General features: G+C 35.5%; 1 protein-coding gene across 1 annotated transcript; it reads right to left on the bottom strand.

Annotated features, from left to right (window-relative positions):
• Positions 1-24,426: 24,426 nt before the first annotated feature.
• Positions 24,427-68,378, bottom strand: LOC125233337 (NGFI-A-binding protein homolog). Its single transcript, XM_048139320.1, is given in 9 exon segments — positions 24,427-25,429; positions 25,736-25,817; positions 26,776-26,840; positions 29,334-29,403; positions 29,980-30,107; positions 30,829-31,199; positions 31,202-31,561; positions 37,297-37,398; positions 68,239-68,378. Coding segments are annotated over 9 exon segments (1,407 nt in total). The 5' UTR covers positions 68,351-68,378; the 3' UTR covers positions 24,427-25,312.
• Between the last annotated feature and the right edge of the window lie 2,873 nt (positions 68,379-71,251).

Raw genomic sequence — 71,251 nt, 5'->3', positions numbered from 1 at the left:
GCCTTCTCAGGGGTGGCGCGCGTTCTCACGGAATGCACGTTCGCACTTTCTATTGTTACTTTACGTCGCGAGTTTTTTTTAAGGTTCATATGCGATGGCCGCGTGTCGAATGGCTAATAATAGGTAGATAAATAGACATCATGAATAAAATAAATACCATAGGACATTCTTACACAGATCTACCACTGATTAAGTCCCACGGTAAAGTTCAATAAGGCTTGTAATGTGCTGGAACATAATCAACAATATATAAATACAGTGTATATACTGAGAAAGTACCCAAGACTTGAATATAATAGTATAACATTGTATGTGAGTTTATTCGTTTTAATCCATAGGTAACCCTGTCGCCGGACGCCGCGCACGTGCGGCTTGCTTCTTTGTAAGAATTTTGTAGGTATTTAAAAAGGCGGCATTTTGTGAACATCAAAGTAGTGGGCCTTCTGTACTTGTACTATTATATATTCTGTGTCAAAACGTAGAAGCTAAATTTGACCCACTTCCCGGTTTCCGATTGTATCCCCATCGAGTAACGGGTTTTTAGAAACGTAGAGCAGTAGATGACTGTTGAAAGAAAGGTACAGTCGGCGATAAAAGCTTGTGCCAAAAATGATTTTTTTGATTACACTAGACTGATAGGAGCCTTTTGAGGGTAGATTTTGTTTACTTTTATTTAAAAATACCTAAAGATACAGACCATTGTAAGTAATGTTGAGCTAATTATTTTAAACAATATTTACCTATTTAACTGGATAACGGGTTTGTGTTTACAAACATTATAAGGATAACATGATATACTAATATGTTTGTAATATCATACACTTTACAAGTCTATATTTGCTTCTGTTGATAACCTTTACTCTGACCGAGTTTCCGAAATCAAGGCTCCTCGACTGCATAATAAATTAATAATTAATCATATATCATATTACATGCTATATTATTGTGATATACACAATGTTTGCTACGGTATTTCACACACTATACTATATCTATCTGTTCTCATCCCATAATTTTGTTAAGGTGCATTGGGGTAATTCCGAAAGTCGTATAAAAACCACCATTATTTCCATCAAGATTCGAATCCCGCGGTAAGGGCATTTATTTGTGTGATGAGCACAGCACAGGTATTTGTTCCTGAGTCATGGATGTTTTCTATGTAAGTATATAAGTAGGTACCTATACTGTATTTATCTATTTAATTATGTATATCATCGCTTAGCACCCATAGTACAAGCTTTGCTTAGTTTGGGGCTAAGTTGATCTGTGTAAGGCATCCCCAATATTTATTTATTATTATTATTTATTATTCCCCTTTCGAAATTACCCGAGCATTTTTGTGATTCTAAATTACCCTAATGCACCTTTTTTTTTTTTTTTTTTTTTTTTTTTAGTTGACAGGAGGCAAACGAGCAGACAGGTTGCCTAATGGTATGCGATCACTGCCGTCCATGGATACCCGAAACACCAGAAGGATTGGAGGTGCGTTGCCGGCCTTTAATATGGGATTATAGCCTGACAACCATATGTTTAGTAACTTAAGGCGCTGTCAGTTCCAGGACTTACTCTCAATGAGCTTAAACAATTTCTAACGTTCATTTAGAAGCAACTTTTTGTCTCGTATGCCAAAATGCTATTTATTTTTAGCAACCATACTAAGAGTTAAAAAACTGGCATGATTTTTCAAAAATTAACTTTGCACCACAATCTACATTCGCCCAACAGATCAACTCTCCCGGACTCCACATAATTTACAAAATATCAAGTTCATGAGACATCAAAAAACCTGGTTTTAACTGCGGCATGAGGCATCATTAACACATTAACAGTGTAGCGCGAGCGAAGCCTTCACCTTACTGACTCATTGTGTATAGTGGTCGGCCGTGCCAAGTCAAGCGTAGCTGTTATAGTGGACGACAGATTCGGATTTACTTTAAGTATATGATTCGGTCAAACTGTGTTTTTTGAAAAAAAAAATTAAATCCAATTAAAAAGAAATGCGGTTTGATACCTTAGGGTAAGGTGATTTGCGCACACTAGCGTCCCATCAGGAGTGGTGTTATTCTTTAGGTCTGACTTTAGGTTAGACCTACAGTCTGACCGAAAAGGGTAGAAATTAAAAAGTGGCAACATGTAGTGTCGTCTCGTTTTTGTCACACGTATTGATTTGAAAGGGATCACACTACAATGTTGCCAGTATTTAATTTCTACTCTTATGTCAGACTCAAGGCCTGTTAACTCTCTTAATAAGATAAGACCCCTTGTAAAGCGCATGTAGTAATTGGTCGTTCGTGCCGTGTATACCAGGAATATTTTTTTTTTCTCCTAACTGTTACTTAAGTCCGGCCTCCCGGCTTTAGGTAATAACCTCCTTGTGCAACCTATTTCTAGCTTTCTGGCCACTGATATTTTGATTGATATGTGTCAATGTCGATATATGAAAATTCATTGAAAATTGTTATTATCGCTGTGTATTTCTCTCGCTTGCGCTACCGGTTGTCAATTTTAGTTCCGTTAATGTCCGTTGGAATTTGATTGAGACCGCCTAGTATAAACGTGTTGAAGGTGTGTAAGTGTGTGTATGATTGGAAGGGGGCATTTTTTTGTATGGAGTTGGCGTTCTTCTCCTAGTGAGTGTTATATTCTTTGGTCAGACTACAATGACGCCACAGAGGCCAACACCTAAACCGCCAAGTACTGCGTGCGTAGCCGAATGGCACAAACGCTCACGAAACGCTCACGAAACGAAACGCTCGTAGATATCTATCTCTATCGCTCTTGCGTATTGGTGCGACAGAGCCAGACTACCTTTCGCGGCGTATCGTTTTCATTTCGCGTCGTAGAAATGCCATTCGACTACGGGGCCTGTTGTATTGTTTTAGTGATTTCGCTCTGAGGTTAAAAAAAGTTACTTAGTATCTCGTAAATTCCATTAAAATCCCGGTGATAAAAAAACACTCTGTATAATAATATTGAGCTTTATGGGGCGTAAATTATATCATTTATTTATTATTTTGTGTAGATTAATTGGTTAATTATTTTTTAACAGAGTAATGGTAAAAATTTTTGAATATTGTATAACTGGCTTTATTAATAGTGTGTGAACCTGCCTTAGAAATCTATATTATTTGTGGTCATGGTTCGTTAATATTTCTTGTAAGTGGGTAGCTTTTGCACATTTTAATTTTTCCTCAGTCACCCGTTGACCACGAACGCTGTAAAGAGTTCGTTTTTCATCACATTTGCTGTTTAAAGGTCTCATTGCGTCCACGTGTACTGAAGAATAATGTACTATTTTATTCCCAAGGGAGTAATGGATTTAGTTTTAAAAATTAATATAATCCGTACAATACTTCAGGCAAAGGATGTTTCAATCAGCCAAGGATTTTTTTTGCACAACTAAAATTTGACTATTAAGCTATAAAAAAATATTATACGGTATGAAAAATGCATTTTATTTATGTTTTACAATTATTTCAGTGTATTTTACATTTATTTTGTAAATTTCACGTAGATAAATCGTTATAATTTGCAATCTGGCAGGAAATTGTGACGGCCATCTCGATTTGCGCTTGATCGCGTTGCCATAGCAACGGGCAGTACAACACCGCCATTCATTGAAGGTTTTGCCTTATGATTTTTTTTCTCTGTGTTTTCCTCTCAAATGTGATGAAAAATATTGTGTGTAACTCAGGAGGTAAGGATTTTGTAAACTCGTGTCTATAAGTCTCTCCAGCCTGCGGCTGTCGCGAGTTATTAACACTCGTCGACAAAATCCCCCTTACCTCCCTTGTTGCACAATATACCCCGTCCCACTCTTCTTCCGAAGCACAATCTTCGTCTTTCTCTTCACGTTGTACACCTTATGAGAAGCGGTCTTCGTACTGACATGCCCGTGGCTATGCGGCTTCACTTTCAGCACGTACGTAGGGTATTTATACCCATACCCATGCCCACTTTGACCGTACCCATGCCCACTTTGTCCATACCCATGGTCGGAATGCTCGTGCCCATAATGTGGCTTATGGTAACAAGGTTTGTGATTGTAATAATATTTAGTCCCAGATTTCTTCCCGTACCCATAATCTCCGTGGTACTGATAGCCGTGGTCACTGTCGCAGCCGTGTGAGCCGTGATCGTCATGTCCGTGGATAGTATCGTGTCCATGTCCGTATAAAGATTGGAATAATGCGTCTAAAGCTTCGTAATATTCTGGAGAATGGGTGGGCTTAGGGGGGTGGTACACGAGGGGGGTTTTAACACATTTGTTGGCGTTCTGGGCTAGGATTAGGAGAACTGGGAACGCTTGGATTACACTGCAAACTGTGTCGCCGTTAATTGTCATTTTATCACTTTTGAGTCCAAAATTTAAACGGAAAATACAGGGATAGTTTTCAATATCGTCTCTACTTTGATAAAAACTTGTATCTTGGTCTGTCAATGAAAAGAAAAATGTAGTAAGTAATTATGTATGAAATACATATAGACTTACTACGTTTTAAGTTTTAGTAGCAGTATGAGATTCTAGATTTTTTGTACAGTTGTACACTTGATGTACAGGTACTTGCCAGTATTAAAATGAGTAGGTAGGTAGGTATATTTTATTAAAATAAAATAATGTATAATGTCGCGAAGTTTTAGAAGTATACTGTTGTATGGTTTAAATAAAACTGGCTCAGTGTTGGGTTCAAATAATAAGCCAATTGTTGAAAATGAGGTTATCTATAAAATCGGCAATTTACCGATCCATATAGAAACTAATTTGAATTGTTGGGCAATGGGTAATTTTGGTAAAAACAAGTGTGATGCAACGTTTGGGGCCTATATTTTAACAACATAATTGTTTCAAGGTCGAATAATTATTATGTAGAACTGTAGGTAGCTACCAGCAGCGGCTGATCCATACAAGCCGATTCCCACAGGCTTAGGCTTGCCTAAAATTGATTACTTAGTAAAGTACCTAATGTACAGGTTGGTTTCTTTTTGCTCAGTGTTGCCTAGCAGAAACTTTCACCAGCCGCTACAGTAGCTACGTATTAGTATCCCATATAAAAATGCTTTGAAAAAATCATTGCTCTTTCTTCAAAAAACAGGGAGGAAATAGTCGAGAGCGTTTGTATGGATAATTGACCCGTCCTGATCGTCTTAAGGCGCTAAGAAAGACTAGGATGCTAAATGATACAATACAGAATTATAGGTAACTTACGACATTATGACTAAAGGTTCAGACTTGTCCGGGTGCCCTACATCTTCAGACCCTGAGAGTAACTGATTAATATTCTTGAACACCATCAGTAACTTCTTAGAAAAAGTAAAGGAAAATAGTTGTGGTAAATTATTACCTAGGAAGGTAAATATAAGTGATGGCAAGTCGACCAATGTTCTATGTCATCTCTACAGCTCAAAAACTTAATTTCGGCGTTTTTACCTCTGAAGCTATTCCTGGAACTGTTTTTCCTCTAAAACTGTTCCTCTGAACTCCTTACATTAGTCTCCATAAAAATCGAAAAGTCCATACTAATATTATAAATGGGAAAGTTTGTGTGTCTGTTTGTTTGTCCGTCTTTCAGGGCAAAACGGAGCCACGAATTGTCGTGATTTTCAAGGTTCCGTAGTGAACTAGGAACCCTTATAGTTTCGCCATGTCTGTCTGTCCATCCGTCCGTCCGTCCGTCCGCGGATAATCTCAGTAACCGTTAGCACTAGAAAGCTGAAATGTGGTACCAATATATAATTATAACAATCACGCCGACGAAGTGGTAAAATAAAAAGTGGAAAAAAATGTTTTGTTAGGGTACCCCCCCTTCCCCCCCTACATGTAAAGTGGGGACTGATCTTTTTTGTTCAATCCAACTCCAACATGTGATATATTGTTGGATAGGTATTTAAAAATGAAGAAGGGTTTACTAAAATCGTTTTTTGATAATATTAATATTTTCAGAAATAATCGCTCCTAAAGGAATAAAAAGTGCCCCCCCCCCTCTAAGATAACATTTGAACCATATGTTTAAAAAATATGAAAAAAATCACAAAAGTAGAACTTTCTAAAGACTTTCTAGGAAAATTGTTTTGAACTTGATAGCTTCAGTGGTTTTTGAGAAAAATACGGAAAACTACGGAACCCTACACTGAGCGTGGCCCGACACGCTCTTGACCGGTTTTATAGTGGAGATAGTTGAAGGGATGGAGAGTGACATAGGCTACTTTTTGTCTCTTTCTAACATGGGGGGTGGAAGTTTGTATGGATCATTCCGCAATTTTCAAATTTAACGCGAGCGAAACCGCGGGCAAAATCTAGTTAAATATAAAGCAATGATCATGAATCTTCTTCGGTGTGAGAAAAATATCCTACTGTCTAATGTCAAATCGTTTGTAACTTTTAGGCGGATGCCTTCCGATCTGTTAAAAATAATATATTCAAGGTAAAAATACTTTCCGTCAACTTTATGACATCATCATTTAGACAAGTAGTTTTTCTCTAATGATGTTTCCGAGAAGCGGGTTCGCTGGTTGACGCATTTTGACCGTGAGGGAATTTTATTACCTTCTCGTTGACTTTAGTTATAAATGTTGAATAGTCAATATCTACAGGTAGCATTGCTGAACACAGACGGATGTTGGAAATTTAATGTTGTTTATGATAATAAATATAGTTCTGCTATAAAACCTAATAATTAATCAACTTTTGTGAAGTATCTCCGTAAACGAAACCGTGAAACGAAGGACAAATGCACTACTATTTCATAAATACGCTCATGAGATGGTAGCGCGTTCTAGCGATTTTTGAATCTCGCATACGGGATGTTGTCACTAAAATACCGGTTGAAAACGGTGACTTGCCTATTATTTTCAGTAGGGTGTTTCATATTTGTATGGGAAAAATAAAATTGTGATATTTTTTCTGATTTCGCTCGGCTTTCGGTTCTAGCTTATCTTAAACGCCTATATACCAAATTTCAAGTGATTTGGACGTTGTTTAGAGGTCGCACACATGAACAGTTTGAAAAAAAGTCGCTAAAAAGTAATGTTACTCAATTTTCTTTTCAAATAAAACAATAGAGTAGTTGTAACTTATTTGAAAGTAAAAGTAAACTTAAAATACAACAGTTGTAACATCCATTCTTCATAAAATAAGTCATCATCATCATTTAGCTTACATGTGTAAGCCGCAACCTTATCTTTTGTTCGCAAGTAGTAACGCATTTTCTGTGATGTTCGACGACTTTCAGCGAGAACCGTTTTGCTCTTCATCTTTGACTGGAGCGTTAATTTTTATTATTAAATATATAGGTATACTTACTCTTCTTTGCGGTATGATAGACTATTGTTAGACTATCGACCAAGTCTGGTGTTAGGGCTACAATAATCGCTAACATCCTGAACATTAAATAGTTTTAAGACAAAAATCAAAAATGTAAGTAGGGTCTATATCCCGGTCAATATACTTAAGTCAAAGAACGATCTTGTTTTCTTCTTTGTCGTCACACTCTTGGCAGAGTGGTCGTGGTCGTCACATCAGGGGTGGTAGCAAGCTTAACAATGCATCGACATTCCTTACGCATTCGTAGAGTGGGCCACTAAGTGCAGCCTTGACTTGGCTGGTCCATCGTATCTGAACCTTCTGCAGGATACTCTTAGCTTTCTTCTGCAGCACCACATTTCTAGGAAATCTATCTTCTTTTCCCTTGAAGTCCACGTCTCAGCACCGTAAATAAATATGGGAAAATTGGGAGATACTAATGCCCTGACAAGTCGCATTTTAGTGACATTTGTGATGAAGATTCTCCATATTTTGCCGAGCCGGTAAACTTTTCATTAAAATCACTTTTATACCACCTACTACAAAAAGTTACATAAATTTTGTTTCTAGCCTTTCCTGCGCCCATACTAACTTCTTCAGACAAAAGTTGCCACAGTGTGCGACCTCTAAATATTGTCCGATTTCCCTGATTTTTGGTATATGGGCTCTGTATAGGTGTAGAAACAAGAAGAAAAGCGAAGTCAAAGATAAATCAAAATTTTGGAAAAATGAAACACCCTAATTTTCAGTGTCAATTTTCTGAATTCGTACGCGTGAGACTCAAAAATCGGCCCGCAGTCTTTCTCACTGGTCTGTGCGATTATTGGTTTTGCTTATTTGATCAATTTTATGAATAGAAATTCTTTATTCTGTATTTATTCCTGTCGTTTTCTTTCAATTATGCCATTGTTACAAACAAACGTACGTATCAGATACAAATTAAAATTGCTTGTTAAAATTAATAAATATCTATACTTGATAAGCTGACTGTGATTAGTAAGTATGTACCGTACCTACCTATTAATTATAAATGTAATAACACATTGATTAAAATAATAACCGCAGTTGATACGACTAGCCTAGATGCTCGCACTTCGACTACAGTTTCAAAATAACGTAGTGAATTACAATCATAACGTTAACATATAAAAAATGTATTATGTCTGTATCGACGTTTGAAAACGCAACGAAATCATTCGAAGAAATAATTGCGGACGAATATGCGTCTTATAATTTATCTTGCGACTATAACTCGTACATCTACATGTACAACAACAGCACAGGAATTTGGGAACCTTACTGTCCCGGTCTTCTGTTCGAAATATATTGGAAGTTCGTGGATATCGACGCGTTGTTCTGTATTGTGACTGTGGTTTTCGGAACTCTTTCCTGGATTCTAATAACGAAATGGAGACATTTTAGAAATTTTGCGTTTATGAACATTTTTTCGCTAATGGAATAAATATGTATATTAGTAGTGGCTTTTATGGCGATGAAAATTTCAATTATATTAATTTGTGGAGTTTTCTAAACGATTTGACCCTTATTGCATTGCCTCTCTGGCAAGTTTTGGCAGCTTATTCTTTTTACATTGATATAGTTAAAATCTTCAGTTTCCATTCATCTCGAATATACTTATATACAATTATATGTGCGTGGATAATTCCAGCCTTAACAATTCTTTTTTATGGCGAAGTAGAATGGACATATATTGAGTATATACTAATGGCGTCGACATTGGTGAATTTATTGTTAATTTGTTATACTTGAGAGTTCTGTACGTTTTGATGTCGTCGACTAAAATCCGAAGCAGTTCCCAAAATATAGCTTGTCGTAAAATACAAATCGCGACGTTCATTCTCGTTATTAAGTGATACTATGACCAACATGCCTGGTATTATTGGGGACAGGATCAAGAAAAAGCAGGAATTGGAATATTTTCGGGCATTATTTATATGCTGCAGTTATGAGCAAGGTGCTGTTTTTGATGCTCAAAAGTCACAGGACGCTTTGGATGGAGGCTGTTCAACGCTGGTGTGATAGAAGGGATGCCTTGAATAGTACAATTACTACTGTTGTCTACCATGTAGTCCACGTCCATAGAAGATAGTCCGTGATGACCATCAACTTGCCTTTGATAGAACTGTTTAGTTAGGAACGTGAAGACACATAATAAATGGCTGAAAAAGAGGAGTACCTACCTACCTTAATTCGTGATTAAGGATATAAAGCGGGACAAATGTAAGAAATGTAGTGAAACATGTCCCTCTAAAAACATTGTCATCGTTATTAACTGGAACTGTTGTTATCCATTTAAATCCTATGTCCGGTAGTCGCATATGCCTCATAGTTTTTTTTGTACTTATTGTGCAAGAAAAGTGTCAGTGGTGTTAATCAGTAATCAGTAATCATTTACTGCTATCATAGGTACATAAGTTGGTACATTTCAGTATAGCACAGCTATGAACCCTGTAAGGGCACTGCAAATATAATTCTTAGGCACGCCACAGTCTCAAAAATTCACAATCTCAAAAAAGATTGTCCACTGTCCACACTCACCAGTCTTGGAGATACCCTTTACAAAAAAATAATTAATAATTTAATATTAAGTTATAAATGTTATAATACTTACAAACAAATCGTTGTTTTATTTTCCATCAAGAGATACAAAATCATGTAGTCCAACCTTTCAGGTACTTCATGAGTACCTACAGATATACGTTTCACTATATATTGCGAGTAAAAAAGTTTCTAGGTAAGTACCTATCTATTGCATCCAATGATCTGTGTCCCGGGTTCCTTTCCTATGGATTAAAAAAACATACCTATTTAAGATTTCGATTCCTTTATTTCTACGATTGAAAAGCAATAACGAAATTTCGATCAGTTTGGGCCTAATTTTGATTGTTTTGACCTATTTTTTGATTGCGCCTTGTTTTTTCTTAATTTTTGATAAAATAGGAAGCTATACCTACTCATGGACATAGATTATTTCCAAGGCCTTGAGATGGTATCGATGTGTTTGTAATTCAGATCGGTAAGCTGCAGATATAAAACTGTTGTCACTAGTGCATCCTATGAATTTTTATCAGGTTGCAGACACTTGTTGAATTTTATAACAAAATCTAATATTTAAGTGAGGAAGCGAGCTATTTATTGTAAAATCATAAAATATAATATATCATAATTTTCATAATATACCTACGTAGAAGCGCGGGTGGCCGAGCGGTAAGAGCGTGCGACATTCAATCCGGAGGTCGCGGGTTCGAACCCCGACTCGTACCACTGAGTTTTTCGGTGAAGGAAAACATCGTGAGGAAGCCGGACTAATCCGAATATGGCCTTGTTACCCTTCGGGTTGTGAGGAAGTAAGTAAGTAAACTCTTTATTGTACCGCCAGCAGCAGCACGTCATAAAATACATATACAAGATTGTGCCTACGCCAAATCTTGGGATTAGTTGTCAAAGCGGACCCAGGCTCCCATGAGCTGTGGTGAATGGCGGGATAACGCAAGGAGGATGATGAGTTTAAAATGCAACTCACAAATTACTTGTGTCACTTTATAGATAGTTTACTAAATAGTAATACTTTATAGGTAGAAGTGGAACTTATTGCCCAGTACGGAGATTTATCACTGCCATTCTACGTATGCTACGGACTAAACTACACATAAACATGTCGTTTGTCAACTGATTCCAAGATACTGGTTGACTCACTAAATTATGGCTACTTTTGCATATTATCGAAATAAATTTGTCTTCTGTTGACGTCAGTAGAAGATTTACTGAGGGCTATGTATTAGTACCTACTACTTGAGTCATAGGAAAATAAGGTACCACAGGTAAGGTATCGCAGGGAATACCTTATCACACAGGACAGTAGGTAATCCATACTAAGTAACATTATAAATGGGAAAGTATGTTTGTCTGTTTGTTTGTCCGTCTTTCACGGCAAAACGAGGCGAGGAACTGGCGATAGTTGAAGTGGAGATAGTTGAAGGGATGGAGAGTGACAAAGGCTACTTTTGGTCTCTTTCTAACCCCCCACTTACCGTAAATGGGGGGTGGAAGTTTGTATGGAGCATTCCGCAATTTTTGAATATAACGCGAGCGAAGCCGCGGGCTAAAGCTAGTTGTCTATAATCTGGAGGGCGACTTTTGAATCTCGCATACGGGATTTTGTCACTAAAATACCGGTTGAAAACGGTGACTTGCCTATTATTTTCAGTGACACTTTTCTGAATTCGAACGCGTGAGACTCAAAAATCGGCCCGCTGATCACGAAAGCTGGCTGTTGTATTCAAAAAGTCGGATTTGCCCGATGGGCACAGTGCCCGATCATTATCGCATTTTTTTGTACCAGATTTTTTTTTATTAATGTTACCTTCACAATCCACAACTTAAAAAAAAAACCAGGGCCAATTGACTTCATAAAACGCGTGCTTTCCTAAACCTTGTCGTTGGCGGAATCATCGACGAGCCATAACACTTTAAAATTGTGACGTTATCTGGGTAAAGGAACCTTATCGTCGATGGCGCTTACGTCCCGCGGCGTCGTATTTGTACACGAACATCGCTCATAACGCCGTAAGCGCCATCGACAATGAGGTCCCTTTACACAGACAATGTCACAATTTATTGAAAATGAAGGGGCATTTTGAATTTCGCGCCAATTTTTTAGTGCCTAGATTTTCTTGATCGCCTATATTTACAGTTGTATAACGTTACCCTGCATACTTCGTATGTAACTATGTAGCTAGTGTCCCTACTTCATAAAATCATATGAGATGAAACACGTGAGAAACAGGATATAATACATAAAGTTATTGGCATGTGCATTGTTTATTACCTCTACAAGTTGTAAGTAGGGCTTGCATTCCGGAATTCCGGAATCTCGAAATTCCGGAATTTCGGACAATTTTTCCGATATTACAGTTCCGGAATTGAAACACATAATCTCGAAAATTCCGGAATTGAAAAAAGATATATTTTTGGACGAAAACGTGTAATATCAGCCTGCACGGGAAGCATGGTCAGTTGGTCACGCGATAGACGATAAAATAGCAGGCCGTCCCTATCGCACTATTTGTAAGTGCGGTAGGGATGGCCTGATATTTTATCGTCTATCGCGCGACCATGCTTCCCGTGCTGGTTATTTTACAAAACTACCACCGCGTCTATAAAAGATATGTAAATTCATTAAGTTAGACACTGCTCGGATTCAGGTAGTGCCTATTTTATGACCAAAGGGTTGCATCCAGGGCTAGTTAGAGCGAGATAGTGTAGTTTTAACCCGCTAATATTATACCATTGTCACTTTCTGGTTTTGCTCTCAATTGTTTTAGCTAATAGGTAAGTGAAATATATAATCAGTTCAAAGTAAATATTTGTTGTAGAAAGTTGTGTCTTGTGATAATTTAAAATTACTAGCCGGGAGTTGAGTGTTATGCTCGAATACTGAAGGACAATTAAATATAAATAAATAACATTAGGTACAATATTATTTTAATAGCGTTATTTATGCTCAATTTATTAGATCGAACCAAAAATTTCAGTAATAATCTAAATTAATCGGTATTAAAGCGGCATAAACTCAAAATTTTCCTTCTTTTCTCATAGCACTCAATATTTTAGGCATAAAGTCTTAAAATTCAGAAGCAAATCGTAGTATTTGGTATTACATTCATTCACAAGCATAACGTTGTAGTTACTTTATACACTTTTCACAAAGACGTGTGCATATTTTACTAAACTCTATCTAAGTCTATTACCATTTACCACAAAATCAAAAGATTTGAGAAGCGAATGTATGGAAAATGATGAATATGAAAAGAATGATTTATTTTTTTACAAAAAATTAAGGTGTACATGTAGTTGTGGGTACCTAGGAATACATCATAAAATCTGTCTTTTGGGCTAACTTGCATATCTTTTGTCCCTACTCGAGTCTGATAAAGGTAATTCAATATTTCTTTTATTACAGTTATGTGAACAAGAAGTTATGCCATTCTTATAAATTATTACTTTTATATTATTCCGATGGTCAATGGATAAAAAAATAACTTTAACGTTGACCACTATCAGAAAACTGGCACTAAAACCTCGTTTGTATCGTTAACTGTAGTTCGAAATATCTTGCAAGACCGATTTTGACACAAAATGGGCTTTCCTGTAAAATTACTAAAATGAAAATTTCAGTGTTATATGCCTTTCAGGTAAGGAGTTATTGTCTTAAACGTCGATTTATAATAAATTTCAATTTAAAATTGTATTATTTCATCAAAAACCCACCAGAAAACCAAACCAAAAAAAAATGTTCAATTCCGGAACTAGTTCCGGAATTCCGGAATTGAAGTCCAATCTCGAAAACCAGTTCCGGAATTGAAAATCGTCCGATATTGCAAGCCCTAGTTGTAAGTTATTGTTATAATGTGATAAACGCAATTATCCAATTTGTAGTAGGTACTTACTGCGCATTACTTATGAAGGCTGACGACAGTCACCTACAAGTAATCATTTGCTTAACTCCCTTAATATAATATATTCCAGCTAACGAAATAATATTGACAAATCTTATACTATTAAACGAGCAATTCTTGTATATTTATTTATTTATTTATTTATTTATTTATATATACCGACGATCTCGGAAACCGCTCTAACGATTTCGCTGAAATTTGTTATGTGGGGGTTTTCGGGGGTGAAAAATCGATCTAGCGTAGCCTTAGATCCCGGAAAACGCGAATTTTCGAGTTTTCATGAGTTTTTCTTTCGCGTTTGTAAACGTAAAATATGGTCCTTAATTTCGCCGCGCGCGCATCGATTCCGCTTAGCTTAGTCGTACGAGGTCGGTCTAATGTACGCAGATAGATCGTAGGTGTCAGGGTTTCGAATCCCGGCCAGAAATTAAGTTTTTGTTTTTTGGCTTTTTTTTTTTTTTTGTATTTATAAGAGTTTTTTTTAATCTAAAGACGTGATATATTAAAATAGAACCGAGCGAAGCTCGGTCGCCCAGATATTTATATTAATATTGAAGACTTGCCTGTGTGCCTGTGTGGTGACGGGTTAAGAATTTCACCATCCCCTTTATTCCCGTGGGTGTCGTAGAAGGCGACTATGGGATATGGGTTAAATTGTGGCGTAGGCGAGAGGCTGGCAACCTGTCACTGCAATGTCACAGTTTCGTTTTCTTTCAACCCCTTATTTGCCAAGAGTGGCACTGAAGCTTTAGTAGTTTCATGTGTTCTGCCTACCCCTTTATGGGATACAGGCGTGATTGTATGTATGTATGTATGTATTGAAGACTTGAAATATAATTGTGATAATTACCTATGTAATTTCGGTTCATAAAGTTTATAATTAATGTTTAATAAAATAAAAGTTAGCAAAATATTTTTAATTAGCGTATTCCTAGTGTGTCTAATAAGATGTTAGTAAATAGAATAAATAGGCTAGTTTCCTACTAGTCAAATTAGCATCGTTTTAAGAACTGTCAAAACGATTTGCTAATATGGAATTACTATGAAATACTGAGGAGTGACGTCACGCGGTCAATTTATTTATTTTATATCTTTCTCTTTGACTTATTAAATAGACATTATGTTTAAACATAACTACTGTTCATATTTTTCTTCTAATTATGTGGTGCTTTATTTCGTACTGATAAAGGCAGAAGCGAGCCCTGGTGGAAACGTGATGACGGCATGAAGCGAAGGCGATATGTGGTCCACTAAATAAAAACGTCTTGAGCACTCAACAAATTGTTTTATTTATTCCATATAAATAACGATACAATTTGCTTACATCCTTTAAGGATGTATCACGATTAAACTTCACATAATAGATTTAAAAATTAGACTAGAACTATAAATCGGCCATTGCAGAGCTCAGATAAAAAGGAAGTGAAAAAGCCGGAAGAGAAAGCCAGTCTAGAACTGTCAAAAATATTGGTATTGCCAGTACAATTATGAAAAGGGTATATTACACGTTTTCCAATACTCCTCCTTACACTTTACATATTGTGATATCAATACTAAGTGAATATTTTTATATAAGCATGGCTCTACATATGGCTTACTTATAAAATACATGCTGCACGCTTAGAGTTTAAAAATAAAACAGGTACATATATTCTAAGTCATGCGGCTAAAATTATATACAATAGGAATGAATTTCAAATTTAAAAATAATAACATAATACATAAGAGAGATGAACTTTAGTTAATTTTGTAAAGATTTCACATTAAGACCTTCTCTAAATTTACAATGCTTTTCAGTGCACAAAGGTTTTGTTAATACATCAGCTATCATTTCATCAGTTCGCAAGTATTTTACATTTAAATGTCCTTTTTGGATTAGATCCTTGATAAAGTGATATCTTAGGTCTATATGTTTTGTGCGCTTATGGGAGTACTCTTTGACTAACAGTAACTTTTGTGCTGATTGGCTATCATTAAAAATGCAGGTTTCTATGGTTTTATCGAAAATTTCTGACAAGAAATTTCGTACAAAACATATATCCTTACAACAGTCACCAATAGCTACATATTCCGATTCACAGCTAGAAAGACTTATACATTGTTGCTTCCTAGCCTCCCAATTAATAACGGAGTTGCCTAATTTAATCACAAAACCAGTATAGGACTTGCGATCTGAAAGGTCATTGGCCCAACTTGCGTCAGCAAATGCTGTAAGGTTAAAAGTATTGCTCTTTGTAAAACAAAGGCCATAATCAATAGTACCTTTTAGGTATCTCAGCACTCGCTTCGCTATGCGCCAATGATTTTCATCAAAACATGTGTTAAACATACTGAGTTGGCTACATGCAAAAGATATGTCAGGTCTAGTACAGACGGATAAATACATTAAACTTCCTAATAATTGTCTGTACTGATAGACTTCATCATCTAAGTGAGTCTTGTTAGATTTTTCAAGTTTACAATTGACCGGTAACGGTGTAGAAACAGATTTAGACTCTGACATGTTATATTTAATTAGCAAACGCTTAACATATTCTTTTTGGTCTAAGGTTGTAACACCATTCTCTCTATGAACATTCATTCCTAGACAATTGTGTAATTTCCCTAAATGTCGAATTTCAAAATTGGTTTGTAAAAGTAGTAAAATACCATTCAAGCAATTATTATGAAAAATGTAAAAATCATCGACATAAAGGGCAATTATAATATACTCTTTATCATTTTTCTTAAAATAAATACATGGTTCACATTGGCTCTGTATAAAATTGTGACTAGCTAAAAAATCATGTATTTTTATATTCCACATTCGGCTTGCCTGCTTAAGGCCGTATAAGCTTTTCTTAAGCAAACAAACCTTATCACAGTTCTTAAAACCAGATGGCTGTTCCATATAAATCTTTTCATTAAGATCGCCATTTAAAAATGCGGTTGTTACATCAATATGGTCTATCTCTAGGTTCAGTTGTGTAGCTATAGAAAACAATATCCTCAAAGTGCTATGTCTTACTACAGGAGCAAATGTGTCCGTGTAGTCAATTCCCTCAATTTGACTGAAACCACGGGCAACCAATCTCGCTTTAAATTTAGCAGGCTTACCTGAAGTGTTTTGCTTCTTTTTATACACCCACTTGCACTTGACGATATTTTCATCAGCTGGTCTGTCTACCAAGATCCATACTTTGTTTTTAATTAAAGAGTCATACTCACACTGCATGGCCTTCAACCATTCTTCCTTTTCAGAGGATTGAACGGCCTCGCTATATGTGGTAGGCTCCTCTGGCGAATAGCCTTCCGCCATCAATGATAAATCATAGTCTCTGAGATGTTGTGGCACATTACCTCTTGTACTACGCATGGGACGTGGCCTCAACGCGTCGGAAATAACCGATAGCGTAGGCTCATTGTGTGTAGACTCCGGCAGAGAAGAGACAGCACCCGTTGGAGCACCCACTTCATCACCATCGTCACAACCATCAAGTGATGACTCTGGCAGAGAAGACAAGGCGCCCTTCGGGACGCCATCTTCATCACCATCGTCACTTGCTCCATCATCGCCCGTGCAGTAGTGTTCAGACAGCGGCGACCACGCCGGTGGCGTTGGTGACTCAGCATCTGAAACATTTTTAAAAGAGGATGAGCACTCAGCTGATTTATCAATTATATTGTTTTGAATGACATCATTAAATTCATTATTAATAATTTGATTTAAATTAGAGTCATTATTAAAATTATTCTGAGCATCACAATTATTTTCATTATTTGGCAAATGAATATTAAGGCCATCAATTTCATAATTATAAAAATAGTTTCTACAAGTCTCTTTACAACTGTCATGTTTTCCTAAAAATTTATCCTCATTAAAAATAACAGACCTAGACTGCACAATTTTACGAGGATTATTTGGATCAATTAAACGGTATCCTTTAAAAGTTTCACCATAACCAACAAAGATGAGAGCTTTTGCTCTAGCATCAAGCTTTTGACGTTTTTGACTAGGTACATATGCATAAGCAGTACACCCAAAGACGCGTAAATGACTGATGTCAATAGGACGACCAGTCCACATGGTCTCGGAAATTCCACCCGCAAGCGCTCTGGTAGGAGATCTATTTTTAAGATAAATGGCTGTCATAACAGCCTCTCCCCAGTAGCGATTGCACAGGCCGGACTCCTGCAGCATAGCCCTAGCTTTATTAAAAATCGTTAAAAAGGCCCTTTCTGCAATGCCATTTTGAGCAGAATTGTAAGGGACAGTGGTTTGGTGTATGATACCATGGTCTTTAAGATAATTGGCCAGTTTAGAATTAGTAAACTCAAGGCCATTGTCACTGCGCAAAATTTTAATAAATAAACCAGATTGTTTTTCTATCATATTTTTAAAGTTAATAAAATGAGATCTCACCTCTGATTTATGCTTCATAAGGTATCCCCACGTTTTCCGGGTGTGGTCGTCTGTGAAGGTCAGAAGGTAACGAGCTCCACCCCAAGTTTTGACTTGCATAGGTCCGGTCACATCTGAATGGATGAGTTCCAAGGGCTGGGTAGTGCGCTTCGTGCTGACAGCAGGATACGGTGAACGCACCATCTTGCCAGTCAAGCACGGCTCGCAACTACCATTCATGACATCTTGTTTCTGTAAAAGAAAGTTCATGCATTTCTTCCCATCACCTAGAACCTTCATACCTGCTTCAGACAAGTGTCCTAATCTCCTATGGATTAAGTCCATTGGGACAGTCGAAACAACGTGAGCATTCGCTGTCTCTTGCCTAGAGTGCAAGAGCTTAGAAGACTCCTCCTCAAAGGTGTGTCGTCCTTGAGCCTTATATTTATACAAACCATTATCCTTCGAAGCGATTATGATTGGATTGCCAGTGACTTTAACATTATCAAAGACTTTACAATGATCCTTATCGAAAACAACAGTGTAACCTCTATTAGTGATTTGGCTTACAGACAAAAGATTACTTGAAAGGTCCGGCACATGGAGGACATTGGTCAAACTAACATTAGAGTAAAAAGGGACCCTACCAGTACAATTACTATGTAATTTACTACCATTAGCAATTAAAATGGTTGAATTTTTACCTATAGGATCTTCCAGTAGCTTCCTGTCAGAAACCATATGTTGAGAGGCACCACTGTCAACCACAAAATCGTGGCTGCTGTCGCCTCTGCTGCAAACCATGGCCGATGCTAGCATTGTGTGGTTTTCCCCATTCTTCAGTTCCTTCTGGCGTTTGAAGCAGCGCTTAATTGTATGTCCGCTCTTCTTGCAAAATTGATAAAACATAGGTGATGATGATTTCTTCTTCTTGTACCCGAGGTAAGCCTTCAAACCTTCCTGATCACTTGCATTCCGTCGGTGTTCTTCTTGTAGCAACCTTGTTCGCACAACTTCCACCGATAGTTTACTTGTCAGACAGGCGGTCTCCAGGCCGGATACTAGGTTGTCGAACTCCTGTGGCAAACCGCTGAGCAGGATCTCCGCAACCACTTCATCCTCTATTTTCTTGTCTATATCAGAAAGCTGTTGAACCAGCCGCATAACAGCCTCAACATAGTCAGACATATTGCCGTATTCATTATATTCAATTTTGTGAAGTTGCCGCAATAAGAGAACTTTCCTGTAGAGGCCCTTAGACTCAAAGGCGTCGGAAAGCTTCTTCCATGCATCCTTTGCAGACGTGGCATCTCTTACATATTGATATAGGGACGGCTTGATCGTCAAACATATCTTGGCCAAAGCGCGGCTGTCGTGGGTCTTGTCAGTGTCTGTTCCATCCACACAACCCCAAAGACCATCTAGGGTTAGTAACATCTTCATTGCAAACTTCCAGTTTGAATAATTCTGTAAGCCATCAAGCTTCTCGACGGGAATGTGCCCGCCATTATGCTCGTTCTGTGAGTTTGACATCGTGACAATTTATTTGTTGAGTGCAATTGGGTTATATGCCATGAGGGACTGACATAACCTCAAAAAGTTAATTGACGTTTGAAAGTGAACAGCGTACCTTTCTTGGTTTCTTGAATCCGCCTCGCAGCATGATCTTCTGGGCTAATAACCTGATAAAGGCAGAAGCGAGCCCTGGTGGAAACGTGATGACGGCATGAAGCGAAGGCGATATGTGGTCCACTAAATAAAAACGTCTTGAGCACTCAACAAATTGTTTTATTTATTCCATATAAATAACGATACAATTTGCTTACATCCTTTAAGGATGTATCACGATTAAACTTCACATAATAGATTTAAAAATTAGACTAGAACTATAAATCGGCCATTGCAGAGCTCAGATAAAAAGGAAGTGAAAAAGCCGGAAGAGAAAGCCAGTCTAGAACTGTCAAAAATATTGGTATTGCCAGTACAATTATGAAAAGGGTATATTACACGTTTTCCAATACGTACACTGCATAAAATATTTTATTTTAAGTAAGTATAGGAAACTAGCCTATTGTAGTAGGTACTTACATACATATTTTTAATAGAATAAAACAATGTAAGTTGGTATAAACGTTATGTATTATATAAATTCCTTACATCTAAATACATTATGGCTCGCAACGTCAATCATATACTTACAATAATTATTTTATAATAGCTATATTTACAAGTAACAACCCATCATGAGCATAGGTTGCAGTAGTAATAGTTCGCTTACTTCATCATTAAAGATTAAAATTTAAATGTTGATGGAAATTTCACAGGAAGGGAAAATGCCTATGGCCGTTTTCGAAAAATACCTATAAGATATCGCAACGTTACGATACCAATCTTTCAGTGACAGTGGCGTTATAGAAATGTGACAGTGGCAATGACAGTGGGCTATTTTACCATTAATAACATTGACACTTGACACTGACCATTCTGTGCCTATTTCTGGGTTGATAAGTAACGTTGTTACTGAGCGTCAGTATCTCTTGTTGAACAGGTTGAAGGCGAAGTGTCACTGTCGGGAGACAATTGTCACTGCTGTGAAATAGGCCACAGGTCGTGTCAAAATCGGTTCAAACCTATAACCAATTAATTCAATTAGAATAAGCCTCCGTGTATTTTTGTTCTAATTATCTACTACTTAACTAAGCATAAGCAATTCTGCAAGATATAATTGCAAGTGAATGTTTCTGAAGTACCAGTAGCAGATATTATTGTTTTATTCTGAATGTTAAAATAATGAAGTAAGCGAAGTATGACAATGTAAGGCCGTAGACACACGATACAGTTAAAGCATGTACGATTGTACCTTGCTAGTACGCACCTGGGCATTTTCGCGGGAAGAATCACCAATTAAATATTTTTTCTAAGGTAGATAAATTTTATGTTTTTACTACTTTACTACTCAGAATCAAGATCTAAAACAACAAACAAGAGAAAAAAAATGGTCCGAATTTTCCATTATTTTGCATACTTACCATTTTGTAACCTGCTGTACAAAATGTTTTAAAAATAGTAACAAAGTGGAAAAAATAAATTTGGGACGCTTTTTTCGCCTAGTATGATGAACAGGACTCGCGATTCTGAGTAGGAAAAACATTTAATTTACCTACGTTAGAAAAAAAGTTTTTGATTTTTTTTTTTTTCGCGAAAATGCCCACCACACGTATGTGGCGGTCGGTCTGGCGTAGCCAGTAGTGACCCTGCCTGCTAAGCCGCGGTCCCGGTAAGGGCATTTATTTAGTTTACCAACAAAATGACATAATAACTGAGACAGGTTCAGATTCCTAGCAGGTAAGTAAATCTGTAGTACATCGTGCTTTTGACATAACGGTATGCATATTTGCATGATTTGTATAAAACAGCAGTAAATATCTGTCATTAATAGTTATTGCCTGTCAGCTACATAATAATGCAGATATTACAACGCAATAACATTTATTTATGAGTGATTGTAGATAAGTTAGGTATCGCTTTGATTTGTGGTTTAATAGCTACCATTGCTAATATAAAACATTGATTCCTCTCGCGGTGTAAAAGACTCAGCAGTTGGGAGGTTTGCTTTCTGTAAGGTTCAGCGGGGCAAATCTCGACTGGGAGGCAATTGTATCTGATCCATTTTTTCCATTATTACTTTACTATGATGTTGAGTTCTACATGTATCCATTGAACACGCCTATCATATATACATTTCCCCCCCACCGGTCGAGAATTGCCCCGCTGTACCTTACATTATTTTTTTTTCTTGTTGGCCCTGCTGAGGTGAAAAGTTGTATGTGTGACACGAAGCCAAACTTATTTGCGTTTGCCCCTCACTACGCTCAAAATTCTAAATTAGAAAGTCGAGCATATCTTTTGATTCCTCGGGACTCAAATTTGTCACTCGATGCAAATATTAACTTTGCTCTCATGTTGCACAAATAACTAAAGTTAAAAGTATAGTCTGAAACGGCCTTTATTTGGAAATAGGGAGTAAATAAGACTTTCCGAAATGTTTTCGCAAAATGAAAAAATAATCTACTCTCCCAACAGTTAGGTACTCTTAGTACTCTGTAACTAGTATCGTGTGCACACGGCCTTACAGAATAATGATTTAATGACTACAAGGCATGTTATGGCTTTTCTTAAGTAACTAAGGTATTTATTTATCGTTATATTTACAGTTTTAAATTATCTTTTTGGTGGAATGTTACTTGTACACTTTGTGTAAATTAGCTTCAGTTAAAGAGTGGCACTTCCATTTAGTTATTTAATAGAAGAATAAAACGAGTATTCGATTCCAGAGACCTAGGTCAGCAGTTCTCGAAAAGTTTGTACAAAAAATAAGGAAAAAGTTAAATTTGTTTTTATTATTCCTATTTTGTTACCAAGATTTTTTTTTGTATTCAGATTTCAGTAAGTTTTATTTCGTCATTAAGGTTCTCTAGTATCTATATTTTCTTAATTATAACAATTATCCTGTATAATATAATGTTGGTAACAAAATAGGACCAATTAAAATTTGCTGACGTGGCTATGTACAAAGTATTCGGGAACTGCTCAGGTATAGGCACTGATGGTCCCACCAAAAGCGAGTAAGCGATGAGACATCGACAATAGAAACGAACAAAAGATAGTCGCTCCCGTGTGAATAAAAGAGAGAGCGAGCGATTTATAATTCCTCGCTCGGCGACGAACTATAACGCCGTGGCTTGCGTGGGCGACGGTCGCGCGATGGTCGCGCGACGGCGATGCGACGCATACGAAATCAAACCTTATCGATATGGAAGTATGAGACGCGACGGCGACGGTCGCGCGACCGTCGCCCACGCAAGACACGCCGTAACTCGCTCGCGCTATCATTGCGTTTCTTTTTTAGGGTTCCGTACCAAAAAGGTACAACAGGAACCCTTATGGTGCGACTCTGTCCGTCTGTCTGTCCGTCTGTCACATTCCTAAATATCTCGAGAACTACTAATGCTATCAACTTGAAATTTGTAATAGTTGTGAACATTGTGAACCTCTACAAATAGAAGTTATAATTTTTTTTAATTTATTAATTTTAATTGTAGAAAATGGCCAAAATGAATGGGGGGCAAACTGTAAATTTCAAGTTATTAGGTCAAGTGGGGTATCGTTAGAAAGAGCTCAAATTAAACGTAAATAAACTATTTTTTATAATTTTTTGTTGTGGAAAAAAAAAGAATTTTGAAGGAAAATGTAAAAAAAAATACCGTTCCCCCCCCCCCCCCCTTTATCTCCGAAGTTTACCAACGAAAAATTATGAAAATTTTAGGAAACATTGGTTTCATGCTAAATATTACAGGAAAAATATAATCGTGTTTGTATCTTGAAAACTTTTTTTTTATTCACAAAAAACTTTTCAGATTTTTACTTTTAATTTACCCACCTTTGCGGATGTATATAGTACTTCAAATTAATACGAGATGTTACGTAAATCATCTTCTTTCCAATAAAGTAAAAATTGTTTAAATCGGTTAACATTATAAAGAATGATCCCTGAAAAACCAACATACTATGGTCGCGCAAATTAGTCTGCGAATTCACCGAGAGATGGCGCTATACACAATAATGCTCATTAGTACCTATACTTTTGTCTTCTAGTCAAGTCGTTAGAGTTATGTGAAAACATGAGATTATTTTAACTGGGGAGTTTGAAAGTTTGTACGGAACCCTCGGTGGGCAAGTCCGACTCGCACTTGACCGGTTTTTTTTACACGGGAGCGACAACTTTTGTTCGTTTTCTATCGCTAATAGCTCATCGCTTACTCGTTCCAGTGGGACCAGTGCCTTAAGAGGGCATCATCCGTCACATAGGTTCTTCATTGGGTGGACTGTGTTTTCTAATAGACCTAATAAATACCTATACTGTAATACTAATGAAAGAATTTATTTATTAAAGTATTAGAAAACACAATACCACTAATGAGAGCATCTCTGTACTGTACCTACAGATGTCCTCTAAAAGTATTTATGTCAGAGTTGAATAGCACGTCATATTTTTCATCACACCCGCACTTTAAATGTGCTATTGCACGCAGGCGGAGCGTGAGTTATAGAAAAATCGTTCTCCCAAAGGAATAATGAAATTTCTTGTACCGTACTTAACTTTTTTACATTTATTTACATATTTTTTTACATTGCGAGTGTAATGAAAAACATTGTTGTAACTCGGGGAGTATGAATATTACTAACTCGAGTCTTTAAATCGCTCCGGCAGAAAGCCGTCGCGATTTAACTTACTCTCGTTAGTAATATTCAACTTCCTCCCTTTGTTGCACAATGTACTATTATAACATGGCGCAATATTCAAGGAACTAAATTTTGTATGGGCATGCTTCCGGTCTTCACGATTTATTCGCCGATAGCGATATTTCTTTCATTTTAATTCATTCCTCGTTCGTTCCTCGCAGGATGGGGTGGCGGCGGTGGTTGCTGTCTAATTCATTGTTTTATTTTCTCCACATTGTTTCTCTAAACAAGTCTTTGCTTTCTCCAAAGTATTTTTCAGGGCCTTTATCTCTCGAATTACATATTGGGAACAGTATTGTCCATAGCAAAGGTGTCTTGTTAGGTCAGTGGCAGTCCAGTGGTTGGCCGATCTCAGCGGGAAAACTCTTTGTTCACCCGTTTCCACCAATTCAACGCAGTTCAGTTGATAGGTACATTTATCTTTCAGAGTACATTTTATTCGTCGAAATCGCCAGGATTCACCACAGCCATGATAAAATAAATTTTCTTCACAAGTCTTTTTGATAGCAGTGTTACAATTTCTTCGCCGATTAAATAGAGATTTCCAGTTAAATTATCAGCCTCAACATATGGTTGTTGGGTCCGATGTTGGTGGATGGAATGCAGATTTCGCCACGGAGAAACACTGTTCTTTGCTAAGATTCTCTCCTAAGTACCTCCCCATAAAATGATTTGCCTAAGATCTTAGGCACAATGGTCTGTTTGAGGTTCATTACAGGGCAGGGTCTGATAGTAGCTATCATACTGTCTCTTTGACAAGGACTTCAATAAGCACGATAAAAACATCAATCCATCTTTGAATGCTCTGTTTCTTATGTTATTCTTTTCCTGAAGTCGTAGGCACTATGGTCAGTTGGAGTGGTTCCTCGCGGGATGGGGCGGCGGCGGTGGTTGGAGAGCGGGATTCGCAACAGCTATGATGCTGTCCCCTCGAGCTGCCACCACTTGCGGTCTTTCTTCCGCGTCCTGAAATGTGACAGCGGAATTCAATAGAAGAAAGCGGTAAGCGTAAACGGCTGTCTATACGCCAGGTATTGTAAAATTATTGTTTATCCTATGTGAAAATACAGTTTACTTTTGACCTGAATCAAGAAGCTTGACAAAGGTGAAAAAACAAACAACAGTCAAAAAATTAAAATTTATCGTGAAGCAGATGCAACCAAAACCAACGTGGTCAATAATATTCCATTCGTTGCTTCCAGAGTCTGAAAAGTTCCAATAAGGCTATTTGACTTGCTAAACTTAGATAGTAAACTAAGGGAAGAAACGAACATTTATCGGTGGTGGAGTGCTGGTGCTGGAGTAAGAACACCTTGAATCTGCGTCGTCGCTCTCCGCCTTCACGCCCCACCAACTGAAAAAAGGTTTTTGCAAAATTATTTTAAGCTTCCATCTGATATTGAACCAGCCACCAGGGGCCCATTTCTCAAAACTGAAAGTTACAAGTTACAAGCGGAAGTCTCTTTCCAGGTAAGCTATCTGTGCCTAGAATTCATAATTATTTTGGTGACAGATCGCTAAAAAAGCGTATTCCATATCTGCTCAATAGCTTACCCGAAACCATCCGAAGTGAAAATCACCTAAACAAATTTAAAACTATGCTAAAAAAACATTACCTAAATGTATTACAATAATTTATATTATCTATTATTTAAGAAGTTCAACGACTTTTCTTTAAGTTAGTTTAATTAAGTTTATGTAATTGAGAGACTGTTGATCCCACAGACAAACTCGTTCTGTTCCAGAGTTTTGTGGGACTATATGTTAGATATAAAAGTTTGTCGCTGTACTTTAATAACAATAAATAAATAAATAACTTGTCATATTAGACCTGTAAATTGTATCTTGTAGCTTCGAGAAATGGGCCCCAGTTATAGGTAAGGATTTCTCTTTAAGCCATTAGCATTTAAACACTCTAAGTATTAGGAACCGGTATTTTTTAAAGGAAAGCACTGGAAGCCTAGCGTTAAGAGCGTGCGACTTTTACGAAACTTATGTGAACTTATGTGATGTGCTGATGTGTTATGAAATGTCATTTAATATTTGCCGGTCACTTTTCGGTAAAGTAAAACATCGTAAGGAAACCGGACTAATCCCTATAGGCCCTATAGTATAGGGCATAGTTAACCTTCGGGTTGGATGGTCAGATGGCAGTCGCTTTCGTAAAACTAAGTGTCTCACGCGGCAAATGCCGGGATAACGCAAGGAGGATGATGATTTTGTACAGAAACAGTAGACAATCGAACCAAACTCAAGTGTACCCAAATGAGTATCAAACTGTGTTTTTTATCTTACTTGGTTTTAACTATTACCTGTGATTGGAGTTGCTCCGAGCAGCGTCAGGACTGGCGCGGATGCCGTTGCCGTCCTCGCCATCCTGTACAAACAAGAATATGAAAATGTCTTCAACTCATTCAGTGCTACCAATTTCAAATCAAGAACTAAACACTGTAGGATAATAACATTAAATAACAATTGGCATAATTTGATAACGTATGCGGAATGAAATCTGGACAAAATTCAATGTCTTATAAAATTAATATAACATAGTTTATTTTTGATATCTTTCGTGATTTTAATTATGTATTGAATATCGATAAATAAAAGAGTTAGTTTTCGCCAATGTGAGGCTTCTAACAGAACTTGTGATACTTTATGTCCATCGGTGTCGACAAAACCAATGTTAGCATTTTTTAAGGTCCAAATTTATCTTCCATGTGATAACTTTTTAAAGAAGCTTCGTATGCTCGACATTTTTCACATTCTTGTCCGTAGGATCATTAGTGTTCTCAAAATAATAGTTTTCTTGTCGTGAAATTCCATTTACTCGACATATTATTAGTCATTCATAAACCCAGAAATGCAAAAACAGCTGTTTTTTACATTTTTAGACTTAACGGCGTAGCAGCATTTTCAAAGTTGTTTAGTTTATTTTTGAAGACTATAGGCCTAACTTTTTTTGAATGTGTATCGATACTCATGTCTTCAAGATAATTTTTATCACTTTCGCTGCCCCATTCGAATGCTGTCTCGAGCTCTCTGTGAGATTTTGTGCCTTAGGGGGCCGACATTTCTTTTAATCAAATCTCTCCCAGAAAACTTGCCAATGCTGTAATGTTTTCTTGGACCACGCTTTGTTGCGGTAGTTTTTGTAAAGAAAAAGGACGCAAAAATATTATAAATTTACTGTTAGCTTCTAACCCTTCCTACAAAACTTTCCTCGGGCTTTGCATTCGGTCACAGAAAATTGGTATGTAGAAATTACAAACAGTTTCGCTAGGTCGTCCTTCTCGATTGACCATCATTTCGAGAAAAGGAATCCAATACTCATGAAACTTACCAGTTTAAATGACAGATATGTAAACTTTAATCTGGCATTTATACATTATTTTAGTTTATTTATTTACTTACTCTGTACGATATCAAAACTTTGTCCAGATTTCATTCCGCATACGTTAGGTAAGTATATAGTTTGTTGATGTGTTCCTTAAAAATGTCTTATTTGAATTTTTGAACAGGTAATACTGTCATGAGTAAAATTCTAAGTTGAATTTTAAAGGGTAAGTGGTAAGTAAAAGAAAAAAAGATAAAGCGTGAAAATAAATCAAATTAGGCACATGCAATCTGATTAGATTTAACAATCTTCCGAATTAAAGTCAGGCAAAGTGTTAATAAATATATTCTACTTACCAGAACCAGTACCATTCCAAGTGATCTAAATAAAGAAGTCTACAGTAATAATGCAACTGAAAGTGTTCAAGCGTTTGATTATGTTAACCATGCTTACCTTTAAGATAGTAAATGCAAAATAAAATTTAAATTAAGATTCGTATTGGATTAAATACTAATTAGATGAAATTATGTGCAATAAAAAAACATAAATAGTTATTTTCATATCAAACACTAAGTAAAAAATTAGGAGTGCCACAAGGATCAAGCATTGGGCCATTTAATTTTTAAAATGATTCATATATGTCTTATTAGAATCTATGTTGTGTAATGAAAGGCAACACTAATTAGATGTGATTTTGCTTGATTGTATGTATATTCTAGTTGGTATTAGTATTACCATTAGCGTAAGATAAAAGTGAGTGTTATTTTATCAACCCTTTCTCATGCATATTTTCCAATAGGATATATCTAGCACATACGCAAATTAGATTGCATTTTTGGGGAAAATGAAGATAATATGAGATGTCATCTAGGTAAAGGGACATTGTCGATGGCGGTGGCGCTTACGTCCCGCGGCGTCGTATTTGTATACAAACATAGCTCATAATGCCGTAAGCGCCATCGACAATAAGGTCCCTTTACCCAGATAACGTCACATATTTGTTTTTTTTTTTTTTTTTGTAAACCTTGTAGATCGTACGCGTTCGCCCTGGAAAAGGGTTAAGAGCAGTAAACGTAATTGACTATCGAATAGTTCAAATTGAGTGAGCGAAATGAGACCCGAAGGAGTATAGTCCTCTAGACTTATAGTTTAAATTGAGTGAGCGAAATGAGACCCGAAGGAGTATAGTCCTAGACTTATAAGTCAGTCTAGGTAGTGTTAATTCAGGTAGGGAGACACATATAAGAGCTCTTTCTTCATAAGTCTGTAGGTATAGATCAGTGCTTGTTAGTTCTAAGCTAGCCAGTGAGGTCAGCGTGAGTGACCTAACGAAGTCTGAAGGTCTAGATCAGTGCTGTTAGTTCTAAGCTAGCCAGTGAGGTCAACGTGAGTGACCTAGCGAAGTCTGAAGGTCTAGGTCAGTGCTGTTAGTTCTAAGCTAGCCAGTGAGGTCCGCGTGAGTGACCTGGCTAAGCCTGAAGGTCTACGTCAGTGCTTGTTAGTTCTAAGCTAGCCAGTGAGGTCAACGTGAGTGACCTGGCGGGGTCGCTTAGCCGCAGTCGCGTCATCTTCGGCCTCCTCGTTACCGGCTGCCGTAGGGGGAAGGCTGGAAATAAAACAAAAGTTTAGGCACAAAAAAATTACATAATTTTTTTGTATGTATGGATATTGTTGATCGTAATACATATTTGCCTTATCGTGAAATTCCAAGACATATCGTGAAACGCGAAAAATATTTCGTCTTCCTTTGAGCCAACGGATTACAGCTACGAAAACCTGGTGCCCTACCGATTAACAGGGATGACGACTGATAAAAAAAGGCATTCTAAAAATACTGAACATATATTTTTCGCTTTTTCTAATTAATGAAAAAATACAAAGATATCAAAGTTCCGGAGTGGGGGCTTGTGATCACTTCTAAGTAAAAATTGTACCTAGGCGTGACGTCACGCAAAACTTCAACGGACTGTATCGTCGTCATACTCGTCATTTTTCGTTTACGAAAAAAATAAAAAATACGTGTCTAAAATTCTTTGATAATCTAACTGACGGACCAATTAGTTTTTTTTTAGTCGTCTCGCCTATTTTAGAAATTATATAAATCGCACAAATAAATAGTGCGAGAAGGACGGCCTGACGTTATATCATTTATTACGCGACATAGTTTCAAGATGATATATACCCGTGCTTAGAGTAATGGAGGCCAGCTCTCCGTACTAGTTGCCGTGCTAGAGGGAACAACTCATCGCGGCGTGTCAGCAACGCGGGGACGCATCGACACATTTGTGCCGCTGCTTCGTTTACCATCACCTGTAAAAGAAATGGTAAAATATTGTTCAAGATAAAATGGACTGACAGAGTAACAAATTTAAGAGTTCTAGAAATAATGGAAAAAGACCTAGAAATCGTATCAACAATAAAGAAAAGAAAGGCAGCATATTTCGGACATATATATAGAAACAATAAATATAACCTACTGAAATTGATAATTGAAGGAAAAATTGAAGGGAAGCGTGGCCGTGGTAGAAGGCGCATATCATGGAGTAGGAATATAAAAGACTGGTTAAAAGTGAAGAGCATAGACAAACTAATTCGCATGACTGAAAATAGAGAGACATATGGTCGCCGACCTCCTGGACGGAGATGGTACATGAAGAAGAAGAAGAAAATATTGTTTAATTAAATACTTAAGTTTAGACATTTTTATATTAAAGGGAAAAATTGAAAAATGTACGCTTCCGGCGGGACTTGAACCTGCATCCTCTGCAATCCGTGCATTGCTCTTAACTAATTGAGCTACGGAAGCCGCGCCGGACGTCGCAAATCTTTCCATTGCTTTCCTTATGTACACACGTATTTTTCTAATTTTTTTCTCCTTTTTCTTTTAATATAAAAATGTTTAGAATCGTTAGCGGACGTTTCTGCTTGTTAAATTAATTTACTTTAGTTTAGGTCTAATACAATATGAAGAATAAGTGAAAGTCATTGATCCAAATTCTTATGAAACAAACCGTTTAGATTTTATATTTACCTCATGCAGCGTTAAAGGCTTCTCCGGTTTCCTCTTGCAGTCGAACCTGCCGTATATCGCCGCGTACTTCCTAATCTCCTCCATCCTTCTCGGATCCGCTTCCGGCATCATCATCACCAGCTCCAAGTCTTTGCACATCTTCTTCTTCGTGTTCTGAGGCTTTGGTTCTAGCTGCGGCAAATGCTTGCTTAACTTCTCCGCCGCGGCCGCTAATTTTTGAACATGGACGTCTAATAACACTGGGGTTAACTGGACTGGGGATGTTACTGAGCTTGGACTAGAGCCTGCTGAAGGAGGGCAGGCGGATTGAGGGGAGAAACTTCTGGAAGCGGTGGTTGTGACAGGGGCTGCTGCAGGGGAGGACGGTAGACTATTTTTGTAAAATTATTATGGACAGGACTAGCATTAGGTTGGGAAGCTGTGCTGCCGCAGCTGTTTTCTGGGGCGCCAGGGGAAGGGCTGTACATTGGCCTGCTTTCTGGGGAGCTGACTGTGCGGGGGAGACTAGGTAGCGTGGGCATGTTGAGTAATCTTTGGTTGCAGACGAAGGGGTTCTCGGTGGGGCAGAGGGGCACTATGGGGATCTGGAAGAGCGCGGGGTTGTTGACCCACTCCTGCAGGGCCTTCTGCAGGCGGCGCACGTGGAGCGGCTTGGACGCCATGCCGACGAGGGCCATGATCTCGAGGAACTCTTCTTCGCCGGCGTCGCATAGTTGTTGGACATCGTCACCGCCTGGAATGCAAATAAATCAAGTAAATTTTTGGATAGATCGTCACCTTTTTTTTAGTATGAATAGGTAGACGTTTGACCACGATCACACCTGATGGTAAGTGATGATGCAGTCTACGGTGGAGCACGCTTACCTATGAGTTACCTATTTACTCTTTTCACCTAAAACATATAACATATTCCTATCTACTATAAGTAGAATGGTAGGACACTTGTGTGAACCCGACATGCAATTTACTAAAATTGCAATATTTAGACATGTAGGTACCAACGTATTAGTTACGGTATCTTAATCTAACATTTAAAAAAAGGGTAATACACACTTCCAGCTTTCAAAACCGATTTTTTTAGGTAAAATATTTTCTACTAGTTTTTGAAGTTTATTTCATTGTATTTTCAAATTCACACATTAGTACCTAATCCTTGCACGATTAATCATAAGGGTCTTTATATTACATGCCTTTTCAATATCATGAGTCACTTATTTGTCGAAGAAGTCTCAGTAACGAGCACTAGGCTGAAAAACTTAATTTGCATAATCACAACTTGCAAAGAAAAGTATTTCAAACAAAATAGGATTAACTATCTTCGAAAGCCCCTAAAATTTCTTAAGACTCCTTATTCCTTAGAGCGCTCATCAATTTCACGAAACGGCCATCGATAGATGGCGTTGGCGCTCGGTACGCGAGCACCTGCAACTCAACGCGCGTTTCAACGCCGACACAAATAATCTTGATAGTTAGTAAATAAGGTGTATGAATGTAGTAAAAGTATAGTAGTCTACATATACATATATAAATACAGGTTTCCTAATTGATTGATTCAACAACCAACACCGCTGAGCCGAAACTACGAAAGCTAGAAAGTCGAAATTTGTATAGATTGCATTAACAAAATTTCGAAGAGATAAGAATCGATTATGAAAATTTACACCCCTAGTAGAGGGAAAAAGGGGGTGAAAGTTTGTATCGGGATCAATTTGTTTTTTTTTATTAAGAAAATTTTAGTTAGGAACTTGAAATTAGAGAATAGTTTAATAGTGATTTCTGTTTTTTTATTGAATGTATATGCATACTGATTGGTCCCATTTTTATCAGAACCCAGTTCTGATGATGGGATCCTGGAGAAATCCAGGGAACTCCTCAAGTCTGAAAGGCATACATATAGCGATTTTTGTGTTTTTATATGAATAGCATGCATTTACGTACGGAACAATGACATTTGGTGCAGTGGAACTGTTGATGATGGTCAGACCGGAACTCCCTAAATCTAAACGGCACAGTTATAGTGACTTTCATATTTTTATAAGAACAGCATGCACTTACGTCCAGAATAGTGACATTTGGTGCAGTGGAACTGCTCATGATGTTGTGTCACTTTTTAACCATCGCCTCAAATCTCTCAAGGAAGGACGGTTCTCAATTCGTCTGTTTTTTTTTGTTTGTTCCTCGATATCTCCGTCGTTACTGGACCGATTTAAAAAATTTAATAATTAAAGCATTAAAAGCAGTTTTAAAAAATACCTACACATTTCTACATGTGCTCTGCCTACCCCTTTATGGGATACAGGCGTGATTGTATGTATGTATTTGTACATAATCCAACATTCGCAAGTAGCTTTCATCAGAACCCAAAAGGCGGCGGTTTTTTTTTCTTAAAAATTATTAAACGTTTTTTTTATGGGATAGGAGGCAAACGAGCAGACAAGTTGCCTGATGGTAAGCGATCACTGCCGGCTATGGACACCCGAAGCACCAGAAGTGTTGGTGCGTTGCCGGCCTTTAAGATGGATGTACGTTCTTTTCTTGAAGGTTTGAAGGTCGCATCGGTCCGGAAATACCGCTGGCAACAATTCATTCCACAGTTTAACTGTGCATGACGTGACCTGTGCAAAACATTGCGTCTTAGAAACATTTGAAAGGGTGAAAATCAAATTATGTACATGTTCGTTCTAAAAGTAGCTGATCAAACATCGTCGGTTTGGAAAGCCTGCGGTTAAATTTTTGCTCCTTCCTTACTATACATATTTTATTTAGAGGGTTTTGAGATTTAGGTAATAAAACAACGCTTCATTAGGTTTAATAGCATTATGTAAAGTATAATGTCAATGTAAGTGCAAGCAGTCTTATGAATAGAATAGCAGTTCTGTTGACCACCTCCTGACTCCATCATGATTCATGGGACCTTGGACCTCATCTAGTTCGATGGTGCTCGTCAGCCCAAATCTAATGAGCCCGAACATGATGGGGTTATGATGAGGAGAATAGCAGTTCTGTTGGCCACCTCCTGACCCCGTCATGAGACCTTGGACCTCATCTAGTTCGATGGTGCTCGTCAGCCCAAATCTAATGAGCCCAAACATGATGGGGTTATGATGAGGAGAATAGCAGTTCTGTTGACCACCTCCTGAGTCCATCATGAGACCCTGGACCTCATCTAGTTCGATGGTGCTCGTCAGCCCAAATCTAATGAGCCCAAACATGATGGGGTTATGATGAGGAGAATAGCAGTTCTGTTGACCACCTCCTGACTCCATCATGAGACCTTGGACCTCATCTAGTTCGATGGTGCTCGTCAGCCCAAATCTAATGAGCCCGAACATGATGGGGTTATGATGAGGAGAATAGCAGTTCTGTTGGCCACCTCCTGACCCCGTCATGAGACCTTGGACCTCATCTAGTTCGATGGTGCTCGTCAGCCCAAATCTAATGAGCCCAAATATGATGGGGTTATGATGAGGAGAATAGCAGTTCTGTTGACCACCTCCTGACTCCATCATGAGACCTTGGACCTCATCTAGATCGATGGTGCTCATCAGCCCAAATCTAATGAGCCCAAACATGGTGGAGTTATGATAAGTAGAATAGCAGTTCTGTTGAACATCTCCTGCCTGACTCCATCATCATGAGAACCAGAACCTCATCCTGGTCCCAAAATATAATAATAATTCAAACTCTCAACAAACTTCACGTATAACTTAAAATCCAAAATCATATGAAAAGCATGTCGAATGCTAAAATTGCATAAGGTGTAAAAAGGATCAAGATTTGTTTTGTCGCAGTTTACGGCACTTCTCGGAACTATCGCGCTGCTTACGAAAGCTAGGTGCGCCGGACGATCAAACGCAGGTCCGTTGTCTTCGAGCGCTCGGCGCAGACTGAGCGGGCTCGCGTTAGCACAGTGTCTTTTATTCGAATTTTAGGTGTTTTAAAAACATATCTATCGACAGAAAGGTATGTCTTATATGTATGATTTTTTTTTTATAGGTCAATAAGAAGTTCTAGTTTAGGATAATATTATTTAAGAGTTACAAAAAATGCAGGAATCGCAGGAAAAATACATAATGTAAACCTCTTTTTATCGAAAAAATGGGGAGGATACGGAAGGTATTTATCCACCATTTCAAGTAAATCTTAAAATGTCAAAGTATTAGCTAACTCGTACAGGATATAACAAATAGGATTGTGATCATTTATTACCCAAAATAACATTTTTAACAGCACAATCACGATTCTAAACGAGCTATTCCACTACGAAATTTGAAAACGTCTTTCGAAAAAACTGATTTTTCGGAAGTATAAAAAGACATATTTTAAAGTAGTACCAATTGACTTTCTAGCTTAAGATATGTACTTTTAGGAACATTATCATTTTTTTAATAATCATTTATAGTTTCTTTATAATTTTGAATGAAAAAGGTTCTATTTTGCAAAAAACGCTCGTCTTTAGGAATAAGGCCTCTTAAGTCCAAAAAAAATTAACCAATTCATCTAATCCCATAACATTAATATGCAAAACTAGCGGGGCAAGCTCATTCCGCTATCATTGTTCAGCAAAAACGTGTGATTCAATAAAAAAATTCAATTCACACATTTAATTTAAGCAAATATGCAAATTCCTACGTGACCATTTTTGCGAAGAAAAAAAAACAAAAGACAACCGGCCAAAACCCTTCGCCGATGATAGCTAAAAAGTAAAAATTAAGAAAAAAATAATTTGCATGAGATGGAAGGTCCGCGTTTTTTAGGTTCGGTTATGGAAATGTTGTTTTTGCGCATCGCGAACGATGAGAAAGTGTTCTTTCTTGCGTTCCTTCCGCTTATAAGTGTTGGGCTTGAGACGAAACAATGCGGGTCTCATAAAAAGTGGACTAAGATTGTTAACTTAGGTTATTTTATTTATTTATTTTAAACTTTATTGCACAATTGAAAAAAGTATAAATGGCGGACTTAATGCCTTAAGGCATTCTCTACCAGTCAACCATAGGGCAAAACAGAAATTTGCGAATGTGGGTGCAATGAGAAAAAAAAATTAAAAAGCATGGCAACTATTAGCAATTTGCGACAACTATTAACAATATTATTTACAATCAATATAATACATAAATAATACGCTCATATCATTACACATATACTTATACAGAAATATAAATACAAATATATATAGGTTAGGTTGCAGTACAGTAAGACCTAGTTTGGCAGATCATTTTTATTAATCTCAAGAATAGCAATTATTACATGCAATCGATTTTTATTTAAGGTACAGCGGGAAATAACGACTGGGGAGTAATTTTCAACTACCTAATCGATGTTTTTTCATACTTTACAATAAAATTTGCATTATTAAATAGTGTCCACTTGGCACGCGTTATCAGTGGATACTTAAGGATTTCAAGTTAATATGTAGTGTAAAACATGGAAAAAATTCGACCAGTTGAAAATTTCCCTTCAGTCGTAATTGTCCCGCTGTACCTCATGTAGAAAATTATCATCATCATCATCATCATCATCATCATCATCATCATCATATTATTTAAGAGCCAGGCTCTTGTCTTGTCTGTCTTGTCTTGTCTTGTCTGTGTCATATGTAGAAAATATGTTTCAGAAATTAAATTACACCTACATGTTAAGTACTACAATTTTGTATGTGAATATATTTTCATCGAAAAATTCAAAATAATTATAATTAAAGGCTAGATAGGTTTTTACGTGTACCTGATTAAAAAGTTCCATTTACGACCGAATTCTACGACCAAAATACAATGTAAATAACTAACTCCTAATTTTGAGGAGATAACATAAGTTGTCAAAAAAAAGTTTAGCGTATAACTTTTTAAATAAATGGCCCATGTGTACTCGGATATTTTATAGTCGGACCGGAAAGCGTGGTTAATTCGTTTTTTGCGCGCGCCTGCAGCCGTCTCCGACCCCCGCTTTGACTGTATATTATATTATTATGTTGTATATACCAAAGGGTAGTCCTTACGATTATCGTGTTTCACAAGGAGGCTCAATCAAAGTTAGAACCAACAACTTTAAAAACGTTTTATTATACTGTAATACAAGTTTTAGGTATTGTCATTGTACATTTTATTTTCACGGAACACCTTACTTCAATTTCAATTTCAATGCTTTATTGAGCTTTTTACTTGATTCGATTGTTATAGTTACGAATACAAATTTTGCTTTAATACGAGAAATAGTTCTACTTTATAACATTACGTAGGTACATGCCATTCAAGTACAGTCGATTACAAAGAGATGTATCAATTTTTTCACCTTATTACAATGCAATAAGTTGAAAAAGTGGATACATCTCTTTGTAGTCGACTGTACTAGGCTATGACTTGCCATGTAAGTTATTATTATACGTATATTAAGCTCACGCTGAACGCTGATCATTTTGAAATGTATACATAATTATTATAAATAAATTAATATAAACATGATTATACATACCCATTTCGAGTAGCGTGTCGTAGTACGCAAGTAGACTGGCACGCTGCATGACGCGATACAGTTGCAGCTCTGCCTCGTTGGATGGTCGGGATGTCACCACCACTGTGGCCAAACAAAGTATGGTTAATTTTTTTTTTAAGTTTCAATCAACTCCAAAGTCACGTCATGTTTATCTTCAAAGTAAGCCTTCATATTCTACGCTATAGTTAAATTCTACGAAATTCCTAGATAAGCTCAAACAAATTCGGTAAGGTGCATGAGGGTGATTCCGAATGTCGTCTAATTCCGGAAGTCGTATAAAAAAACACCATTATGTCCATCATATCAAGATTCCCCTTTCGAAATTAGTGAGCATTTCTGTGATTCGGAATTACCCTAATGCACCTTACCTGCCTAGGTATAGGTACAGTCAGCAGCAGAAGTTCCGTAGCGGGCAAGGTGTTCACAATGATCCTAACACGCTCTTATTGTCTTAAAAATAAGATCGTGTCAAGTTTATTTTTAACACCTTGCCCGCTACGGAACTTCTGCTGCAGACTGTACTGAACACATATAGTCATTATTATTAAGTTTAATACGGTTTTTTTTTAGTTTTTATTTAATTCTTTTTATTTCATCAAACAACGCACCAAAATTATAAAAGCATTTTATATATAACTCTACTGTTCAAATAAATAGCATTTTATTTTATGTCGCAGTTTATTAATTTTTAACGTATAACGTGTAGTCTGATTAGTTGGTTACTTTTGATGCTAAATGTATATGTAAACGGTTTAATCAATATTATTTTCAAATACTAGTATTTACTTACTCTACCATTTTGTCCAGAGCACATTAATAATTAATACGTGGGCGAAATGATATCATAAATAGAATAAAAAGAAAAAATATTTTACCTAAATTTGCGATGAACGAACACGTTTTTGTGCTCCTAAGTTTGATTTTACTGTCTATTCAAGTCTTGTTAAAATTAAAGAATAATCATACAAGTGTTTAGCGCCATAAAACCACGTTTTAACAGCGGAAATGAGCCCTAAATCGTTTAAAACTCTAATTTACTAAAATGAAATCGCATCCAAAGTTTCCAGAAAGTTATAACGTTCGTGCCCCGAACAATTTGGCGGCAGACTCGCGTGAGGAGAGGCGCTCACAAAAAACAACCCCTTTCAATAACAACCCTACCTATTACCGAAAAGAATCGCCAACCGTTACCAGACGAAAAAATGAAAAGGTTTATATAAAGGGGACGTCTTTTGTTTGGCAGAACGGGTTAAGTCCCGAGCCCCTCGCGCGGCAAAAATATCGATCGTCTATGAAAAAATGTTGCCACCCCTAAACTACCACCCTCGTGCACTATTGGTTTTTATGACGGAAAAAATGTGGGGTGGGTCTATGACTCCACCTCTTGTGCAGGTAGAAAAAGTTTAGAATATTTAAAAAAACGCAACAAAAAATGGGTTGCTTTCATGTGTTTAAGTAAATATGTACTCACGCTTGTATACAGTATATTTAATAACTTTATTCCGATATTCAACGTATATTATACCTGCAAATTTAATGCTTGCACGCTAAAAGCGCATAAATGTCTTATTTACGGGTCTTGGTAACTGGAAAAGCCGACAAATTACTCAATCTATACATATGGATTAGTAACAACACCAATGAGTTTAATAAGTATTTAAGTAGTACACGTGAATTCATAATACTAAACGTTAACTACCGTTAACTGCTTTAATTGAAAGTTAAATAGGTAAATGTATCCTGCAGTTCCTGCAAAGCAATTTTTTTTTGTTAAATGAGCATAGGTACGGGTAGGAGCTCGTATGTAGTAGTTACCTAAGTGAAAAGAATCTGCACTGTAAACAGGTACCTACTAAAATTGATTTGGTTAGATCAGCTTGATAATCAGTGGTTGATGTTACACGAAAATAAAAATAATAAAACAAAATAAATCGATGTCTTAACCGCCACCCTCCAGATAATTTAGTTTTAAAACTTCTTATTTGGCACCGACGACGGCACCGTCATCATTCAAACAACTATGGTTAATTTTGCTATTTAGCATAATTCATGCCGAACCTAAAAAACACATGAGAACATATCCCTAACAAGCCCTTACGCAACTCTTTCTAAAATAAAAAAACCTGTCTCACGATCCAATGTCCAAAAAACACATTTACATAATCTGTGCTCGCAAAAAAAATCGCCACGCATCGGCCTTATGAGAAGGGACGCGCTAACCCGCGCCCTTTGTCTTTTTTTTAATTTTTACTTTTTTTCTGGTCACGTCAGGAATTTGCATACCATTTCAATGTCCTTAATTTCTTTCGCGAGTCTCACGGTGCAAGAAAGTTTTTTAGTGTTTAAAAAAATGTCTTGGGACTCTTGAGAATTTAGATTGTGGAACCTATGTGATTATAATATTTAATTTATGCAACATTATTACTTTTCTGTTGTTTAAGACATCAAGTCAGTTTTTTTAACAAAAATATTCGTCTTGTCTTTGGAATAAAACTATCGCGTAGTTATATTATTATTAATTTTGTATTTATTTTAATGAATATTATTTTATTAATAACTTGTTAATTTCCATTACTTTGGTTTGTGAAACCTGTATTAGGTAAGTACTTGTAAATGTTGTAAAATAAATTTGGTATAGTTTGATACAGAGAGGGAGTAAAAAAATCTAAATAACATTTAGCAGCCTAGTGGAGAGAAAAGGGTCGTGGAATGTATGGAATCTCTAATACTTTTCTCTTTCCGCAAATCCGCACAGACTAGAGAATCTGCTGAACACAAAAATCTAAATTATTGCATTTACTTAATGATAATGAATAATAGGGAGGATATTATTAATTATATAATATACTTAATAAATTAAATAAGTTCAAACGAGAGCAGTAGAACAGTATTCGGTTGAATATTGCCTAATAACTATAATAAAAAAAATACAACAACAATTACTGAGGAAACGACTCAAATAAAGATAAAGATAGCTGTCAAATACGAAGAGTATTATTTTTGCATTTGTTTATTTTAGTCATACAGTTATGGAGAATTTTTGGCCAAAAGCTGCACTTTTGGATGGAAGCAAGCCGCTTTGCATGGTGATAGTAGACATCATAGTAAACGATTTTTTCCGAGGATATCGAAATTTCATCCCTTAGGAAGCCGAGCGTAGCGAGGTGTTTTATGAAAATGAAAAAAATTCTATCTTTTTATTGTATCGTCCGATTTTGACAAAACGTATTATCTCAAATAAAAGGTATTGATTTGTGTAATTTAAAAAAAAAATACAAAGAAAAAAAAATTGAAAGAAAAGTAAGAAAAAAATAAAAAAAAATAAATTTACGTCTCGCACTGAATAACTTCAAAGAATGACAGACAAAATGTACAATGTCGATATACAAGTTTTTTTTAATCGAAGACAGATAAATTTTTAGTTGAAAACTGAAGACCGCATCGAAATCAGATGAGCATTTTTTAAGATACAAGTTGCCAAAGTTGGGAAAGATCGCTTTATATGGCCACTTTGAAATTCCATTGCCAGAAAGTCAGAAATAATATGTTTTTCTGAAACAGAAAAATACATAGTAACAGTACACATCAAAATAAAATTAAAAATTCCGAGGATATTATAATTGCATCCCTTAGAACGACGAGCGTAGCGAGGTCGGTTACGAAAACCGAAAAAAAAATCTCATTTTTTTGTACGTCGTCCGATTTTAACAAAACATGTTTCATTTGAAAGGTATTGCTTTATGTAACTTAAAAAAAAATATTGAAAAAAATTGGAAAAAAAAATGTAAGATTTTTTAAAAAAAAACCTTAATTTTCGTATCACACTGAATAACCGCAAAAAACGGTAGACACCGTGTATAATTTCGATATATGATTTTTTTAAATTAAAGACAAATAAATGCATGATTATAAACTAAAAACCGAATCGAAATCGAATTAGTAGTTTTTAAGATGCAAGTTGTCAAAGTTGGCTTAGTTTGTTTATATGGTCGCTTATAAATTCCTTAGGCAGAAAGTCAGAAACATTATATTTTTCTTACAGTTAAAAGTATGCATAGGTAATAGACATCATTATAAACATTTTTTTACAAGGATATAAAAATTTTATTCCTTAGAAACCCTTAGAAAGACGATCCAATAAAAAAAACTGCCTTTTTTTGTTTTTCGTAACAGACATCGCTACGCTCGGCTTTCCAAGGGATGAATTTTTTATATCCTCGTAAAAAATTGTTTATTATGATGTCTATTACCTATGCATACTTTTAACTGTAAGAAAAATATAATGTTTCTGACTTTCTGCCTAAGGAATTTATAAGCGACCATATAAACAAACTAAGCCAACTTTGACAACTTGCATCTTAAAAACTACTGATTCGATTTCGATTCGGTTTTTAGTTTATAATCATGCATTTATTTGTCTTTAATTTAAAAAAATCATATATCGAAATTATACACCGTGTCTACCGTTTTTTGCGGTTATTCTTACATTTTTTTCCAATTTTTTTCAATATTTTTTTTTAAGTTACATAAAGCAATACCTTTCAAATGAAACATGTTTTGTCAAAATCGGACGAAGTACAAAAAAATGAGATTTTTTTTTCGGTTTTCGTAACCGACCTCGCTACGCTTGTCGTTCTAAGGGATGAAATTATAATATCCTCAGAATTTTTAATTTTATTTTGATGTGTACTGTTACTATGTATTTTTTTGTGTCAGAAAAACATATTATTTCTGACTTTCTGGCAAAGGAATTTCAAAGTGGCCATATAAAGCGATCTTTCCCAAATTTGGCAACTTGTATCTTAAAAAATGCTCATCTGATTTCGATGCGGTCTTCAGTTTTCAACTAAAAATTTATCTGTCTTCGATTAAAAAAAACTCGTATATCGACATTGTACATTTTATCTGTCATTCTTTGAAGTTATTCAGTGCGAGACGTAAATTTACTTTTTTTATTTTTTTCTTACTTTTCTTTCAATTTTTTTTTCTTTGTATTTTTTTTAAATTACACAAATCAATACCTTTCATTTGAGATACGTTTTGTCAAAATCGGACGATACAATAAAAAGATAGAATTTTTTTCATTTTCATAAAACACCTCACTACGCTCGGCTTCCAAGGGATGAAATTTCGATATCCTCGGAAAAAATCGTTTACTATGATGTCTACTATCACCATGCAAAGCGGCTTGCTTCCATCCAAAAGTGCAGCTTTTTTTTCATAACTAGTATGACTATTTGAAATCAATTTATTTTCATCAAAGGAATAATTTCATTCATTCTAATTACATTTGATAAGTTCTGAGCAATAAGAGTTAAATTAGCAGACATTCTTAAAAGGTGAATAGTTTTCATAATTACTTTCTCAAAATCGAATATCATGCTGAAATATCGGCATTCGGCCGAAAGAGGGGGCAGAATATTCGGTATTCAGTTAAAACCACAATTCGAGACGTATCTACACGTAACCATGGAGTGTGCAATTGCAAATAGACTCGCACTTGGCCAATTTTCAGAGACCGGTCGTACCGACGCCAGTAATTTACTTTAGCCAGATGATTGGAAGAGTTTTGCCTTTAAAATACTCTACCTTCATACCCTACCATGCCTACTATCCTAATTAGGTAATTTATACAGGGTGAGGCCTGTAACAAAAGCAAAAAATCAAACTGTAGGCTACACTCCTTAAACTGACCAACATTTGTTCAGTGACTTTTAAAAATTATGAAGTCTTTAAATTTTTAATTTTTCATACAAAATAAATATTAGCTTCAATGTACGCCATTATTGTTGTCATTGACGTTGTCTGTCACACTTTAGACTTAACAGAATTCGCAATACATTACCCCTTAGAAAAAACTTTCAAGGGTGATAAAATTCAAAATACAAGTTATTTTTAAAAGTCGCTGAACAAATGTTGATCAGTATAAGGAGAATAGCCTACAGTTTAATTTTTTGCTTTTGTTACAGGCCCCACTCTGTATAAAACTTAATAAGCCTACTTATATGCATTTTAAAATTCCGAAGTTACGGTCTGCTAAGTAGGTCACAAAGTAAACACATCCATATTTAACCACATATCACGCAACTTCATTTCCATCACAAGCGTCATCCTGTCAAACTCACCAAATAATTAGCATTCTTCCACGTGCACATGCACACTATCGCCGCGTGAGAATCCCAACTAATTCAGACCAAATACGACAGTAATTAGCCTAAAAAACCAAAAAAAAAAAAATAAAAAACCAAAGACAAAATCTTAGCGGATAAACAAGAACGCTTTTGTCATTCGAAATTTGAAATTCGATTGACAAAAGACGCGCGAATGCAAAGAATACGGTGAGCGCGCTAATGATAGAGGCCGGAACAAAACAAAGATGCCGGGATGTGTTCGTGCATACGATTAGATATTTTTTCGCACTTGCACCGTGTGATTGATATGCGTAATACAGTCTTTTATGAATATTAATACCTATTGTGAGTACGCTAACGACTTGAAAAAGTTTGTTTTTTAGAGAGCTTCCGTGCGAATTTTGTGCTCGGGTGTCTTAGCTCTAGAAAAAATACTTTCTATGCTAAATTAAAGACATAAATTAAAATTAATAACGATAGTTCGTGTTTCTTTGACTTTATCGCTCATATTGAGCTTTTCCCATCCATACGTCGTAACGTTTGAGTTCTTCTAATTTTTCCGTGAAAATATTTAGAAATTTACATAGTTGAAGAGTTGAAGATAAGGAGCTGAAAAAAACTGATCTAGCGGATGAACCACAACAGTGGGTCCCGAAACTCGTGTTATTTTAATCTTAATGTTCATTATTATTTATTAATATAACAATTATTCGTAGAACTACAGGAGAAACCTACGTCATTTGTAGAATACTTTGATCAACCAACACCATTGTAGAACACGTTCTAGAGCCGGCGTAGCTGTATTTGACGTTCATATGCGCATTGTAATATGCCTACTTGAAAAATAAATATTTCATTTTCATTTTTTTTTCTACTCGTATCTCTTCTGTGGTCATCATTTAAGCATGTAACACATTCGAAATTTTTATTGAAAAAGTTACAACCGCACAAATAGTATTTTTGTTCATGTGAAATTCAAACCTAACCCATAAAATATAGAGTTTAAATTGGGCTGCAGACTGGTTGTATAATTTAGTGTTTGAGGGAAGGGTTGACCCAACTCCGCCGTTGACTGACAGATGGTCGCGTCGCGTCCAGGGTTGCGATGAATAAAAAAATTGAACAAGGCGTTTTATGGTTGTAGAATTACGTGTTTTTTATTTGTTTTGTGGACTTTAATAGTGAATTAAGGTAAAGTTAATGTATGTTATTCGTTTGCGGCTGCAATTGGTAATTGTATAAATAATTAAAATTACTGGCATTTAAAGGCCTCGAATATAGGACAAGTTAATTATGTAGTGGTGCGTATTTCTTATGACAAGAGAACTATTTATTAATACGGCTATAAAGCATGCTAAAAGTATATTGGAATAATGACAACATTAACGATTATTTATATTTTACAGGATACAATGACCTATAATTACATGTCTCTGTTAGCAAATAGGGAGGTATTGTGTATTTAACGGTAACGAGTTTTTAAAAAAAAAAGCATCAGTGCCTCGAAATAAAAACGGTTAGAAAGAGGAGCTTATTTCCAGACATTATGTAGACAGTAGTTTATGTTTTGATTCGTAAGCCAAATGGTATCTTTACAATCTTTAAGACATATACATTAATGTTAACTCACAGGACACAACTAAGTTTCTTCTAAATATTCAATTTTAATATAATTTTCTATTGATCTAAATTAAATAGGTACCAATTCTATAATTAAATGACTACAACTTGACCACTAGAAAAAATTGCATTTATTTTAAAACGATCCTTCAAAACTTTAAAAACTATGGCTGGGCAACATAAGTTTGATATATTTTTTCAAACCGATCGAAGGTGAGGTGCTAACTATCCGCAGGGTGCGGTATATCAATTAGAACGTCTAATGGGAACATGTGTAAAGGGCCTAAGTGGCGCCTCGGGCATTTGTGGCTTTTCAATTTATATGTTGTCTGTGGTAATTGTTTTTTTTTATATATTGAACTTTCATTTTTAGGGTTCCGTAGTCAACTAGGAACCCTTATAGTTTCGCCATGTCTGTCTGTCTGTCCGTCCGTCCGTCCGTCCGTCCGTCCGTCCGTCCGTCCGTCCGTCCGTCCGTCCGTCCGTCCGTCCGTCCGTCCGTCCGTCCGTCCGTCCGCGGATAATCTCAGTAACCGTAAGCACTAGAAAGCTGAAATTTGGTACCAATATGTATATCAATCACGCCAACAAAGTGCAAAAATAAAAAATAGAAAAAAATGTTTTATTAGGGTACCCCCCCCTACATGTAAAGTGGGGGCTGATATTTTTTTTTCATTCCAACCCCAACGTGTGATATATTGTTGGATAGGTATTTAAAAATGAATAAGGGTTTACTAAGATCGTTTTTTGATAATATTAATATTTTCGGAAATAATCGCTCCTAAAGGAAAAAAAGTGCGTCTTTTAAGTTTTGGCCGTTTCAAATTTCAATTTGCGTATAAATTTCTAAAACATTTCTTATGGCTGTAATAAATCCATAATATGCTGAAATAAAGGTTAATACCATACGTTGCAGGTTGTATTTATCTTTTTAATTTTGTTTACATTGTTGTATTTTATCAAGGTGTGCAATAAAGAGTATTGTATTGTGTATTGTATTGTTTTTTAACCCTAATTATATGAATATACGTGCAGAGAATGCGCCCGCCTTTATTATTATCATGTCTCCCTGTTTTATTATTACCCGAGTCGATTTAGCTTCTTACGCCATCGCATTTTCGGCAATCTGACATGACACGCATTTTAATTCAGTCCATAATTACTGGCTGTATCAAACGGACGGATCGGACAAAACACATGCCGGCCAGCGTTCTAATTTCTTTATTATATTTGATTAACCCTTCAGTAATTACAGAACAGATGCGAACCTGATTAATTACTAAAAAACAGGCACCTGCCATAATCTCACTTTCGTAAAAAAGTTACAAAAACTCTTTATTCGTCTAATCTCGTATGTAAATCGACTAGTCACTGTCTTTTGTTTTTTGTCGGTTCTGATTTGAGTCGGAAGTCATGTGGAATACGTTTTTTCTGGCGAGATTAAGGGCGATGGTTTTATTGGAATCAGCGGTGGGTGATCGGAGTTATCTGCGTATCAGATACGAGCTACTTTCTCAAGTTTAGTATATCCTAAACGCGCCAAAAGTACGATCGGTTTTGGACTTTATCGCAGATTATATATCTGCCACACATTTACACCTAAAATACATTGAAAGCCATACACGAGTGCGATTTCATCACAGCACATTCATAGTTACCTGTTCAAAGGAGAAGCAAGGAAATAATGATACTCACAATTTAATTTTTCATTTTCATCAGATATAGGATACCATTTAAATTCCTCGTGGAAGACTGAAACTTCTCGCCTTTTTTTCAAAATTACTGCCTTTTTTCCTACTGACAGAAATGGCTTATCAAACTATAATAGTCGACGATGGGTTTTAATGCTCCGGAGGATAACGCGGTCATATGTAACGGGTTATACGAATAGTGACACAATAAAAACTTGCTTTTCGTAACGTACTCCAAAAATCTAGGAAGAAAGAGGTCAGACACCCTTTTCTAGCCCCAAAAGTGATTAAACTGGTTACCCCATATAACGTGCATAATCCACACACAACAACGGACTGGCACGGCAACCCGACACCCGCGGTCCAGCGGACCCCTCATTAGAATCTTCCAAATTCAAAACATCTTCCCGGAAATAAAAAAATCATGTCAGTGGGGTCATTTATTCCCACAGACCTTGCACCTTACGGCCAGCGAAAACAAACTAATAATTTGAACCCTTCCGCGTTTTTTAACCATAGACAAACCATAGAGTACTTCCGTGAGAACATCAAACATGACCATAGAGTAAGGAGGAGGAAAAAACGAAGGGGGCGAGTGGACAGTTGGTGAGTTATTACTGAGATAAAGACCCTGATCTGAATAGAAAAGGTGGTCGATTCTTTTTAGTCTTATTGATCAAATTGCCGATAAGGGTTTGTTAAAATGTAGTTGGATAAGTTTTTATGACTCTTATTCAAACTACTAAGTACACGTCAGTAGGTACTTACGCATTATAATATTAAGTGTCCAAGTGTCCATGTTTGTCAATTTTGCGATTCTGTATAATTAAGGGAATTTTCTACAGTTATGTCTCCAGTACTACTCTTACAGGAGTAGGTAGGAACCTATAAACATATTACTATACCATACTAATACATCATATGTATTTACTGATCACGAACTGTCGACATTTCTTACAATAATGAAAATTAATAATGGTCATTGATCGCAAAATAGTGCGGTGTACTGCATCGCTATAGATGGAGGTTGATGTGCATTTGCTGCTAAAAAGAGCGTGAAAACAATATAGATTATTATTCTCGCAATGCCATTTCGAACCAGGAATGTAATAAGAACGAAATAAACACTAATTGCGTTACAAGTCGCCTACAGTGTACAAACGCATTCTCACGTTGGCATCATTAGGTTTTTTATCATGCTTTTTCACTCCTTTATTACTCGCCCTCTTGATGCCTCTCCCTCACCTTCCCTGTACAGGTGTCTATATAAAAAAACCTTATGAAGCGTTAACTATAGACTATAGAGCGATGTGGGTTCCCGCGTTTTTGTGACAGCCCGCCTTTTTTCGAAACAATATGAAAAACAGTGTGAGAATACCGTGAGAGGTTAATTCAATATTTACATTTAATCGTTTCTTGATTCATAACTTTTCAAAGTATAATATGTTTCGAAAAAGTAAACTTGTAATTTTCAAAAAATGTTAAAAAATGATTTAGACATAACATTATCATCACTAAAATAACAATATACAATAGGTAATTAATTAACGAGATAACCGTGCATGTTCACCGCCTCTAATTATAGGTACCTGTGAATGCTTAGCTTAGAACCGCACATAGGTAAGTACCTGGATTTTGTTATTTTTTTATTTTATACGCCCAGAATTTGAGAATAATAAATAAATATAGATCAAATAATTAATTGAAATACGGTTGTACTCACGTTATTATATCGCTATTGCTGCGACATGTTTCGGGCCAATTCGGAGGCCCCTCTTCAGGCGTATAGGAGTTCACGCGACGGCTAGACTCCGCAAACGTGACGACACACGACTCACACGACACACAACGTGATAACGTGAGTACAACCGTATTTCAATTAATTATTTGAATATGTCTCACGGAAGTTTAACGTGTAGAATATAGATCAAGCCATTACTGTAGGTACTTGTACAAGAATGAAATAGTACACCATAGCAAAATAATTCATGTTATATAACATGAATTATTTTATATTTACTGGTTATTCTAAAGTTTTCAGGACTCCTGAGTAAAAATGTCCTGAGTTTTTTCATCTCCCAATATTTATTCTAAGCTGGCTAAAAAATACAAACACCGACAGTGTGGAATAAAATTAAAAATAATGACTATCAAATTTGACGGCGGACCAGAGACACATGTTACTTCCGATTCAATGCTGGCCACTAAAATCAGAACCCCTTAAAAATACAACAGCGGCATCCGCAATCATTCAAATTAACAATTAAAAAGAAATAAAACAAATCTCTCTGGTCGGGCGGGAAACAACTGACGTTTATTTTTTTTATTCTAACAGGTGGCAAAGGGTTAAGATGGTGACTAATGCTTATTCCTTGGAGAAAGCGTGACAAAGTAACAGACAAAATATTAACATGTGTTAGATTCGTTAATTAATTTAGGGATGAAATTGAAAGTTTACCCTTTCCCTTGTGGTTTTCTAACAAATTGATTTAATACCACCATTTCATCATTTTTATTATTATTGACAAAGTGACTACTGATGTACGTAGTTTAATTTATGTTTCTGTTTTTTTATTACATGTAGTAGGTATGGCTACTATTTCATTGTTCTTAATTTTTTTATGAAATTAAAATGTTTAATTTTTTTATTTTAATGAAATTTACATTCTGTAATCTGTAACTTCAAACACAATCTTCCACAAACCACAAAGTCACATTTCCTTGATTAAAAAGTCGTAAAACAAACAATAAACCCTATCCTATCTATGATCATCCGATGTAACCACTGACCTACATCCGGCCAGCTCTATATTGCTGTAACCATAGAGTTTAAATTTCTTTGGTATTTACTTTGGCGGCATGTCGCTAGTGGGTCAGGCGACAGAGGCAAGGTTTTTTGCCACTTCTGATGGCTTGGGTGCATTAAAACTATATTTGGGTAATGGAGTTAATAGGCTATTGAATTTGGTGCGACGGCAAACATAGCGTGATACTGTATATAAGGCGTAGCTTTTTTAACCGCAATTATTGCCGATAAAAGATAATTATATTCACAATTTCTGTGCGGCACGGTTTTTATGCTTTAAGGGAATGTTTTCATATGCAGTACACTCATAGCGGGACCATCTAAACACTTCATCAACCCTTAAGTTAAGGTGTAGGTATTTCATTTTCAGACTTCAATGTCTGCGATGTAGTGACTGTACATATAGTGTGTAAAAGTTAGCATGCTAACCAACGAAACTGCAGACTAAATACAAACTATAGTTTATATACGTGATTTAGGTAATATTCGCGATATTTTATTTGTCATATTTATATATCTTAAAAAAACTTCGCACTGTTAATTATAAATTATAAGTTAATATTCAAGGAAATATTATTACGTTTAATTGTGAGGTCCCTCAGAATGGACTCTTCATCACAGCCCCAAATTTTATCCAAATATGCGTAAAATTTTCTGCAAGAGAAGTTTTCTCTGAAACAAGGTAGTTGTATATAACGAAACTTACAACAAAAAGTAAAATCGGCTCACATGACAAAATACTTCAGCTGTAGGCGTATTGCGTGCCAAATTCCGCCTACAACTTACTTGACTTTGTAATTCGCGTGGTCGGTGTGTGGTAGGCGTGTGGCTTAGCTCCCTTCCAAGTCAACTGATTGTACAATCAGTTGTAAAACTCGACATAGTTAGTGGAGGCAGAATGTTGTTAATAATTCTCAGCGGCGAATCGAAACTTCTTGTCTACTACTACTACTTGTCTCCTAGTCAAATCAGCTTCTTTTTAAGAACTGTCAAAACGAATTTGTACGACTTGCTAATATGGAATTAATATGAAATCGAGTTGAGTGACGTCACGGTCAATTCAGTTACTTTATATAATTTCTACCTGACTTATTAAATAGGAATTCGATTTAAAAATAACTTCTTTCCGTGTTTTTCTAATAATTATCTGATGCTTTATTTCATGCATGGTATAAAATATTTTATTTTAAGAACAGTCAAGTTCCCTATTCGAGCTCGTTTTATACCAAAGTTACTCCCTTGCGTAGAGAATAGAGATGTAGTTTCTACGCATTTTCTATCGTAATTTTCTATAGAGAATTTTGTGTGTAATTACTAATTAGTGGTTTAGAAACTGTGAAACTCTAACAAGTTATTTAATACAGGGTGTTTGGCACATGACCCGACAAAATTTGGGGGCGGGTTGTGGTGTCATTTCCTTCCTTTTCGTTCTTGGAAACTTGGTGGAGACACATTTTTTTTGTGGATCGAGGAATATTTGGATACTAGTTAATTGGGCATTTCTATTTAAAGTTGTACCCCCGAGTTTTCGCATGTCCCCTTACATTTTTTGCGATTTACTCTTAAGATTGAAGTTTTAACTGGGTAAATGTTGGTTTTTATTGAAATATATTAAGTAGACGCATCATTTATCAAGTAAAATGCATAATAAATCCATTTTTTATACTTACAATTAAGTTTTAAAATATGGTAAAATGTGGCTGTAGTACTGTCCCCTTCCACGATTCGAAGTTTTGTTGGACTTTTACACAATTTTTTTCTATGATAGTAACATTAAGTAATGCATTTCTACCATAGTTTAAGTAGTAGAAAACGTATTTTTGACGAAAAAGAACTTTAAAATCAACAGTAACAGGGTATAATTTCGATAAAAACGTTGTCCCCTCGAAATGTCCAGTTTCGAGATCGTCCGTTTGGTTACGCAGTTTTAACTAAGTAGCAAAATATTTTTTACCAACATTTAAGGTTTATTTTAATCCTGGCAAACCTGTGACCATAGACAAACCTTGTCTAACTTCACTTTGGTTAATAAAACAGCCAAACCGCGACCGACAAGGAGTGCTGGCATGTGATAGGTAAGTTTACCACTATGTTTGGTCCGTTTTGTTCTAATTTTTACGTAACTAAACTGTTAGGTAAGTAAAGAACTGTTGATGTTAAATGAATCAATGCCTCATACAGTTATTTCTCAAGTAAATAAGTTAAATATTGCTGTTAGTTTTGTATTATTTTCAATCGATTTAATTCTGGTCTAGACAAATCGTTACGTCCGTTTGGAAACAATTTGCAGCGTAACATATTGCCGGACAGTCAAATGTAACCAAACTGACACGGTAAAGTTGCGTGCACATTGAGAATAGCTAGTTTTTTGCCGTGACTTTGTCCATGCTTATTTTTTGGTAATATTCATACTAATTTGCAGATGTCATGGGTACAAAATATGACCTTATATAATAATAAGATAATTTTTGTTACTAAATAGAAGATATTTCCCATTACTTAAGAAAATACTCCGTTTAATGTGTTTTCTACTTAATATACTATTACTTAAATTCATTTTGATAAGAAATATTAATTTTAATATTATTATTTTTAACTGTGATTAATACGCATTTGATACCACAGATGTTTAGTAGAACTAAACTCTACCCAAAGTGAGATTAGATATTAGGTATATTTCATAAAAAGCCATTATCATAGTGATATATATTTTTAATAAGTATTGATATTATAAGTTCTGATATTTCAAGTACCTACGTACTGTGTTTTTTTACTGAGCAAGCATTTGAGTGAAATGTTTGCTTATTGTGATCTCGTCCTTACTTTGTCCGTTAAGTTACATAGGTGTCCATTTGGAAATTGTCCCCTTGTTAAAAAAGTGTTTTTTATTGTTTAATTAAAGCATAGAAGCTATAAATCTTAGGTTTTAATGCTAATAATTACAAGTTTCGTTAATTCTATTGATTGTTATACATTATATGTCAATAATGCCCGTAGTTACTTAATAAAACTAAAAATAAGGTACGGTTTGGGACCATGCCGTAACCAAACCACCTAAAATACGGTTTTATAAAAAAAGTTTCATTAGTATTATTAAATGATGATTGTTTTTACTTTGTTTAATACGAATTATATCTATTAAACATTAAAACCTTTGGTTCAAGTATGTCTTTTATTTCCTACACTAAAAAACATTTGTAACCAAACGGACCACAAAAAACCTCTCCCATCATAATAAAAATTCATTTTAACTAGTTTATCCTAAAAATATTGCGATTCTCTTCAGTGTTTCGTAAACTAGAATATATTTTCTAACAGAATAACACGACAAAATACCAAATAATGCCAATTTTATTTTCAACTTCTCAAATGAGTCATGGTACAAGTTTAAATAGAAATGCCCAATTGCTGCGTCTCTCCGCCATAGTTCTGCGCCACAATATTTCTGATAAGGCAGTCTGTTAGGCAGCTCTTTCGTCGCTTTTAACTATTACATGCACATGCACTTTTCTTTTCAGTTTGGGTGACTTCTTTATAGGCGCCCTCCACACTCGCGCGCGGTTCGCGGCGCGATGCCGCGAACGTGAGTGCTGATTCTTTCTGCAAACCTATCGAATCCACAGTTCCACACTCGCGATACGCGCGAGTTTGGAGGATGCTACACAAAAGGACAATTACTGCAGTTCTCGACAGTTTTCTTCAGAATTTGTGTCAGTTAGTCTCCCTCACTTAGATACTTTAGGTCCTAGGCAAATGAGCTTAATAAAAAATATTAAGCAATTTGACTTACTGGTGGAAATCTATTGCCTACTCTTGCCATAAATAAAAAGTCACCTTCACCTTAAATCTCCGTCCAGCTTCCTGTCCAAAACCTCTGACTTTGACCGTGATTCGAACACCCGCGCCCCTCCCTCTCACACCCCATATGCCAGACAAAGACAGGAAACCGAAGGGGTTTGATTCTAATCTTCGGCAGCTGTCTTGGCAGATGTTACTGGACATCACAAAAATAACTTTACGGTTCAATACACACGTAATATCTAGATCATAAGGGTGATTTCTGTTATTTTTAGAATGAAATTAAATATTTGTTAGTTTCTTATAGCAATCTTACATTTGCGGTTAAAATAAATCTAAAGTTTCATAACAAAAGGGTGGTTTTTGAACGATCAGTTACTAAGGTTGGTAGAAAGGTCATTGACCTGCATTGATATGCATTGAATGTAGATTGATATTTTATTGAATGTTTGACTTAAAGACAGGTGTCGATGTAGGTTTCGTGGTCATTTTTGATTTTTTGATTTATTATGTTGGTTTTTGTGACGACCATCTACATTTCACTTTTATATTTTAAGATGTCTGAATAATAATTCAATTTACTGCTGCGCATGGGGGTTGTGAGTCGATTTGTTGGAAGAAAACGATTTGATTTTTTATGAAAGTACAAATGGCAGTTCAATATGTATATTTTTCATTTAAATTTTCACAAAATAAAGATATATGTAGTATTGTATGTGCCTGCAACATAATAAATAATACAAGCGTGTTTATGACCAAAAAAATTGTCAATACACCACAAGATATAATACCTAAATATACACAATTTTATATTATACATACTTGGTAGCATCTAAATGAAATAAATTAATTGTATGCAAATAATCAGCTCGCACTCTTTAAAGTTTAGGTAACTTAAGAGTATCAGAGATACTTGCATACATACACCACACCACAGTAACTATTTTTTATCGTTCCGTAGTCAACTAGGAACCCTTATAGTTTTGCCATGTATGTCTGTCCGTCCGTCCGTCCGTCCGTGGATAATCTCAGTGACAGTTAGTACTAGAAAGCTGGGTATCAATATGTATATCAATCACGTCACGCCGCCAAAGTGGTAAAATAATTAATACCTTCGGAAATAACGCTCCAAAAGTAAAAAAAATGTGTCTACCCCCCCTCTAACTTTTGAACCATAAGTTTAAAAGATATGAAAAAAATCACAAATTAGAACGTTAACGTTAGAATTTCTAGGAAAATTATTTTAAACTTGATAGGTTGAACAGTTTTTGAAAATAATACGGGAAACTACGGAACCCTACACTGAGTCACTGTTTTTATCATAGCAACACTTAATTTTCTCGTACAAAAGTTGCCACATGCAATACGGTATATATAGACGGTGGCGCCTCTATTATGTTCTACTCTTTTTTGCGAGGCTGCACATGTAAATACCTACTTCAGATAAAGTTATTTCCTCATTCGCAATTCTGTATCATAATTTGATCAGTTCAAATTAGCTCTCATCGGATTATACATGGAAATGGAATGGAATTCAATAATTATTACTGGGTGGCTAGCCGAATGGCACAATCGCTCACGAAACGCTCACGAAACGAAGCGCTAGTAGATATCTATCTCTATCGCGCTTGCGTATTGGCGCGACAGAGCCAGCGCTTCGTTTCGTGAGCGTTTCGTGAGCGATTGTGCCATTCGGCTAGCCACCCTGAATAGTTTACCATGGAATCTAGTACTTGACCTAACGCGCAGTATTTTATCTTCTAAAATCCTGAGTTCCTTTTCAAAATAAATTCGAATTATGAATCAGAATCAGAATAGTTTTATTTGTCAGAATACTTAATATTAACATATAGTACGTACATGTACGTACCTACATGATGTTGAGTACAGTAGATGACAAAGTATTCACTGTATTCATCAGTCGGTGAACGACATGCAAAATATGAACTACAATTAATTCTAGTTCCGAATTCAACAGAGCAAAATATTTGAGAATTCAAGTTCCAAATTTTAGGATACCAATTTTATTTTTAACAGCATTTTATTTTCCGAATTTTTTTTTAAATATATTTTTGAGATTGTATGCTGTATGGTCTGAGGCAGGTCGAGGATGCAGCCCCTTTTCAGTTTTTTTACACGCAATTAATTCATTTTACTTAGACGCTACCGAGTACACAATAAACTAAATTATATTTATTGCAATTGCAAAATCTATACATAAAGAATATAAAATTGTGTAAAAAAGGCTGAAACATTGTTCATAATGTATAAACGATTTTTTGCATAAATTTTCTATTAAATTATGATTATTTGATAAAACTCGCTTCATTCACTTTATATATCCACATTCGTATTTCAATCCAATTCATTAAGTAACAGTTACATAATCGTAGTTTAAAGTACTGCGTTTTACACTTATACTGTGCCTCAAGCGTGTAAGCGTTTAAGATTACTTAATTATACCCTGATCATTTTGCTACGATTAATCATAACTGTCTTATTACAATTCAACAAGATGTACATTTCCATAGCCTGCTGAATATTCTGGCCTAAACGGTTTGACTAATCAGAATAAATCGATAGCGTGACGATTTGAAAGTCTAAACTACCGATATACAGTAGGAATAAATTAAAAATGTTTTTTAGTACATATGGTGTCTTTTTATTGCACTAGTTCGCAAAGTAGTACATTTACTTGTCAGGTCGAAACTTCAAAGGGTTATATGCAGGGTTGGGCAGTATTTCAAATACATGTATTTGAAATACTCGTTTAAAATACAAATACGTATTTTGTATTTGTATTTCAAATACTGCTTGGTTAAGTATTTTGTATTTGGTATTTCAAATACCTAGACACATGCATTTAGTATTTTGTATTTGAAATACTCAAGGCTGTAAAATACATTTGCATAAAATACATTTCTGAAAAGTTTTTAACTCTGCGATAGTCCGATAGTCCCTATAGAAGACTGTGATATATTAAAAACGGCAACACTGTCAAGTGTCAACGTCAAATGTCACTTGTCACTACTATCAGCGACAAGTGTCACATCGGACTTCCGGTTGGGACGCCATCTTAGCGGTTTCGTGTCGTGAATAATTTATTTTTCTTTTACTCATTAATGTTGTTTAAAGTGTAATATTGATAGCTTATTATGCAGTAAACTAATGGTGTAGTGAGAAGCTGATGAAGAATTGTTCTCGAAACGTGTTTAGCCTCTTTTTTGTCGTAAACGGCCGGTAGTCCACGTGCTCTTGTAAAATCTAGCTATCAATTTACAAGTGCTAAGTCGCCGTACAATGTCGTACTTACTGTACAAAAATTACTAATATTAGCTCATATCACCTTGACACTGGCAAAATAGTCCCAATGGACTGAAGCCATTTAATTTTAAAAACTGAACTGAAGTGTCACATCACTTTTGTTACTACTGCCACTACTCTGGATACATTCACTCGCCAACTAGACGGAACTTATCGGACAATACTTTTAGGAATTTGGTTTTTATGAAAGGGAATTCTTAAATTCATAAAAACCAAGTTTCAATCTTTTCAAGTTTCGTTTATTGGGCATTTTCAGAAATTGGGACCCAGAATTAGTGACATTTGTTAATAAAAATTAACTCGATGTCAGTTTTGTGACAACAATTAAGAATATTTTTTTTATATCACGTCGGTGGCAAACAGGTATATGGCACGCCTGATGGAAAGCGGTCACCGTAACCTATGGACGCCTGCAACTCAAGGGGTGTCACGTGCGCGTTGCCGACCCATTAGAAACTTGTACACTTTGTACCCATTGTAAACTTTGTCTAAAAACCAACTTTTTTCATGTTCTAAATGTAGATTATTGCTTATAGTTTATGTAATTAATAGAAAAGCAATTTTTTTTTTGAAATTTCACGCTTAATTGTCGTCACAAAACTGACATCGAGTTAATTTTTGTTAACAACTTTCACTAATTTTGGGTCCCAATTTTTGAAAATGCCCAATAGGTCATTGCTCAACCTAGTCATGCAACATGTTAAAATTAAGCTTATAAAATAAAGTATATTGATATTCATATAAGAAGTATGTACATTATTTTTCATTTTATTTTATCAGTAAACTCATTGATTAAATAGAAGGGGTGACATTTATAAATAAATAAATAAATAAATAAATATAGGACATTCTTACACAGATTGACTGAGGCCCACGGTAAGCTCAAGAAGGCTTGTGTTGTGGGTACTCAGACAACTATATATATAATATATAAATACTTACATACATAGAAAACATCCATGACTCAGGAACAAATATCTGTGCCCATCACACAAATAAATGCCCTTACCGGGATTCGAACCCGGGACCGCGGCGTAGCAGGCAGGGTCACTACCGACTGCGCCAGACCGGTCGTCAAAACATTGAAAGAAACGTTTAAGTTTATTTTTAAATTCTGTGCATGCCTACCTATAAGTATTGTCCGTTAATTTCATAAGTAGACCCTGTTATCTTGGCGAGTTGATTCACCACACCAACTGTTAAAGACTCTTTGTTCTTCGAAAACAGATAGCAAAATTGCAATTTCATACAAATTTTAACTTGATGTCTTAAGCTTGCTGGTAGAATTTACCTATTTTATAAATGAAATATTTTTTATTAAACATGATATCAAATCATAATATTAATACCATCTAACTTAGGATATGATATCCTGGATATCAAGGTAAATTTTATATGAAATTACTTTTGAACTGCAAAATTGTACAAATTTCTCATCCGTAAACCTTTACCAGTTGGAGTGGTCAAAAGTATTTTGTATTTTAAATACATTTTTAGAAACGCTATATTTTGTATTTGGTATTTGAAATACATTTCTTTAAACACTATATTTTGTATTTGAAATACCCGTCACCAAAGTATGTAGTATTTTATATTTGAAATACATTTCCAAATGTAATTAGTATTTTGTATTTGAAATACTATTGGCCAGTATTTTGCCCAACCCTGGTTATATGTACCTACTGAAACTACTGAAAAACGTCATAGGTATGATACACGTGCGAAATTAGTGTCGATTTAAAACACCTATCTTTGTGTCGTGTTTTAACTAATCACCACTTGTTTCGAATTTCTGCACTTTCGGTAATGTACCTACTTTTAACATTATTAGATAAATTATAATGTTTATATTAATTATTATAAGCTATCACATCGTTTCATTAATATTTAAAAAGTAATAATAAGGACTGATATGTCAGATCTTTAATACATAGTAACTAAGTAAAAAAATTAACAAAAAAAATATTAATTTTTCATAGTGGGTGCTTAATAGTTACGTAATGACTCCACTAACTGAAAAAACGTATTAAAAATAATAAATGAGAAAAAACGGCAGTTTATAAACAAATGATAAACTACAATCACAACTCCCTCGCCGCATAGTCCACATACAATAGACAATCGACTCACATTCAATTCAAATAAAGAATGCGATTACGCAAAGATGCGTTCAAAAACAGTACTTTTTTTCAGCCCTTTCTGTTCTCTCCATTCATTCCTCAGCTTTGCAAACTTATCTGATATTAAGGAAGGGGCGCCACTATCCATGACTAAAAAGGAGATTAATTCGAGATTGCAGTTAGTTCCATGTTTCCCTACCGGCTGAGATAATTTTGTGAGCTTCTTCAACAATGCGATAAGTTGTATGCAAATGCTATTTAGATTGTTGGAATACGCACTTTTTGTGGCTACTGGCCGAGTGATGAGAGTCGGAGTGACGCATCTGTCATTTCTGATATTAAAACGGTCGTCTACATTCGAAAGGAACGGAACATGAACACAAATGACTAGGTTTTTTATCGTGTCGACTTTTTTGTGATACGACGTGGTGAGTTTTAATTAAAGAGATAATGCAGAAAAGTACTGTTTTTGAAAACTTTTGCTTACTTATAAAGTCGATACATGCGTATCAATATTTTTTATACCTTGCCATTATTTTTAATAGTGCCGTTTTCTTACATTGTACTCTATTAATAGTCACAACTAGTATCTCCGTATTTGTACAATAATCCATTCATACTGGGATATTAAACAATTATTAAAAAAAATTATATAAATATTACCGGCGGGCCCCATTAAATTATAAGGCAATTGGTGTGAATTTTTATTACTGACACGACACGTATAATGTGTATGATGGTTGCAGGGAGCCGATTAACATTTTGTTAAAATGAGTAAGAATGTTACCTAATAGGTAAACATTATACTTATATATGCCATAAACAAATTTCATGAATACATAAATAATTAAGAATAGGTTAACATTCAAACCTTCCATTAAAAAATATAATTTCTTAGCCACCGCTCGTGACAAACGTTAGACCCATGTTAGACAGCTAGTACCTACCTACTACATATTTTTTAACTAGCGTTGCGATTCAGCGAGGTAATGTTGGCAGCATCTACGGAACATTGCCAAAGGGGGAATTTTTTATTTTAGTTTTAATTTAGGCTATATTTAGATTTAGGTTAATTTACATGGTTTATAACCACAGTGGTCATATATACCATAGATCAAGCAAACGTATCTACTTAGCGTGTCAAATGAACTCAGTGAAATCCACTGAGTTGTCCGTCTTTAATCGCAGCTTGCAGCTTTCGGGCGTCAATTTTTGTAAGTTGAAGTCAACAAAAACATTAAAAATGCCTCGTTACATGATATTTAATTGCAACAACATAAAACTTATCAACACTCAAGGGCCTGAGACATATTTAAAATCACGAAGTAACAACTTCAGTACAAAATCTGACACGCTCGGCCGCCATACAAATAAATGAACTCGTTTCTTCTATCTAAATCTAATTCTGTGTTTATAACACATACGAAGATTAACGAAATTAAAATACTTAATTATTAATAAAAAAAAGAATATTTTATTATGTATTTATTGAACAGCATGCTATGATCAAATCAAATATGCCACCATGGAGTAACTCTCTGCATACCTATATAATGTAAGGAGAAAGTGAAAATATGACTTTCTAATGAAATGAAATACTCAATTTATTAACCAAAGCGTTTTAACGTAGTTCTACAATTTGACTGAACAAGTTTCACTTTATATGGCCGTTCTCCTCTATTGCAATCCATGTTGCAATTGTCGCAAATCGCAACCAATTTTCTTGAAATTTTGTAAATAAGTGTTTGGCTTATCAATTAGCTGAAAATGGTAATGGATAGATTTACTTGAAAATTAAGGTTGATTACAAGTTCCTTTATTATTAGAATAATAAGAAAATTATAACATCTCAATCACAGTGGTCCATATTTTGTACCCTAGGGCATATTAAATACTTAGTGGTCCATATTATTTATTTAGTTTTAAGTTTGACATATTTTAGAAAAATTAAAATTTTGTTAGATATATTGTTCGTATATGTGATTTTTATTTTTTTAAATTAAGAAATGCCAGATAAGTTCTGGACTGATTAACAGTAATTACATGTCTCTTACTTTAACATTCTGAGTTTTATTTCATAAAGTCTATATGGTAGTCCATATTTAGAGAATTACTCTAATAGAGAACCAAAAGTAATAAACAATTCTCGATGATCATTATCACTCACTAAAATCGTCAAATTATGAACTCCATAAATAATTATGGCACGCTGCGTTGATAATGTCGGATGAGGCGAACTTGTTTTTAGTTCGTCTCGTCTCGTCTTGAATTTTCATGAGTGCAATATTTATCGTGTTGACGCCATTAAGCGACGGCGGTGGCTGGCTTTGCGCCCTTTCCATATTCCCTTTATTTATGTCACAAAAACGATATACCTTTATCGGGCCCGTTGTTTTTTTACAGTTTAATTCTTGAGTTAATGGCAGAGTCAAATGACTGGCCGTAAGAAACCGCGGGAATTTCAGCGATGTCCGCGCGCTTTTAAAGGTATTTTTTGGGCGCGCTCGGCCGACGGCGGTTTTCGGTTTTTTGCGTGGACCCAATGAAAACCGTAATGGCATTTTATCGTGCATAAGAGCGGGTGGAATCATTAATTATTTATAATAAGCGCTAGCGATCGACGCCATATTTATTTCGCTACCAAAATGTCACATTTCGATGAGCTTTACTACTTTAGTAGTGTTTTTCCGGCACGTCTGGACGATTGTATATGCTTTCATTTTAAAGCTGCAGGTTTTTTACTCTCCTCGTTATTTCGATAAAGATATCTCCAGCATGCTTGCTCATGGCCGTCGAAGATATAAATCAACAACATAAATAGGTATAACATTGCTGTTCTTGTCATTACAATGAAAGAAAAACTGTTTATAATACCATCAAGCATTTTTGCTATATTTTTACTTTTTTAACTTCAATTACCTACTCCGAGCGAACGTTGTCGACTCTGAAAAACACTTTACATTTATTTTTAATTCCATACCATCTCGCATGTGTTTCTTGCATACAGCCGTATTTTAAAAAAGAAAACAGGAAGTGCTTCCGAGGCCGTACATCAAGAATATAGCGCACATTCTTAAACTTTATTATAAGTAGGTTTATTATGATATTATGCTGAGGTTGTGTAAAAATTGGCGCGAATCTCCATAATATGTAGATTGCACATGTTGCGGCTTAAGAAGTCGTTTTTGCGAGAGAATATGCATTTAAGGGGAATTTAATTATGTGCATGTTTCATTTTATATTGCATTTCGGTTGTAAAAAGGTGGTTGTGTATGGCATGCCGGTGCCAAAAGAAAAATCCAGTTTCCATCACACATATCCGGCTCGAAAACTCGTTTTATATTACTTACGGGATTTACAGGCATTGTTAAAAACTGATATTAACTTCATGCGAATAACTTCGGCCCAATTCGAACTGTCCAAGTAGCGGTTTTGGTTGAAATCCGTCACTTTTGACTCTGACAGATCCGATTCATATCTTATCGAGAACTTATTTCTGGCAAGCCATGTATTTAAATCACTACAGAAAAGTAACAAAATTAAAAAAAATGTTCAACTGTTTATTTTCCCATAGAAAATTTTAATTACGCTCGTTTTTTCTGGTGACAAACTGCTTTGACCGGCTATATGTAAGTACAATGCAATACAAATACTATTGCACTCCTCGATAAAACACAACAATAAAAAATAAAGAAGCAACACAAAGGTAAACAACAGGCGGTCTTATCGCTGAAGAGCCATTTCTTAAAAACAGTTATCTTTCTGAATTAAGGGGGTAAGTAATACGAGATATAAGAACGTATCGTATATTACTTATAAAATATACGCTCACTTTGTATAAGCTTGTTCAGCATAACGTTCACTGGTTATAATGCTCAAAATCGATAATAGCAAATAATCTAATTTCGAAGTGGATAATGTTTATTCTCTATAATATCAGTGTATATAAAGATTAACGTATATAACGTTAGGGAGACCTAATGTTTATAAGATATATTAATCAATTATTCTAACATCAAAAGGTGTAATGTTCATAATATCTAAGATCTATGTTTATAACGTTTGGGATACCCAATATTAATAACATATATTTTTCAATTAATCTAACATCAAAAGGCGTAATGTTCATTCTGTGTGTAAGATTTTAAATGCATAATAACCTAACTTAACCTACTTTCTTAGCAACAGTTTTGTGTGGGGGTCGCAGTTCTAACCTAACCTAAACCTACTCTCTTAGCAACAGTTTTGTATGGGGGTCGCAGTTCTAACCTAACCTAAACCTACTTTCTTAGCAACAGTTTTGTGTGGGGGTCGCAGTTCTAACCTAACCTAAACCTACTTTCTTAGCAACAGTTTTGTGTGGGGTTGCAGTTCTAACCCAACCTAAACCTACTTTCTTAGCAACAGTTTTGTGTGGGGTCGCAGTTCTAACCTAACCTAAACCTACTTTCTTAGCAACAGTTTTGTGTGGGGTCGCAGTTCTAACCTAACCTAAACCTACTCTCTTAGCAACAGTTTTGTATGGGGTCGCAGTTCTAACCTAACCTAAACCTACTTTCTTAGCAACAGTTTTGTGTGGGGTCGCAGTTCTAACCTAACCTAAACCTACTTTCTTAGCAACAGTTTTGTGTGGGGGTCGCAGTTCTAACCTAACCTAAACCTACTTTCTTAGCAACAGTTTTGTGTGGGGGTCGCAGTTCTAACCTAACCTAAACCTACTCTCTTAGCAACAGTTTTGTATGGGGGTCGCAGTTCTAACCTAACCTAAACCTACTTTCTTAGCAACAGTTTTATGTGGGGGTCGCAGTTCTAACCTAACCTAAACCTACTTTCTTAGCAACAGTTTTGTTTGGGGGTCGCAGTTCTAACCTAACCTAAACCTACTTTCTTAGTAACAGTTTTGTGTGGGGGTCGCAGTTCTAACCTAACCTAAACCTACTTTCTTAGCAACAGTTAAATGTTATATATGGAGAACGGTATGGTGTATAAACTGATATTAAGCTAATATTATAATCGTTATATTAAGTAATGTTATTTATGGTGGACGGTATACTTAGTGTATGGTATCTAAACTGAAATTAGCTTATTTAAATATTATATTAAGAAATGTTATGCATGGTGAACGGTATCCGTTGTGTATGGTATATAAACTGAAATTAAGTAACGTAAACGTTATACTAAAAAACGTTATGTGAAACTAATATTATGGCACTTCAGCGTTATTTCTTACAAAAGTATTGATGTTGGTGTTATATCTAACGTTCATTATTGCTGCTGAACGTTAGTAACATGAAATTATATATATTAACGTTATATCTCGTGGGACGCACCCGAATTAAGGTATAGCCGAAATTGATTAAACATTATGTAAGTATATAAGTAATTAGGTATTAATTATAAATTTGAAATACGCTTGTATGTCTACGAGTAGGTAATTGAAGCAATTAAGCGCTCTATGAAATTATCTGATTTTCTATCCTTTTCAGGAAGCTTAAAGTAGTAACTCGTGCTTCATTATGTCACTTATGTTTTGATATAAAAAGTAGTACTTATATACTTACCGACTGTTAATGGGTTGGTTATGCAAACATAAATACTTAAACAGGGTTTTGTGTGATGTGCCTAAAAAGGCTTCATCGGTAGTTTACACGGAAAGCAGGGTTTTGGTCAACATTTTCGGAAACATTGTAAATTTTACACAGAATACGTGTTTTCAGTCAATTTGATTTGGTAACACGGTGTACAAGTTATTACTAGGTCAGTTTGTCAAACGCAAAGTTTGCGCGTAGTGCATGAATAAATAATTATTAAATTATACATGTCATTATAGGTAATAAAATATAAGATGACACACATTTTTCACAATCCACAACTCCCGCCGGAGCAATATAGGCTTTTGGCTTCCAGTACAACTGTTGAAAACAATATCATCAACTCAATTTTTTAGGTTTTAAACGTTTATAATACATAATTCACAAGACTGATTACCTAAACATAACTATACCGTCACTTTAACATAAAAAAATACCATATATCTATCTACAATTCTACAATATGTCCCATTCTAAAGCCAGTTTTCATTACTCGATTTCCCAAGACGGCCGGTTTTTGCCGCTCACAATGAGAGCGCAGTTTTTCCGCGTTTTCCACGGTTTTTCCGACCACAGACAACATAGACTGGCGGGTTTTTGTTTTTGTCGCAGCAGGGACTGGTTTTGATCCTCGGGATTATTGCATTTTTATGGACAAAAACTGTGAGCGACGAGCGAGATAATTTAGGATTATATGTTTGATCTATATTTGTAGCTTCATAATAATGTAATGGAGACTTCTATAGATGAAATAGAGCCTCGTTACAATGTAATGAAATTAAACAAAAACCCTTGGGTAAGCCAGGCAATGATGCGTTATAAAATTTGATATCAGGTCATTACGAGTATCTAATATGTAGTTTGTGTCCGTATACATACGCGATACGTTAGTTTTTGTTGTATTATGGAATAGAATTTTAAAAAAAATTTATATACATATTATATGCTATTTGCGAAATATATTTTTCATGTAGATATATAGTTATGGCTTTAATTTACGTTCGAAAAAGAAGATTTTATATAGAATATAGAAGGTAAGCACTAGCATACAAACCCTCTTAAAAAAAGTGTCAAACACCTATTTTTTTAACAAAGGGCCTGGCCGGACTGCCATGGTAAAATCGCCCCTGGCTCAATATGAAATATTGATATGCAGGATTATTCGTATTGTTACTACATGTACTACTACTGAATATTATGCCTCAAACTATTTCCGTTTATGAAAAAAATTAAAAAAAAGAAATTTTGTTTTTTATTTTTTTCTTTAAAACCGCGTATCCGATTGACTTGTTCTTTGGATATTTTATATATATATTAGGGATACATCAATTAAAAAAAAATGAACTTCCTGACTTTTTGTTAAGCACATTTTTTTTAATTTATGTTTTAAATAATTTTTTTTTACCACATACGAGTTAGCGACACCTACTATATTTTCATATAATAATCGCGATTTTATACTCTATTACATATATTTTTATCAAAAATATTAGTTAGGATCAACAATGTCAAAATAAGTTATTTATGTATTATTACCCTTTAGTACTTAGTACGTTGCTCCTGGAAAGTGATGTATGAAAATTTTGGCATAATTAATGGAAGATATTTTTTTAATTGGGATATGTACATTATAGGCCGAAGTTATTTTTCATCAACCCTCCCTACCCCTCCCCCTCTGCGTCACCCTTTTACCCTCCCTTAAAGAGCCCAAAATGCGGTTTTTCTAAATTATTGACAAAACCGTTGAAGATACAGAAAAAACGTGTAGCAAGCATTTAAGGAGAAAACTTTTCATTCATCAAAGAAAATTGAAGAAAGGAGCAACTTTCGTGACGGATTGCGCGAAAACTATAAGTGCTAGCACTAAAATGTTTATGAGAGATTTGTAGTAAATTTATTAAGGATTACTTTGTTCCTACACGCTTTTTTTGTATCTTAATCGGTTTTGTCAGAAATCGAGAAAAATCGCATTTTCGGCTCTTTCAGGGGGGGGATGGGTGACGCAGAGGGGGGAGGGGTGGGGAGGCTTGATGAAAAATAACTTCGGCCTATAATGTACATATCCCAATTTAAAAAATCTTCCATTAATTATACCAAAATTTTCATACATCTCTTTCCAGGAGCAACGTACTAAGTACTAAAGGGTAATAATATATAAATAACTTATTTTGACATTGTTGATCCAAACTAATGTTTTTGATAAAAATATATGTAATATAGTATAAAATCGCGATTATTATATGAAAATATAGTAGGTGTCGCTAACTCGTATGTGGTAAAAAAAAATTATTTAAAACATAAATTTAAAAAAAAATGTGCTTAACAAAAAGTCAGGAAGTTCATTTTATTTTAATTGATGTATCCCTAATATATCTATAAAATATCCAAAGAACAAGTCAATCGGATACGCGGTTTTAAAGAAAAAAATAAAAAACAAAATTTCTTTTTTTTAATTTTTTTCATAAACGGAAATAGTTTGAGGCATAATATTCAGTAGTAGTACATGTAGTAACAATACGAATAATCCTGCATATCAATATTTCATATTGAGCCAGGGGCGATTTTAACATGGCAGTCCGGCCAGGCCCTTTATAATGGGGCTATTATTTTATTCGTATTAATGAATAATATATATAGACGTTTGCTATATTACTCATCGATTTGGGAGACTTTATTTCAAATGGAAGTGACGAAGATTTTGGGTAAGGTAATAAATAACATCGCACATAAATACATAGTTATTTATAATTAGCATAGTAAATTTGAAATGAGATGCATGTTAAACATATGACAAACGGCAACGATCAAGACTGCTTCAGCCATCGTCGAAAGCATTAAGCCCGAGGGGCACGCAAAAAGCGCGCCAAGACAAAGCCGCAGAAAAACGCAAATTACCGGTGTGCGCCTTCGATTCCCAGCGCCTGACTTTTCGTAGAATCCACTTTTTACCGAGTGGAAAAAGTTATATTTTCTTAATGAGGGGATGGAATCTTTATTGGCTTAGACGGCGTGTCGCCTATACACGTAATTACTTGTATGTTAATAACCTATGGTCTAGTTTAGTTTTCTAATTGCTATAAGTATTTCGATCACACGTTTCCTTGTAAAGGTAAAATAAATAAATAAACTAAAAAAAGCTTTATTTGTTCCACACATACTTAAAAAAGCAATGAAAAAACATTTGGCGATAACAAAAAAAAAATAGCTTAAAAATCGCGGAAGCTGATCAACTACGAACTATGACTGATATTTTTACAGGACAAAATTGTACTTAAATTATATTCTGAGCTACAGAGATGTGATTAAAAAGTACAATATTTTTTTAATTGTACATCGTGTATAGTTTTAATTACTTATTAATTTAATGTTAGATAGTTTAATCATATTTCTTTGTTAATATTCTACCCTGTGAACAACTGTCAAAATAGAAAAAGAAATATCTTAAACCATAGAATAATTAAATGTAAGTAATTTATTTAATTCAAACTTATTTAGGTAATAATTAAGCACATATGAAGTTACATTACTTTCATTTATGTTAGATTACTTTCATTTGACTTTTAGTCGTTTGTAAATAATTAGGTAAGTCGTTCATTAACAAAACCAAAAAAATCCTCCTAGGCTCTGGACGGGCAGTTGAATGTCTGAATGCCTAGATAAGATCACCATTGCCATTTACCATCACCTAATAGGTTTTTTGTCAAATTAAAAATTCATACTTAAAAAACGCACATTCCACAATTTGTAATGCTAGAATGTCGGACATAAATTAGCTCGTTACAGAATTCTATTAATAAATTATTAGTTATGAGCAAAGTTTTTAAGTTGCATGTGACTTACTGGTTCCATTCACGTTGCGACCGATGATCTTATTGGACCCGTTCGTGGCGGGGGCGGCGCTCCGTCCCGCTTCCTCGCCCGGACTCTCCATCTCCCTCTCGCTCGCACACATCAACTATACGCAAATTTAAAAACACAAAAAAAATATTTACATAATCTAGAACTGGCAGAAAAATACTGCCTGAAAAAAAGTTTATTATTATTTATGGTTTTCAAATGAATGATTTTTAATTTTCGTTCATTCGCGATCTGTTCAAATTGGATTCGACAGTTCGAAAGCGCGGTTTTGGCGCGTGTTCCGGCAGACTCAGAGTGAGCAGTCGTGGCCGTGTGACGCGCGCGCCGCGACTGACGTTTGGAGCCCTATGCAGCTGCCCCGCCCAGCACCCCACGGCACCCCCCACGTGGCCGACGCTTTCCTTGCCCTCGCTTTTACATAAAAAACGCACTTGTGTGAGTGCGTTATGTGAAAGGGTTAAGTTTCGGTTGAAATCTGTCTTGTTATTGATCGTTTAAGTTGAGATGTGATATTAAATTATGGTTAAAATGAGCATTTTTAAAAGTTGAATGGTACCTGAAAGAGAGTTACTTATATTATGAAACTTTGTTATTAGAAGATAATTAATTGTTTATTCAGAAAATGTGTGACATATTCAATTATAATATGTACCTACATATATACACTGTATAATAGAGTAATAGGTAGTACCTTTAAACGGTACTTAGGTTGAAATAGGTACTTTTATTTGTTTCAATTAATAATGGTTAACAACTTTTTAATACCGAAGACTAAATTTATTCCAACAAAAAATACATGTACACATACTTTTATCATAACATGCAATTTACAAAGAAATGAAAAAAAAAACATTTTCATTCTTAAAATTGGCGCGTTCAGACCCGTTTATTTCGAAACATAGTTTTTGTAGATTATCGGATACCGTTGGCGGCGTTCATTTCGTAGCTTTTTTAAGTTCCAGGAAAGCTCTGAGTCGAATTAAGCTTTAGTGATTATCATTTTTAATTTGATTTGGACACGAATCGATCGAGTTTTTGCGCTTTGGCCTAAACGGTGTGGGTCGTGGCTGAGCATAGACTAAATTGGAGCATTTTTTGCTATGTGTAATCTTTTAGGGCTTCGGCTCGACTATATTGGGTCTAGTATGTTAATAATCTAGCTTATTGATATGTCCAGCCAGCAATAGAACTGGGTGATATGTTTGACATTATAGGGTTAGCCTAATTTTTAAATATTGTAGCACTTTATTTTTATCTTCATTATTAAGGTTTCATTTCAACATGAAATTATAGGCATTATTTAATAAATGTATCGAATTGAGAGACCTTTTAAAGCGTTTAGTTATCGCAAAGCGAGCGATTGCACCTATATGCACCCTAGAAGCATACACCCATGAGCTACGCCGAATGCTTACCATCAGAAGGTCCTCATGCTTGTTTACCGCCGACATGGTAGAAAAGCAAAGAACTCAATTTAGTGAATAAGCCAAGCCATCCGGTTCGAAGGACCATTATTCTCGTACTTTACCTTATATTTTTGCAATATTTAAGATGATTTTCTATTTATAAGTTTTATTTTAAGTTTCGATGTAAGTACAACTAGGGAACAAATCAAATTATTTTATTGAATGTTTCCCGGCTCGGCCACCAGTGGGCCTTGTCGTTTTTTCTTTCGTGTATGATATCTATTTCAATTTATAATTTTTTTTTCGATGTAAGTGTTTATTGTATTATTTTGTATGTTTTTTATGAATAAAATTTTTGGATTTATTACAAAAAAAATTGATTAGTTTATATTTAGATTATACTTAAATAATGGAATGTACAATGTACTAAGGAATGTCGTCATACTAATCCTATTATTAGTTACTGTAATTAGGTAACTACGTACCCGCAGCGGCTGGTCCATACAAGCCGATTCCCACCGGCTTGCCTAAAACTGATTACTAGTAAAGTACCTAATGTTAAGGTAGGTTTCTTTTTGCTCAGTGTTGCTTAGCAGAAATTTTCACCAACCGCCACTGCTTAATTTTGTTATACAAGGGTGCAAAGGGGGCATACTCTTAGTGCAAATACGTAGCAATTGTATACAATTTAGGCATCTATAGACTCTATCTCTAACTAAATAAGAATTAGCAGCAAATTCAATTCCGACGATGAAGATAAAACATGTCTGAAAGGAAGTGTTTTAAATCGATACGATTTACGAATTTCCTTTTCGCACGTGTATCGTACGACGTTTTTCAGTACAGATGGCCCTCTGAAGTTTCGACCTGACAAGAAATGAATCACTCTGAGCTTTGAGCACTAATGCGGGCAAAAAGCACCATCTGTACCTTCTGAAAAAACCGTTTTCATATAAGTACCTAAAATATATACCAATAATAATAATTTGTACATGTTTATTTGTTTGTGCGATAAAGTTGAAATAAATAAATACCAAATCCAAATCAAATAACCCAAAGTCACCTAGATAGTTATTAGGTTTTCTAAACTGCCTAAATGGATCTAAGCTTTATTTCATGTCCGCGTCCCAATTCTACTTTCTACTGCCTGCTTTTATCTGTCTCGCCATCTAGACATAGATAATCGTCCAGCCGGTTTTTACACGATTTCTCAAAAAACCCCACGTTAGATTTTCCCACACAACTGGTACCGTTGGTCATCACACACAGCATAGTTCCAGCTACCTGCAACCTTTCACCGCGGAAAAACCGGCAGCGCCTTACTCGACGGATATTATTTGCAGAAAAACTTAGGCTGCAGAACGGGCGGGATGATGAGCGGAAGCGATTATGGTTTAGATGCCGATTGGTAAGCTACTAAGTAAGTATGCTCATCTTTTGACATGGCTTTTTGATTCACTGGTGGGCTTAGTCACAGTTTCTTTAATGAGAAATATTCACGCAGTAGAGAGAACAGAAAACTGGTTTCAGCAACTCAAGGAAAAAGTAAAATTGTAATGAATATTTCATGGGTATTTTTAAATGACTTG

Source organism: Leguminivora glycinivorella, chromosome 1 (assembly GCF_023078275.1).
Source record: "Leguminivora glycinivorella isolate SPB_JAAS2020 chromosome 1, LegGlyc_1.1, whole genome shotgun sequence".
Classification (NCBI taxonomy): domain Eukaryota; kingdom Metazoa; phylum Arthropoda; class Insecta; order Lepidoptera; family Tortricidae; genus Leguminivora; species Leguminivora glycinivorella.
This window is presented reverse-complemented; position numbering and strand designations above follow the sequence as displayed.